Raw genomic sequence first — 72089 nt, 5'->3', positions numbered from 1 at the left:
GTGGGTTATATTGTTTCTGTGCAGGGTAAATACTGGCTGCTTTATTTTACACTGCAATTTAGATTGCAGATTGAACACACCCCACCCAATTTAACTCTCTCTACACATGTTACATCTGCCTCCCCTGCAGTGCACATGGTTTTGACCAATTGCTAACAAACTTAGTGCTGTGATCAACTCAGAATTACCCCCATTGTGTATAAAAATTATGACATCCTTAGGCAAGACAATATTTTGTCTAATATCTTACCATATGATCCCTGTTTCATTTTTCACAGAAATAAGTCTTTAAAAATGTGTTAGCCCCTATCCATCTGAGAACCAGAGGTAACATGTGCAGAGAGAGTTAGATTTGGGTGGCTTACACTGTATATATCTCAGGATGTATAGTTTGGAGGAGAGAAGGGAAAGGGGAGACATGATAGAAACTTTCAAATATATCAAGGGTCTTAACAAAGTTCAGGAGGGAAACATTCTTCAAAGGAAGGGAAGTATTAGAACTCAAGGACATACACTGAGACTGGAGGGGGGGAGGTTCAGGGGAAATTTAAGGAAAAATTACTTCACAGAAAGGGTAGTGGATAAGTGGAATAGTCTCCCATCAGAGGTGGTAGAGGCTAAGACTGTAGAGCAATTTAAACATGCTTGGGATAGGCATATGAATATCCTTACAAAGAATTAAGGTTCAAAAAGGGTTGAGATTACCTAAGGGATAAAAAAAAAGGGGGCAGACTAGATGGGCCAAGTGGTTCTTATCTGCCGTCAAATTCTATGTTTCTATGTTTCTATGTTTATGTATGTTTCTATATTGTTTCTGTGCAGGGTAAATACTGGCTGCTTTATTTCTACACTTCAATTTAGATTTGAGTTTGAACACACTCCACCCAAACCTAAATCTCTCTGCACATGTTACATCTGTCCATCCTGCAGTGCACATGGTTTTGACTAATTGCTAACTTTTCTGGTTCGCTAACAAACCTGAATAACCCCCATAATTCAGCATGGATTGCTTGAAGCAGCTTTGCAAATTCAATCCATAGCAATGTAAATGCATGAGGAGGTGCGCACCACCCGCTTCCTGCATTTGCGATGCAATCGCATTCCGTGATGAACATTGCGACTGTTGGTCGTGATTCTCATTTGCAGTGGCAGGCTGAGCTTACTCGGGCTTGCCTTCGCAGGGCGGCTTGCCAGGACAAGGAACCTGCGGCTCTCACAACGCAGTCCTTAACCTTTCCCCTCCCGGACGCCCTCGCCACTCCCTCCGATTGCCTCTGTCTGTCCATCAGGCAGAGGCCATTGCATACCAGCGTTGCGATCGCAGGACCAGTTCTAGACATGTCAGAATGGGTCTTCACATGCGCAGCCTCCCAATTATCGCGAATGTGACGCAAACTGAATCAGGCCCAGAGTGTCACTGAAAGACGGTGACATTTCGTGTATGGCGCATGTTGCTGTAGCAGTATCCTTTGAAGTTTCTGTTAATAAATTCTTTCCATTTTCTGTACTTTCCAATTATACTTGATTTTTTACCGATGAAAAACTTGTTACATTACTTTTCAAAAATCTCTACAAAATGTTGAAAAAAAAGGTGTACAGAATTTTTTTTAACCATATTTTTATCTTAAACCTTATTTGAGTCTTATATCCTCATGTCTATCCCATGCATGTTTAAATTTCTCTACTCTCTTAGCCTCTACCACCTCTGATGGGAGGCTATTCCACTTGTCCACTACCCTTTCCGTGAAGTAATTTTTCCTCAAATTTCCCCTGAATCTCCCCCCTACAGTCTCAGTGCATGTCCTCGTGTCTTATTGCTTCTCTTTATTTGGAGAAAGTTTCACTCCTGGACTTTGTTAAAACCCTCAGCTATCCTATTTTTAATTGAATAGGTGTGAAATAAAGTTTATTTTAAGATTGTAATTGACATATTTAATATTTACCACCTTCAAACTCTCTCTTGTGAATGATGGCTCTATGCTTTTAATTTTAAACTTAGGGACCCCCCCTGTCTTTATTGCCAAAGCACCCCCAAAACATTGATCCAGATCTGTGTTAACCCATTCAACCCTAGATATACATTGGTGTAAGTGGCCTGTAAACCAGCATAGCACATATAGGTACACCCGCTGTTCTGGGGCATAAGCAGTGTGAGTTAGTGTAAGATACAGTAAGCTCTGCCAGCTGGTGTAGAACTCATGCTGAATCAGTCACCTGAGTAATACAGATCACATATATCCTAATATCCTGTACCATATACCATACCCTACAATACACTAATTTCCATAATGAGCACTGTTATTGATATTTGAACCCTCCATTATAAGCATTATTAGTGCATTGAATAAGAACATCTTAACTCATTGATAAATGCCTATGACAAGCTCATTTACTGGCTCTACAGGACAGCTCTATACCGTATATCTACCATTCACACAGTGGCATAAGTTCAGCATTAACAGTTTGCTTGTGAAATGCATTCTTTACATGATTAGGAACATCCTATAAACAGTTTATAAACACACTGGCACACAGAGTACTTACATGAAACAAAAGAAATGATCGCCTGAAGACACAGGGGCATAACCAGTGCTGACAGTGAATATTCCACCAATAATGATGTCTCCGTCCTGGATATATTGTGGATTAAATAAAGGATATTCCTGCCTTATAAAACACCTAGGTCCCGATCTTAATATCTCACACTGTGTCAGATACAGGGCAAGGAGACATGATAATGCTATAGAGAGAGTGACTTTACTAAACATTACTAAGCGGCGGGGCTGTTCCATGGAGAGAAACACATGCAGTAGTGACCGTACAATCCTGCAGCACAGTCTCCTGGCAGAGTGTGTGGCTGCTGGGTCCTGCATGCAACTGCTTGTCTTATATAGCGCTGAGAGTCAGAGGGATTGTGTGGAAAAGATATAAAGACTCTTTCTGTTTGGAGAGATCCCTGTTGCATATATATATATTTGGCTTGTTGTTTTGCATTATATTATAAGTTAGTAAGTGAGACTGCAATGCCTCTTGTTACTTTTAGTTTTAATTTGTTTGTTTTACTATTTAGGTGTCCATCCCTATTTTTTTTTTTGCCATATTTGATGCACATACACAGCAAAACAAAAGAATAAATGTATTTACAGTAAGAAATTCAGTATTAGGAAAGGAAAATATTAAACAAGACTAAAACGGATCTGTCTGTGATCTTATCTTTTGAGCCCGTTGCTCATACCTGCAGACTTTGGGAAAGGCCTTTCCGGAATGTCAGAGAAGATGAGGTTGCTCATATTCCGAACTGGAATAGGACGTGCCTGCTGCTTGCGCCAAAAATAAAGGGCCATGACTTCGTGTGGAAGGGGCGTGGCCACAGAAAAGCACCAATTCATATTACACCATACATTAGTATCAGTAACTCACATTACATCGCACCGTAGTGTCCATTATTCCCATTACACCACACAGTAATGTCCTTTACTCACATTACACTGCACAGTAGTGATAGTTATTCACATTACACTGCAGAGTAGTGTCCATTATTCACATTAGACTGCAAAGTAGAGTCTATTATTCACATTACACCACACAATAGCATCTGCTACTCATATTACAGCCCACAGTAGTCTCCGTTACTCACAATATACCACACAGTAGTGTCCGTTATTCCCATTACACTGCACAATAGTGTCCCTTATACACAATGCTCCACAGTAGAGAGCCTTATAATAATTATGCCACAGTAAAGCCCCTCCTCATTCCTCCTTATCATCCTCATTCCTCCTCCACATTTGTCCTCCTCATCATCATCATCCTCATTACTCCTCATCATCATTCCTCCTCCACATTTGTCCTCCTCATCATCATCATCATCCTCATTACTCCTCATCATCATTCCTCCTCCACATGCATGCACACACATAACAAACTGTAGGTACATTTAATAAATTCTGTATACAGTAATAAATTATGCACCAATACAGATACCACCTATCAGTCTGTCCCATTACACAGTACACAATATTAATATAATATATTTAGTAGTGAATGAAACTCTTCTTGTGATTCAATGCTGCAGTTCCAGTGGGGATGGACTGGGAGAGACATCATGACATTTCTCCCAGTCCATAGAGATACTATGGGAGATGGGGAAGCCAGGAGGGGGTGGACACATGAGTAAGTCACTGCAGCACAGCCCACTGTCATATATATAAAGCAATGTGCTGGGCGAAGAAGGAACTGGGCAGACTGCTGCATACATTAAAGCAGTTAATGCTGCAGCTGGTGGCAGTCACACATAGGCAGTACTTCACGGGTGGATGTGGATGGTTCTCCACCCACAGGGCATATGTGCTGTGTGCTGAGCACCGTCTGCACCACTCTACTTACTGTCTTGCTATTAACTAATTCATTGATGCCTTATATCACTAGAGTTATATATAGTCATATTTATTGAGCACAGTACAATAAATAGTTACATCTTTTTGTTTTTATTCAGACCAGAGGACCTTCTGGTAACTGTTATACAACACTTTAGAGGGCAGTATATAAGGAAGACTCTTTAATGTTAAGTAGCTTACAAAGCAGAGCCCAATTTTATACCAAAAAAACAGGGCATGATTCATGTCACGCACCTTTTATCCTCACACTGTGTGTGATCCCAGCAGCTGCTCCCATCCTCTCCTGGCACGCATCCAATCACCATTGCTGTTTTATGTATTTTCACTTTCATAATGCTGAGTGTGTGAGGTGAGGTTCTATTCCCTTTATGCTATACCTGAAAAAGGCATCCAGTCAGGGAGTGTAGGAGACCCCCACCCACTGATGAGTGTGGAATTTGGGGGTGATGCAGCTATGCACAACTTTTTCCCAAAATTCTTGACTGGGGATGAAGTACAGTATGCTACCTGACAATACTAACTGATGCCTATAATATATTTAAGCAGGAGGCATGTCAGTGACACAATAGAATGCAAATCAGTTCGAGTGATACACAATAGTAATATGTGCAATCCACGGACAGCAATGTATGACAGCTGAAGACTTCTGGTAGTGACAGACACTGCACACAGATAACTGCGTACTGTAGCCTGAGCTGTACATAGAGGAAGAAGGTCATGTTAGGCACACAGAATGGCCCAGTATATGCAGACTGTGGACATTGCACATAAGTATAGGCAGACTAGTACTGTAGCTGACAGTGCACATTAATTGCAGATGTATTAAGCCATGGAGACGGATAAAGCGCCAGCCAGCCAATCAGCTCCTAACTGCCATTTAAAGATTGTGTATAGAAAATGACAGCTAGTAGCTGATTGGTTGGTACTTTATATCTCTCCACTTTATCACTCACCATGGCTCAATACATCTGCCCCTTCTAAAAATCCCACACTTTAGTAAATATGCCCCTTAGGTAGAGAAAGGAGAAGCAGCAAATACTATAGTCAGACACAACTCCCTAGAGGCTGGGCTCAGGATAACTTTATATAAAAACAGGGATCACTTTTATTAATTGAGTTGATGTAACAGAAAACATTCCATATTTTCAGATATTTTGCATATAGATGTTTGTGCCTGTGTGGGTAAGTAGTCAATATAAGAATCCTATTTCTTATGAAATTTTATAACTACTTTTTCTTTTTTTTTTTCTTTTTTTCACCAACATAATTTTGTTGACGCATCATATGAATTGTACAATCAGAAAGCATCATGATGAAGTAAATCTAGTACAAATTAGTAGCATAAAATGTCTGTCCATGTGAGCTACAGAGATCATAACATAAGTCGATATCATAGCCACACACATAGAAGTGTACAGCTGAGCAGTATAAGTAACAACCAAAGAAATGCTCATATTAGCTAGGTGCTTAAGAAGATTACAGATTAATTGTTGAAAAACATCATATAATAGCTCAATAAGATGGAAAAATCAAAAAAATAAACACGTTAAAAACCAAAATTAAAAATTACTGTAAATGCAAAGTCTCTCTCTCACCCCCTCTCGGGGTACGTCACAGGACCTACTCCTTAAGCAGCACTCGAGCCAAGAGCAATAGGCAGATCATTATCAATAATGCATAATCGATGCCAGGAGATATTATTAAGACAGTGATGAATTTGGCAACTCATTTCAATAGAGAATGTGGAAATACAACTCACAGATACTTAGAAATTCATTCCACTTTAGACTCTTTTTCTAGAGTTACTTCTACTCTACCCAGCTGATGTGGAACAAATAAAAAAGCCTGGACCTAAACAAGGACAAGGAGGGAGGAGATGGTGGAACCATTCTTGAAGAATTGCTTTACTTATCCTAGCAGTTGCCAGATGAGGCCAAGCACTGCCCATTCCACAGTGAAGGGGAGATACTGTAATTAATAAAATGGTCTTCAACATAACACTTGACCTGAAACCAGAACCATGTAACCAACAGGGACAGAACAGCGACAAAAACAGTTAACAGAGGAGTCACTAAGCCCGATGTGGTGGGCACAAAAGGGGCCACGTATTCATGGGATGGGGAGTGACTTCACGGGATGGGTCATGATCTCATGGGACAGGGCATGGTTAGCCTTCCCGATCCCTGTTTTGATCATGCTGGGGTGCAGGAGGAGCGGGCAGACCCTGGGGAATACTCCTGTTACAGTGCCAGCTTCTACATAATGACAGGAGCTGAGTTACTGCACTGTAATGTTACCCCTCGGCACTTGTGCTACCAGTGCTTTCCTTGTCAAGTTTCTGGTTCCTGTCTTCCTGTGTCCCTACCCAGTACCTGTCCACCTGTCAAGCTCTGATCCAGCTTGCTATCCCAGTGTCTAATGTCTGTCAGTGTACTGCCAGTCCCACCTCCAGTGTACACCAGCCACCATACCTGGCAACCCAGAAAAAGGGCCGCATCCTATGTGTTAGGTGAAGCAAAGCCAAAACTTCCTTGGGGGGGGGGGTCCATTGTGAACACCAACAGCATGCTAGACTCCACACATCTTTTCAGGGTCTATGCTAGCATCCAGTACCCATCAATGAATTGCAACAATGACAGTATGTTTTAGTATTATTCATGACCTGTGAGGAAAATATGCTCTGCAGTTTTATTTTGAATTGTTTTTTCTGGGGAAGGACATATTTGGTAGCTACAGATATGTCCTCATTCATCTTTGCTGTAGTCATGCCAAACAGTCCCTCTTGACTGAGTGAGAATCTTCCAGTGTTGGGCATCTTTTTGCTTCTTTTCTGCCAAATATGCATTTTAGTCGCAACTAAACACAACTAAATGTTAGGAACTCTAGCACTTTTGCGTGAGACCCCAACAGCCAGTGAGAGGGTCTTCTGCAAATAACAGGCTCCCTCTGTTCCCTTAGTGCATGACACGCACACCATTACTTAGGTCACCACCTGGACTTCTACCTCTAGCAGTAGGGGCTCACACAATAGACTAGAGACCACTGGATATTGAGCTGGAGAAATGACAGAGTGGGCATGGATGCCACAGATACACAGAGGGATGGGGTCAGGACTAGACCAGGATCTCAGTGAGAGCAGAGGCACTGTGAGATGGTGTACAAGCACTATGCAGGTGGTATTTCTTGCAAGCTAGGACCAGGAAACACTAAGGAGGCATTTGAGGGGCTAACAAAATGGAACAGGAAGTAGCTGAGGTCAAGGCAAGGACTTGACTGAAGATGGACAGGGAATCCAGAAGAGTATCCATAGGAGGAGTAATAGGTGCAGGCACCTGAAACATGGACCAGCAGTTTATACCTAAGCAGAAATTATAACCAGAAAGGTATGGCTGGTCTGACTGCCTTACAAAAGCAGGGTGCACCAATGAGGACATGCAGTCTATGAGTGTCAGAATGATTGCAGATTCAGAGCAACTGCTGCACTGCACATACACAAGAACACAGTTTTTCTAGGAAACGGTGAAGTCAGCATTCCCCGCAGCCATTCAGTGTCCTGGTTACCTAGCAACCAGTGGTAATCGTCAGCCGGAAGTACTAGGCTGTCCCGGTCACATACCAATGAGCGGGGACCCGGTGAGATGAGCTGTCGTAACAGTAGACCCCTCCCTTGAGGAGGGGTTAAGGAACCTCTAGATCTGGGTTTGTCCATAAATTCTCTGAAGACTTTTTAAGCTTGGGGGCATGAAGTAATCTCTCAGGGACACAGACACTCTCTTCAAGCCAATAACCTTTCCAATGAACCAGGAAATTACCTTGATCCAGGATAAACTTGGAATCCAAGAATCTTTCCACATCATATTCATGATGACCTTGAATCACCACTGGAGACAGTTTCTTGGGATGGCCACCACTAAATTTAGGTGAAAAGAAAGCCGGTTTTAAAAGAGAGCAGTGAAAGGTGTTCAGCGACCTGGGTAATTTGAGATAAATGGCCACAGAATTTATTAGTTTAATAATCCAAAAAGGCCCAATAAATCTAGGCCTTAATTTCTGAGAGGGCTGATGGAGTATAATATTCCAGGTAGATAGCCGCATCTTGTCCCCCACTTTAAAGAGGCAAGGTCTGCAATGATGGCCAGCCAACCTCTTTACACGAAATGAGGCCTTAATTAGTGAATGATACACCTTCCTCCAAATGACTTTGAGGTGAAATACAGAATTAGAAGAAATAACATCTCCCTGTGAGGGATCGAATGCATTAGCTCTGGGATAGTATTCCAACACACAGAAAAAAGGAGATACCAACATGCATTGATGTAGGCAAATTCCGCTAATGGCAAATTATTAACACAATTGTTGTGGCTCTTGTGCACATAGCATCAGAGATATTGTTCCAGAGACTGATTTACCAATTTTGTCTGTCCATTGGATTGTGGGTGATAACCAGAAGAAAGGCTGAGATTGGTACCCAATTTAGTTCAGAATCACTTCCAAAACCAGGCAACAAATTGGGTACCTCTATCGGAAACAATATCTTGTGGCAGATCATGTAACCTGAAGATGTGTTGCGGAAATAAAGTTTCCAAATCCATAGCAGAAAGGAGCTTGGATAATGAAATGAAATGGGCCATATTACTAAACCGATCCACCACTATACAGATAGCATTCCACTTGGATGAATATGGAAGATCAACAAAACAATCCATGGAAATATGTGGTCCAGGTCTTCAAAGGCACAGCAAGAGGCAGGAGATGTGTGAAAATGAATACCAAGATAGAGACCTTCTCCACCTCAAATTCACATTTTTCCAACCTGGCATACAAGGGGTGTTTTCTGAGTTTTTGGAGAACTAACTTTACATGGTTACGATGATCCTTCAGAGACTGAGAATAAACCAAGTTGTCATCTAAATAAATGACAACAAACTTTCCAAGATATTCTTGGAGTACCTAATTAATAAGATCTTGGACTACTGCAGGATCATTTGATAAACTAAAAGGCATAACCATGTATTCATAATGCGCTGAATGGGTATTAAAGGCAACCCCCCTTTTTGATTCCTATGAATTTGTAAACTCCTCATAAATTAGTCTTTAAAAAGATGACTGCCTCCCGAAGCTGGATGAGGATAGCAGATAAGAATTATTGATCGGAACATTTTTTTAAGCCTCTGTAATCTACGCAGGGGCATAAAGTACCGCCCTTGTTAGCCACAAAAAAAAACCCTGCTCTCACTTGTTAAAGTTTTCCTGGATATAATCTTCCATGATGTGGAGGAAGAATGTTCATCTAGTTTTTGAAGAAAACATTGGCAGAGGCATTATGCGGGGATGGCAACCTCTCTGGAGTAGGCTGCAAAACCCGAACTGGCACAGAAAGGCATCCAATGGGTCACTCAGTTCCCCAGCAAACTTACTCGCCTGTTCTCCAATTTAAAACTGGGTTGTGATTCCTTAGCCAGGGAAGTCCTAGGACAATTGGGGCCCTAGGACAATATACTAACAGAAACAACAAGTCCTGAGAATACAAAGCACTGGCCGTCAGATGGAGAGATGGTGTCTGAAGGTTCACTAGTCCATTATGAAGAGGACTTCCATCTAACCCACAGATAATTGGGGACCCCATACACTCAAGCAAAATATCTAAGCACTGAGTGAAGTTGATGTCCATGAAATTCTCTGCAGCTCCACAGTCCAAGAAGGCCAAGACTTATACTTCCTTGTTGTGTACATAAACCCATATGGGAAGTAATACAGAATTGTTTGGAAAAAATGGTTGAAAGGCCCAAATGTAATCACCCTGCTTGACTCAGGCCTTGTCGTTTCCTGCTTTCTGAGGGCAGGAGCTGGCTAGATGTCCTTTGCCACTGCAGTAAAGTTATAAAATAAGAGTACATCATCTGACCATCTCCTGAGCTGACAAGCAAAATACGCCAATCTGCATAGGCTCTCTAGGCTCTCAATGGGTTCAGGATAGGCCACCCAAGACAACAATTGTGGTAACTCCTTTTCCATTCTCCATACTCTGATACACCTCTCTATTCTGATGGCTAGTTGCATAAGGTCTCTGAAGTGAGATAATGAATGAGAAAATCCTTAATCTGCTCCGTATGGCCCAAACGGAACTGGCTCGGAAGCAAAGGATCATTCCAGCTACTATCTTTAGCACACCAATTCTGTACAATACACTTCAGCAGAATTTTGTCCCTGCTTGAGTGAGCGTAGATGTGCCTATGAGGATGCCGTTTTGTCAGGGTCATAATACAGCACACCAAGAGCCACAAAGAAGGCATCAATGGAAAGTATGGCTAGATGCTTCGCCTTGAGACCAAAAGTCCAGATCTGTGGAACCCCTTGCAAGAGGGAGAAGGCAATTCCCAAATGCTGGGTCTCAGATTCTGACAAATGTGGCCTGAGCTTAAAATACAATTTACAGCTCTCTGGAAAATAAAAGAAATGCCTGCAGTCTCCCGAGATCTGATCAGGGAGATTGAAGTTTGACTCTTTTGCAGCTCCCTGTGAGGAGGTAGCCGACCTCCTACTCTGTTCTTGGGAGGATACATGATCAGAGAATTCCTGAAATTGTTGAGTCAGATTCTGTATCTGCCCAGCCAGAACTTGAGCAGGATTATATTGGTTTAGATTCATACTGATGGAATACTCCCAATTCCAGCAATGTAAGACTGGTTTTAACATTAGGAACTATCATAACTATTGTGTGAGACCCTAGAGCCGGTGAGTGTGTCTTACACCAATAACTCCCCCTCCCTGTTCCCTTAGTGCATGACATAAACACCGGTATTTAGGTTGCTGCCTGAACTCATGCCTCTAGCAGTAGAGGCTTACACAATAGACTAGAGACCACTGGATATTAAGCTGGAGAATTGACTGAGAGTGGGCATGGATACCACAGAGGGATGGGGTCAGGACTGGACCAGGATTTCAGCAAGAGCAGAGCCACTGAGAGATGGTGCACAGCACTGTGCTGGTGGTATTTTTAGCAGGCTAGGACTAGGAAACATCAAGGATGCTGATGAGGAGTTAAAACACTGGAACAGGACATAGATGAGGGTAAGGAGAAGACTTGACCGAAGATGGACAGGGAATATGGAAGAGTATCCATAAGATGAGTACTAGGTGCAGACACCTGGAACACGGATTGGCAGTTTATACCTAAGCAGAAACTATAACTTGCATGGTATAGCTGGGCTGACTGCCTTATGAAAGCAGGGTACACTAATGAGGAGATTCAGACTGGGAGTGTCAGGATGATTTCATATTCACTGCAGAGCTGCATGCACAGAATAACACACTGTTTATCTAGGAAACAGTGAAGCCAGCATTCCCAGCAGCCACCAGGCACCCTGTTTGCCTAGCAACCAGCAGGAATTGCCAGCCAGAAGTGCTAGAATGTCCTGGATGTCTCTCAATGACCTGGACCTATGGAGACCAGCCTAGGGGGCTTATAACACTAGGAATCATGCAGAGACTGTCCTGATTAATTTGATAGATAACACTTTTATATTAATGTGCAATGGATTCTCTGAATCTGCACATGAAGTGCTACAATGTAGCAGCTTTTTTTCCAATACAAGTTCTAATCTGCTCCATATACCAACTCAGTCACGCACAATTTACAAGTGTCATATCACATTAATTAGCACAGTCTCCTCTTGCATTCTAGTTGCATTGATTGCGACTAAGATTCATTTTCATTGATAAAAATACACCCAATGTTACCAGAGTTGAACATGGCCTGGCCACTCACTCACAACGGGCATCTGACACTGCATGGTGTATTGAGGCTAAATGTATGAGGACACATCTGTAGGTCAATCAATGTAACATGGTTCTCTTCTGGGCCTATCATTATATTTGGACATTTCTTGAATAATATATCATATGGAGACAGATTCAGTGGAGGTCTAGGAGTCTATGGGGGTGATTCCGAGTTGTTCGCTCGCTAGCTGCTTTTAGCAGCATTGCACACGCTAAGCCGCCGCCCTCTGGGAGTGTATCTTAGCTTAGCAGAATTGCGAACGAAAGATTAGCAGAATTGCGAATAGAAATTTCTTAGCAGTTTCTGAGTAGCTCCAGACCTACTCACAAATAGCGATCAGTGCAGTCAGTTTCATCATTGGTTTGACGTCACACACACCCAGCGTTCACCCAGCCACTCCCCCGTTTCTCCAGACACTCCCGCGTTTGTCCCTGAAACGCCTGCGTTTTTCCGCACACTCCCAGAAAACGGCCAGTTTCCGCCCAGAAACACCCACTTCCTGTCAATCACACTCCGATCAGCAGAACGATGAAAAAACTTTGCTAGACCGTGAGTAAAATACCAAACTTTTGTGCTAATTTACTTGGCGCAGGCGCACTGCGTACATTGCGCATATGCAGTTTGCGACTAATCGCTCCGTAGCGAAAAAAAATAACGAGCGAACAACTCGGAATGACCCCCTATGTGTAATGAATCTGCACAATTAATCTTTTTGTCCATGGACTTTTGACAATTAAATTTTAATGATACCATTGATCCTCTCCACCTTTCCTGAAGCTTGATGCATTTAGGGACAGTGAAATTTGGATTTTATTCCCATTATTTTGAAAATCCTGTCCTGTAAAATGTGTCAGTTGAGCAGTTTCTATTTTACAGGGTGTTCTCAGTGGAACTATTCAATCAGAAGCATAGTGAGTCAGGGATACCTCAGTACAGTTTAACAATTATTTTTATTTATTTACAATAACATTAACAAAAATCAGCTTCATTTCTAAAGGCATGTTTTACAGGATAATCAATCTTAACATACTGTAATGTGTGGTTTCAGGGAGCCCTCTTTTCTTAAGTAGTGCCTGTATACTGATAAATTATGGGCACGTTATTGCAATCTCAAGTCCTGAGTGAGGCTAAAGTCAGCCTGCAGTGATCCTTTTTTTAACCTAGATTTCTGGTCAATGGTCACTAGATTATTTAACCTAGAATTCTGATCAGTGGTCACTAGATTATTTTCCCATATTAGGTAACAATAGCTTACATTTTATTGAGGCTCTGATCAATAACATCACATTGTGGAATCCATTGTTACAAATAATTATACATTAAGTCAAATAGCCTTTGCATCTTTGTATTTTAAATTGTAATGAGACCTTGTCAAATCCCTTAGCATATTCGGACTTCCACAAATATCTAGGTTACTTGATCAAAGAAAACATCTATTTGTTGACATACAAAAATAGTAAATAACATAAAACATCATGCATAATACTGTATGTTCCTTATTATTGCAGGGGTGGCTCTTTTCAGAAAATCCTCCTCTTGCCTCCCTTTGGGGTTACGCCATCTTCTTTCTCTGTGTCAGTATGGGGGAAAACATGATAAAAAAATAATTATGGTAGCATGGTCCAAAAAAATCTGATTGGCTCCAAATTTATTCTGCAGGACAATGATCCCAAACATACAGCAAATATCATTCAACTTAAAGAAGAACAAGGAGTCCTGGAAGTGATGATTTTGCCCCCAGAGAGCCCTGAGTTCAACACCATCGAGTCTGTCTGGGATTTCATGAAGAGACAGAAGGATTTGATCAAGTGTACATCCACAGAAGATCTGTGGTTAGTTCTTTAAGATGCTTGGAACAACCTCCCTGCCAAGTTCCATTAAAAACTGTTTGCAAGTGTACAGTACCTAGAAGCATTGAAACTGTTTTGAAGGCAAAGAGCCATCACAACAAATATTGATTTGATTTCCCTTCTGTTCTTTCAATTTGCATTTTGTTAATTGATAAAAATGTAATTATTAACACTTCTATTTTTGAAAGCATTCTTGCTTTCCAGCATTTTTTCCACACCAGCTTAAAGCCTTTGCACAGCACTGAACATATATACAGATGTAGTCATGGTCATCGTGGCTACATCTCGGTGAAAGTAACACCTTAATAGGCATCACTGCTTGCACGTCTAAGGTATGCACACGTATCATTTGCAATGAGTGGAGTGGCTAAATAAGCAGCTTGGCATAGCTTGGCGCAGGTGCACCTAGCCGTGCCTTGCTGTGAATGCCCGTCCACCACAGATGTAGCATGGCTACCATAGCTGCAGCATGGCTACATCTGTACATACAGTAGATACATATAGGCAGAGTCACACGTGCATGCAAAGTCACATAAACACATATGTAAAGGCAGGATCTCATACACACAAAGACATGCAAGGTGACATAGACATATACATACATACATATAGGCAGGGTCACACATACAAAGGCAGGATTGCATACACTTGTATACAGACAGACTGAGTTACTGTACCTCTCACTTTAATGTGCAGCACATCCCTCCTCTCCCATGGCCATGCTGCCAGACAGGATAGAAGATGATGATCATTGCATCTAGACCCTGCATCCTGCTTGGGTCAGAGCAGCATGTATTGGGCTCCACCAATCCGGACTCAGCACATGCTCCTCTGACCCCGCTGTCTCATGATAATTACAGTAGCAGCAGGTCTTAGGAGGATGTGCTGCTGCTGCTGCTCTGTATCCCCACCACCTCCCTTCTCTTACCGACTGTGGTTCTCCTAAAATCAGAAGAATAGGTTATGGCAGGGCAGTGAGCTTGACAGCGGCTGCTGTATATAGAACAGCTGAGCAGTCATGGAGAAATGGAGTGCAGGGTGCAAAATGCTGCTTTGCTATTCATTCATTCTGGTCACATTGTGGGGGGCCCATATGTGTGGGGGGCCCGGGGCCACTGCCCCTATTGCCCCTCCTATTATTTGGCCCTGGGGATAGGCACTAGGAGGAGGGTTAGGTGTTAAGAATTTACTCACTGCCAGAAGCACTGCAGGATCCACAAAATTCATCAGGACTTCATCACCTGACTTGGAGAACACCACTGAAGTTGGTGGACCCACTGTACTAGGTAAGTCACTGCTAGACCACCAGGGATGTTTGTAGACATTGTAATCATGATGACATTTTATGAATGTTGCATGTTTACTTTATGACCATGCTGACAGTATGAATGTCGGCATGATGTATGTTGACAAAATATACCACACACATCAAACAATACACTTTATTTATGTATATTTACTTATTTCTTTACAATTGTGCATCATATTAATTCACTATTCCTATTTCTACTGCAATTTGTCACAACTATTTACAGTTACATTGGGGTTCAATTGAATGGGGGATGAATAAATCTACAGATATTTGGCTAATAAAAATGGCTCACACCAACATCCCTACAATACATTATTCAGATGACTTGTACTGTGTTCATATGTTATCAAAGAAAATAATAATATTATTATTAATAATAATAATAATAATAATAATATTGATAAAAAACAAAATAATTACTATACCACTAATCTTTGTTATACAGTAGCTAAAAGGTTCATTATAGCATGTCTACAGTCAACAGGTCAACAGTGATTCTGTAGACAACAGAAAGTAGACAACATGAGTAAAGAGCTACTTACAGTACAGGAGTTTAACCATGTTGACATTATAACTTTGAAAATGCCACTGTAGGGGAATGTTTAAAGTTTAAATTCCAACATGATTAAAATGCTGTAAGTAGCATGTTAATACTGTTAGTTTTCCAAAGCTGGGTATCTCACATGCATATTATTTTCATTGTGATGTAGCCCTCCAGACTGCATCCCCTTCTAAGATCCACAATTCAGAAAAATTATGTTTTATATCTAGAATCTATTATACAGATTGAGCCTCCCTTATCTTTGCTGTTTCTCTACCTAAATGGAGGTTTGTTCGCACCTAGTCGATAGCTTAGGTTGCTGAGTTTATGCACAGACAGGCACGTTGAGGCACGACTACATACTCAGCATGCAATACACATCCCCACCACTTGGTGGCTAATGCTCCACTAATCCAAAGCTTTAGAGAGAATAGCGGCGTATTGATCTACAATCTCTGTCAAATGGTCAGTGATGACTGTAATGTTAATGTACTGTGTACTGTACACACAGACCAATGGTCAGACGGAGAAGTCAATAAAAAAATAAAAATAAAAGAGTTTATACAGACACAAACGAACATGTTGAAACACTTATCCATTGCCGTGTTACTGTATGTGAGCGTCCAAGTACCATAGACAAAGCAATATATTAAAAAAAAGTGTAATAAAGTGTATACAGATGCAACTAATGTGTTAAAGCAATAATGTAGTTTATTGATGGTAAAGTATGTATAGTATACTATATGTTTTGTATAATATGAGTGTCCAAATCCTGTAACGGTATAAACAAACACCAATGGGAAGGGATCACTGCTTACAGTACATATACACATGAACTTTTTTTATCTATCATGAGGCATCATGCCTGAGTGGTGGAGTGTGCAGCTTCCCATGCTAAGAGTCCCGGGTTTGATTCCAAAAGTGCGAGTGCATGTTTGTTTTTTCCTGACACTTTATTAATTTTTTTTATTTAAGCCCTCAGCTATGGAGTGAGCGACGACATCGGTTTTGCAAGAATCAGGGCAATGCTGAACGAGCTTCTCAATACCCTAGTTATATTACACAGGAACAATAGGGATAAGCGAGCTCTATGCACATTACGATACACCAGACTCAATCGCATAATAAGTTGACAAAGTGGCTGCCGCCCGTGACCCTGCACCTCTTGGAAACCCTCAGCTATTGAGCCGGCGATGGCATCAGTTTTGCAAGAGTCAGGGCAATACTGAAGGAGCATCTCAATACCCTAGCTAAAATACACAGCGGCAATGAGGTCCCGTAGAAAGAGCAATTAATAAATATAGTGTATAAAAATGCAAAACAACATTTTTCAGCTACAATTTGGTCCATTGAAGTTAGGGATATACTACAGTATTATATGTGAGCGGACAAGTCCCGTAGGCCAAGTCCCATCTGCAGAAATAATTAATTCATTCGCCCAAAAATAATTAACCAATAAATTAATCAATGATATAGTCAAATTGTCAGTGACGAGTACTGTATACTGTACAGACAGACTAATGGTCAGACGGAGAGTGTCAATAAAAAAAATAGTTTATACAGACGCAAACGAACGTGTGAAAACACTTGTCCATTGCCGTGTTACTGCATGCGAGCATCCAAGTCCTGTAGACAACAAAGGATTAAAAATGAAAATATTCTTAGGGTCCTGGGTTCGGATCCCAAAGTGCGATTGCATGTTTATTTTTTCTGACACTATTATTATTATTTTTTTTATCTATTGTAATATAGCTTCACATTTAATAGAAGTGTGCACACAGGTTTTACATTAATCATGGTAAATCTGCAGGAGCATCTCATTCCACTATTTAAAATACAGAGCGCAAATGAGGACCCGTAGACATATCAATACATTTAAATAGTGTTTCCTTACACAACTAACTGTTCGAGCAACACAGTACTGTACTGTAGCTCATCGACGTTAGAGAATCTGTGTTGTACTGTATGAGAAGGGATCACTGCTACCATTTACACAAGAGAACGTGTCTCTATCAAAGTGACTGCAGTTCTCTATCTGATATTCAATTACATACAGCACTGTGTTGTTCATTTATTGTAACCTGACCTCCCTCCCTGTCTATGAAATGAGCAAGCTCCCAGGGGTGGGTGGGGGGGGGGAGTGGGGTGTGAGGAGGTGATGGCTAAAAACCGTGTTCTTCAATATAAGCATCCAAGTCCCATAACGGCATACAGAAACACCAATTGGAAGGGATCACTACTTACAGCATACCCTCCAACATGACCCGCCCCACTAGGTACAAAGTGCTCCATTTCCGGACTTCCCTCTTAATTTATTATTCCCATCACCTGTGAACAAACAGCTTTCTTATCATTTAACTAGTTCAACACAGGTGATGGAAATCATAAATTAAGAGGGAAGTCCAGAAACAGAGCATTTTGTACCTAGTGGGGCGGGTCATGTTGGAGGGTCTGTTACAGTACATTTACACATGTGCTTATGTATCTTCCATGAAGTGTCATGGGCAAGTGGTGAAGTCTTCTGCATCCCATGCTTGGAGTCCCAGGTTCAATTCCCAAAGTGCAAGTGCATGTTTTTTCTTTCTGGCACTTTTTTTTTTTTTTTAATCTATTGTAATATAGCTTCACATTCAATAGAAGTGTGCACACAGGTTTTACATAAATCAGGGTAAATCTGCAGGAGCATCTCATTCCGCTATCTAAAATACACAGTGGCAATGAGGTCCCGTAGATATATCAATAAATATAAAGAGTGTACCCTGACACAACTAACTGTTTGAGCAACACAGCACTGTACTGTAGTTTATCGACATTAGAAAATCTGTATTGTACTGTATGAGAATGGATCACTGCTACCAGTTACACAAGAGATCGTGTCTCTATCAAAGTGACTGCTGTTATCTATATGATCTTCATTTACATGCAATCCTGAGTTGTACATTTATTGTAACCTGACCTCCCTCCCTGTTTATGAAATGAGCAGGCTCCCATGGGGTGAAGTGGGATGGGTATGGAGGAGGTGGTGCCTAAATACCATGTTCTGCAATATGAGTGTCCAAGTCCCATAATGGCATAAACAAACACCAATGGGAAGGGATCACTGCTTACATTAGATTTACACATGAGCTATGTATCTTCCATGAAGCTTTGTGGGCAAGCAGTGATGTCTTCCGCATCCCAGTGTATCATACGGTGCATAGAGCTTGCTTATCCCTATCACCCCTGTGTATTTTAGCTAGGGGATTCAGACGCTCCATCAGCATTGCCCTGCAACTTGCAAAACCGATGCCATCACTGGATCCATAGATGTGGGTTCCACGAGGCAAGGGGTCATGGGCGGCAGACATTTTCTCAAATTGCTATGTGATCGAGTCTGGTGTATCGTAATGTGCATAGAGCTCGCTCGCTTATCCCTATCACCCCTGTTTATTTTAGCTAGGGTATTGATACGCTCCTTCAGCATTGCCCTGGTTCTTGTAAAATATATGCCGTCGCTTGCTCCATATCTGAGGGCTTCCATGAGGCAAGGGGTCATGGGTGGCAGCCAATTTGTCAACTTGCTATGTGATTGAGTCTGGTGTATCATAATGTGCATAGAGCTCGCTTGCTTATCACTATCACTCCTGTGTATTTTAGTTAGGGTATTGAGATGCTCCTTCAGCATTACCCTGACTCTTGCAAAATATATGCCTTCGCTTGCTCCATAGCTGAGGGCTTCCACAAGGTAAGGGGTCATGGGCGGTAGCCATTTTGTCAACTTCCTATGCGATCAAGTCTGGTGTATCATAATGTGCATAGAGCTTGCTTGTCCCTATTGCTCCTGTGTAATATAACTAGTGTATTGAGACGTTCCTTCAAAACATTCTTCCTTTTTGCAAAACCGATGTCATCACTAATGCCATAGCTGAGGGCTTCCAAGAGGTGTGGGGTCATGGGTGGTAGTCATGTCAATCGAGTCTGGGTTGCTACAGTATTGTATGTGTACCATACGGTGCATAGAGTTCGATTATCCTCATAGCCACTGTATATTTTAGACATGCTCCTGCAGCTTTGCCCTGCTTTATGTAAAACTTGTGTGCACATTTCTATTGATTGTGAAGGTATATTATAATAGAAACAAAAATAAAAATTATTACAGTGTCAGGAAAAAATTAACAAGCATTTTAACTTTGGAAATCGAACCCAGGCCTCTAAGCATGGGAAGCGGCACTCTTCACCACTCGGACATGTCGCCGCATGACAGATACATAAGCCCATTGGTTTTTATTATGCCGTAATGGCTACAGGATTTGGATGCTCACATATCCCTAACATCAATAGACCATACCTGTAACACGTTCATTTGCGTCTGTATGCACTACTATTTTAATTTGTTGATTTGTCTGCGGGACTTGGACGCTCACATATCAATAACATCAATGAATTTTACTGTGGCTTTATCACATTCATTTGTGTCTCTAGATACTGTATTATTTGCATCTGTACTGTATATAGTGTACTAAATACAGTACTATTTACTGTATTTGACATAATGTAGCATACTGTAGCGTAATGAGACGCACCAGTAAAGTAGTTCTTATGCTGTAGTTCAGTATTTTATTTTAATGGAGACCACATGCATGCGCAATGGTGATTTTAAAAAGCGACTTCTGGTGGATGATCACAGGTATTACACTCAAAGGTAATGCCAAATGCTCTATGTGCCTCCCTACAGTTAGGCAAGCCTCCTTGAGCCCAGGAATGCTGCGTGTAAAAGCAAAGATAACGGAGGCTCCATCTGTACATAGTGATTATATCTAATATTGTACTTAACTGAATGTCTGCAATATTTGTTTTCTTAGTAAATTACTTTTTGAATTTAAATCCGGCCTCACCAATATGATGTAGCATTTGGGAGTAAATATACATCCCAATATTCCAATACTTGAAGATATTATAGCAAATATCTCTACAAGCACTGTGCTTTTCCCAGTGACACTCATATACGCCGGGATAAAAGTCACCCAGACACTGCAGAACACCAGCATGCTGAAAGTGATGTATTTGGCTTCATTGAAACTATCTGGTAAAATTCTGGCCAGAAAAGCTGCAATGAAAGTCACAGCTGCAAGAAGACCCATGTAACCCAGGAGTATGGAAAATGCCAATATTGAGCCTTCATTACATTGTATAATAATTTTATCAAGATATGTGTAACTGTTTCTTTCTGGAAATGGAGGTGATATACATAGCCAAATGATACTGATTAGAACTTGGATAAATGAACAAATAAAGACCACACAGTTGGTAATTTTCACTCTAATAAATTTCTTCCAGGAGCTTCCAGGTTTGGTGGCTGTGAAAGCCAAGTAGACCATTATAGTCTTGGCCAGGATGGAGGAGATGGCTACTGAGAAGATGATCCCAAAGGAGGTCTGCCGAAGCATGCATGTTATATGTACGGGACGTCCCAGAAACAGCAGTACACAGAGGAAACTCAGCATGATGGAGACCAAGAGTAGAAAACTGAACTTTTGATTATTAGCTTTGATGATTGCAGTGTCCCGGAATAAAATAAAGATGACCAAGATAATCAAAGTTTTAAGAAAACATAACGTAGAAATAATGCAGACAGTAAGAGCTGCGCGGTCATCCACGTAGGACAGAAATTCAACTGGTTTTGGCACACACTGGTACTTATAATTTGGCCAGTGGTCTTCTGGGCACTTCATGCATAATGTTTTGTCTAGAAAATGTTGAAATTAGTTTTTTATAGAATTATTCAGTTATTGGTTAATTCAAAATGAGACAAAGTATAGAAAGAAATATAGATTTGTATACTGTAAATGACTATAGAAAACAATGGACAAAGGGCCTTATTCAGGTTGGCCTGCTAATGCAATGCAATTGCATTGAGCCAGTGTTTGCTGCAGTGTGCACGCACAGGTCCCGGTCTACGTGTGCACAGGGTGGCCAGTGCGATTGCATCACATTGTTGCGTATGCCTCTGCCTGATTGACAGTCAGAGGCATTCACGTGGTGGTCGGGGGTGGTGACATGGCATTGTGGGGGCGATGATGTGGCTTTGGGCGGGCGTGGAGACAGAAATGGGGGTGGTTTCAGGGTTTGCAACCTGAATAATGGCAACCTAGCTACGGAGACACGGAGCATCCATAATTCAAAGATGTGATTGCAATTGAATTATGATCGCATCGCTGTCAGGTTTTTGCATGCTGGGCGGCCTTGCCTTGTGCTGGACAGCCCCTAGCATGCGACCGTAGGCAGCTGCAGTTTTTCTAAAATTACAAAACTACACTGAAGCTGAATCAGGTATAAAGTACTTAGCAATTAGCAGATAGTGAGTTGTATAGATACAGTACATTTTGGTGAAAATAAAAGTTACTTAAACTTGTTAATTATTTTTCTTTGAGGCTCATAGGATCCTCTGGGTTAACCTTGTGGGGATCATGCTGGTGGAGACCAGGACAAGCACAGAACTACTAAGTTTTTCAATCTCCCAGGGTGCACTGGATCCCTCTCCCCTCATACCCTGCCCACAGCTCAGGCTATTCAGTTTTAGTTAACAAGCCCAAAGCAGGCACTGGAGAGAGAAGGAAGTATATTACACACATAACACACACTCTCACAATCAGGAGACAGGAACTGGTGACCGAGAAGACAAACCTATTGAAGATAGGTGTGTCAGGGTGGGCGCCCTGTGGATCCTATGGACCTCGAAGAAAAAGAGTTAACAAGGTTAAATTTTGCCATAACTCTTATTTTCTTCTTCAGGGTCCATAGTCTCCACAGGGTTAACCTTGGTTATGTCACAAAGCAGTTGCAATATGAAGGCAATGCTATTAAGCTGAAAGGAGGACATTGCAGCCAACGGATGCATCCTGATAGACAAACGTATCAAAGGCATACAACCTAAGAGAAGTGTGAGCGGAAGACCACATAGTGGCGTTGCATAGTTGTTAAGCAGATGCCCCATGATGGGCTGCCCACAAAGGTCCCACAGAATGAGTAGAGTGATCAGAGACTGTAATCGGCATGGAAAGATCAGCTTGCAATGTAAGCCTGTGAGATGGTTAAGCAGATCCAGAGAGCCAAAGTTTGTTTATTAGCTGGCCAGACACATTTGTGGAATCAATATAGAACAAATAAGGAATACGTTTTTCTAATGAAACTAGTACGACCCATGTAGATCTTTAAAGCATGGACCACATCCAACAAAGCCTCCTCAGCAGAGAGGCCAGGTGTATGGAAGGCTGGTACATCAATTTTATTGTTGATATAGATCTTGGATACCACCTTGGGGAGGTATCCCTGTTTAGTCTAGAGGACTGCCCTGTTGTGATGAAAAATCAAAAAAGGAGAGAAGCATGAGAGCGCCCCAAGTCTGAGACTCTGCAATGGCCAGGAGAAAGAGAGTCTTCTCAGTCAACCATTTAAAGTTAACAGAATACAACTGTTCTAAGGGAGGCTGTTGCAAGTCCTGCAGAACCAAGGACAAATCCCAAGGAGCCACTGGATGGACAAAGGGAAGCTGAATTTGGAGCACCTCCTGATGGGAGGTTCGTACATCCGGCAAAGAAGCAAGTCTTCTCTGGAAACAAATGGACATGGCTGATACCTGAACCTTAAGAGAAGCAAGGCAAAGGCCCAGGTCAAGACCAGCCAGCAGAAATGTCAGGAGTCTAGAAATCTAAAATACCAGAGAATCATAGTGTCGATGGCCACACCAGTGAAAGTGAGAGTGCCATATGCATTAATACTTTAGATACGAGCTGATGCCAGTTTCCGAGCACTGATCATAGTTTGAATAACCAAACTGGAAAATCCTTTATCCCTTAGGATGGATAACTCAACATCCACTCCATCATAGAATAACGAGCCTGGTCCGGGTGTAGACATGGACCTTGTGACAAGTGGTCTGGTCAAAGAGGAAGTGGAAATGACACGTCTATGGAGAGACACTGGAGATCAGTGAACCAATGGAATCTGGGGTATGTAGGATGATCATGCCGCCTTTTGCTTTCAATTTGTAATAGCACTCTAGGAAGGAGAGATACAGGAGGAAAGAGATATGCCACATGAAAGGACCATGGGACTGTTAGGGCATAAATGAAGGTTGCATCTGGATCCCTCATTATGGACCTGTATACAGTCACTTTGTGGGTATGTCTGGAAGCCATGAGGTCCACTTTTAGAAGACCCCATTTGTACACCAGAAGTTAAAAGACTTCTAGGTGTAGAGACCACTCCTGGTGACTGAGGAAGTCTGCTTTCAAGTTGAGGACCCCGGGGATGAAGCCCGAAGAGATGGATGGAAGATGGCATTCTGCCCAGATGAGAAGAAGGATACAATGTACTTGAGCATCCAGCAGAGCTCCAAGATGGAGCATCCTCTGAGATGGGATGAGTGAGGACTTGGCCCAGTTGATCAGCCAACCGTGACTCTGATGAAATGTCATGGTCACCTGGAGATAATGGTTAAGGACGTCGGAGAATGTACAAGAAGGAGGAGGTCAACCACGTAAGGGAGAATCTGGATTTCCTGCAACCAAAGGTGAGCAGCCATCACTACCATGAGTTTGGTGAACACCCTCAAGACTGTGGAAAGCCCAAAGGGTATGGCCTGAAACTGGAATTGGTGACGTAGGGCAGCAAACTGGAAATACCATTGATGACAAAGTTCTATATGGACATATAGGTAAGCATCCTGTGTATCCAGGGAGACTATAAAATCCCCAGGCAGCACAGCCAGGACACTAGGTTAGGAGTCACAGTCTGTTTAGTAGCCTTGACTTTGTTAGACATACAGTAACTGCAAAGAGAATAAACACAAAACATAGCAATGTTCAGTGTGTAACTGAGTACAGTATGTGACAATGAGCATCCACAAATACAATAAAGTGTAATGTGGGCAACTGAAAACCCTGTACACACCAGTATCTAAGGGGTTACAGGAGAGAGAAAGCAGAATAGGAAAGTTAGATATATAAGAACAGCCAGCAGAAACAGACAGCAGATGTAACATAAGTCATGTACAATGCAGAAATCACAATTTAACTGCAGTGGGCACTAAATTCAACTACACAGCTAAGGGAGCTGATAGGAATTAGCAACTTTTATTACCTTACTCCAAGGAGAGGTATATAAGGAGACTGTACCCAGTGTTCCTGGAGACCTACAGAGCTCAAAAACTGCCCAGTGTCTCTGTGAGGGAAGCAGGTGTAGGAGGAGCAGCTCAGGGCGGTAAAACCTCAGTGGAATTGCACCCAGGGCTGGGGGAGGGGCCGTTGGGGAAGCGTTGACTTTTCCTGACTGACATTAACCACCAGTTCCTCTTTTAAACTATCCCCAGCACCAGTAACATTTGCCCTGGTGGTCTAGTGTAGTCCAAACACTGTGGTGGTACACATCGGCATCTCCTGTCCATCTCCCGGTTGCTGTCCAGGGTAGCTTTTGGTGATCCTGCTAGTGAAGGCTGTCAGGGACCTGCCGAACATTCCTCACCATAGCTGGCATTGCAGCGCTGGTGGGTGTGTTGGAGCAGCAGTGCTGGCATCCAGAGGAATGCCCTACGCTGCTTGCTCAAATAGAAAAATAGAAAAAGTCTTAAAAATTGTAAAAACCAAAAAAATTAAAAGCTTGTGCTGCAAAATGCAGCCCCACTGTTATCCAGTGACCAGCTCCTGCTGACACCAAATAAAAACTGAAGAGCCTGAGGTGTGGACGAGGGGTCCAGTGCATCCTGGGAGCATGTTGAAACTTAGCTGTTCCGTGGTCTCCACCAGCATACCTCTGCCAAGGTTAATCCTGTGGAGACTATGGACCCTGAAGAAGAAATTAGCTTTAATGAGTTTACTGAGAAACAGAGGAAAGATTCTCACCTGTGTCATTGGATATTTCTCCCTCGGCGCACCGTACACATTCAAAGCAGCACTGATGGTTCCCTTTCTTCAAAACTCTTCTGTATCCTGAAAGACAATCTGAAGAACATACAGACACCGGAACCTGGAAAGCAATATCAGCAGTAAGAAAATGGGTATTAAAAAAACTATCCTGGAAGACTGAAGACAACTAAGCCTTATTATAAATGTTTAGATTTTGCTGGATTATTCAAATTATTCTGGCTTGATAAATTCATAAACTTCATCAGCAAAATATGTCACTTCATGTTGCCACTACAGTCCACCTACCTCTTGTCACAGCCAGTGGCAGTTTACTACAGCTTTCCATACTATCCTTTGACGGGACACTCATCAATTACACAGGTTCTGTGGCTGAATAAAACCAGGTGAAATTCAGGTTTTCAGCCACAGAATCTGTGTAATTCATGAAGGTTATGGTTTAAAGGGATAGTATGGTAAACCTAAGTTTACTAAGCAAACAAATGGAAAATTAGAAGTTTTGTTATACATAGCTATCTTAAACTTTAGTGGCATTTGTATTATTTAGAGAATCAGCAATATTAATTTGACATTTATCATTTTTAAGCATATATTTCAATTGTCTTAGCATTCTCTATAATGTCCTGGTATGGCCAATATGATATTTTCCAACATCGTCAAAAATGCCATGTACACCATTAGCACACATATGTTATGAAGATGTATGTATTTGTTATTAATGCATTTCACAGATGGAGTAGTTCATTGTACTTCAGCCCTATCATTGGAAGAATATTTATTTTAAGAAAGTCTTTCCCATCTCCTCTCAGAGGAAGCTAGTGAATGTGCCACTCCTATAATGGCTCTAACTGTGAGGTAGACAGGACAGACATTAGCCAGAAAGGGTTAAATATGTTAGTGAGGGGTGCAGAACAGGGCACATGCGTGTGGGGTTATGTAGGACAGAGTAGTGGGCAGCATGATAGGACAAAGTGAGGGGACGAGCATCAGTATGAAGGGAGTTGCACACAGATTCAGCTCACATACAAAATCACTCTACTTGCCCCACTTGCATCCAGTTAACCCAATGTCTCACTTCATGTACACCAAGTGACCCAACAATACCCTGCTTCCTGCAACTCTGCTTCCACAATGCCCCTTCCACCACAACATCTTGTGTCCTTGCACCAGAACTCAGCCACTTAACCTAGATGTGTGCGTTGCCACAGCCACCTGAGTAGCAGAGGAATAATGCACACCAATGAAAAAGACAAGGAGCCCAATGTCCTCATTATCCATGGATGGAGAAAGGTAAGTAGAAATGGAAATTGATTGTGAGTGGCATTTCTGTGGCAATCAGAGGCAATTGGGTAACAGAAAATGTTTGTCCCCACTGGGGAAGAGAGAGAATGTAGGGTTAAGATAGAACTGTGGAGGGAGAGAACTGGGAAGTCAAAGACAATGAGGGTGAACAGAGAAAATGAGGAAAGAGAGACAACAGTAGAAAGAGAGAGAACTGGGGCAGGAGAAATAACTGGGGGAAGAGAGAACATGCGGTGGAGAGGATGGGGCATTAAGAAAAAACAATGAGTGGACGAAAGAGAGAAAGAACTAGGGAGAGAATAGGGAAAAGGAGAGAGAGATGATGGGGAAAAGAGAGAACAGAAAGATGAAAGAGAATGACCAAGGGTGGGGGAAGAGAGAGGGAGAGGATGCCATGGTGGTCATAATACTGTAGCTAGCAACCCGGGGGGGAAAAATCATTATAAAACTAGTGGTTAAGGGGCACAAGGGATGCTTGTATCTACTGTTTACCCCATATCAAGCAAGTTCAGTAGGATATACTGGTGCTCGCCAAATGTTCTATTCCCACTCTATGGGTGTCGTGGACACCCATGAGTGGGAATAGCCCCTGTTAGCAAGGATTCTGTCTGGCGGTATTGTCAGCGGTTGGGATTTTGGTGTCAGTATACAGACCGACGAGATCCCGACTGCCGGCAACCTAACTGCCTCCCCATCAAGCAGTACACTAACCTGACAATGTTTCCAAAATATGGAAAAGTTGTTGAAAACAAGCTGCTTTTCTTCTGTAGATGAAGCATTAAAAGATGCCACTTTCTTGAACCAATAGTTTCTATAAGGTAAAACTGCATAACTGTTAATGTAGTAGAAAGCGGTCATTTCTCCTTTCTTATTAAAATAGATATCTTCTCCCGTGGGATCTTGGAAGTGAACTCTTCTTAGAAAGTGCTGGAAGGAGGGACATGCATTAGTAGATTTAATAATTTTGATTGAAATTTGTGTAATAAATATAATAAGAATAAATAACTGTATTGTACACTTCCATTACATTCATCAATCTTCTCACCTCAAACATCCCCCCCCCCAAAAAAAACAACAACTTTCCCTGACTGTCAATTTGCGAATAAATACCATTACCACAAGACCATCATGGCATGTGCACAGTGCTGATGTCTCCTAATGTCCTTTAGTATAGTGGCTTAGATTCCATTTTCTTTATTGGACACTATACAGATCATCTGAAAGGTGTAGACTGCAGTTGTCACCTGCTTTCTTTCATGTCCTGAGATGACTATGTTTTGACCACCCACCAGATAGCTGTATAGGGTTACTTATCTGATGCTGGTAATGTATAAAATCCGCCCAGAAACAAAGACTTCACTTAATAATGTTCCTGTTGATCACCTAATGACCTTTCCTGTGGGACTGTTTCTGGCTTTAACCCACGCAATTTGCTTTTTACCCTGATCTCCTGAGTACAGTGCATTGTCTTTCCTTTTCTGTATTTATTATTGCTTTCCTCCTCACCTATGTGGAAAGATAAAAAAATGGACATGGGTCTAGCACTGATGGTTCTCCTCATCCTGACAGTAAACAAATTCTAAAAAAAACTCCAGCTCCAGATTGGATGCCGGTAATTCACTACCGTCTTCTCCTGATTTGCCTTCATCCAGAGATTGAATGTCTTCAGCAGAATGTCCAGAATCACCCAGACTTCTCCATCTGTTCACCAAGAAATTAGTGAGATTCTCTTGCACATTAAAACATTACCCATAAAACTTGATTTCCAGTCTCTTTCAGGCAGACTTCAGGCAACCATACAGTATGTCAGGAGGTGACAGCTATTCAAATGCATATGGAACAATTTTCAGAGTAAATTGTTACTCTTGAAGTCTCTAAAGAAACCTCTGATGATCTTTTCAACCAACTTCAGAATGTTGTTGTTTTCCAATCTTCTGAAATTTGTTTATCAAAGTCTCAAATGGAGGTTTTGGACAATCAGGGATGGCACAAAAATATTCTAATCTGAGGCTTTCCTCAGTATATGCAGTACCTTACTTCAGTTTAATTCATGTCTACATGAACATATTTTGTGAAATTTTGGGTTTGGATCCTAATTATGTTCAGCAGGTACTGCAATGTCATTTGTCATCTTTTTCTTGCAACCAAAAAGAGGCATCTTGTGTAAATCTTTATGACTCGGTCCTATTGACTTTCACAGGAATGAACTACAAATATTCCAAGACCTTTCCTGGCACACTCTACAACAAAGGTGAGTTCTCAAACCTCTTACAAATGCTGCCTGCTAACACAGTTTAAAATAACATTTAAACTACAAGTCAGTCATAATGGTAAGGTTTCCCTGCATATGCCATCAGATCTGGATACAATTCTTGTTCTTTGCACCCTTGGAGATCTATCCTTTGTCTCTCCCAGAATGGTTAGCTCTTCATTACCAAATTCCAAATCCCTCTCTTTGGCAGAAAGAACACAAAAGCATTGTTTACAGAATCCTGATACAAACTCAAAACCCGAATTCATCTGGTTATACCTAAATTTTAATTCATATGACCTTTCTGGGTGTGATTGTTCATGTTGCATTAGTTGTTTATTGAACTACCTGTAATTCTATTATAGTATTGTTTTATGCTTGATGCAGTGCTTGCGGTTATACAGACTAAATTTGTGAGTTCTTTGCCCTAACACTTCCTGTTAGTGTACTTGTTTCTTTTGTGCTTGTGGGCTACCACTTTTACTATTTACCAATGCCCCACCCTAGTGCAACCTCCATCATCCTATACCAGGAGTTGGTGGCCATGCTTATCAGGTGCATTATTTCCCATTGTTGCGTCTACTTGCTATACTACAGTATGTGAATAATTATTTATTTTTAATTTTTATTTTTTCTCTCCTACAGAGAAACCTGCATGTCCCTCCTTCTATGCTTCTCCAACCTTATTTTCCTTCGGATCTCTCAAACCCTTTGCTTTTGTAAGTCGTACCTATAGAACTGACTTCCCTGGTGTAATTTTTCTTGAAAAATCTGTTGCTCTTTATTCTGCTACTATAATCACCCTGAGAGATGCTTCATGGCTAGGTACTGTATTATATACATTATGGGGCTAATTACATCTATAAACTGCAACAAATTGCTGAGGTTAACACAGGCTGTTAAAGTAGATAATGGTTTGGAAACCCCACTTTATCCATGGAGATTTTTTTTCATCCTATGTCCCCTTTTCTTACTCACGTTTTACCCTTTTACTTCCATTCCCCACTTCCTACTACTTTACTCGGAGGGTGAACCTTGTCTCTGGCCCTTTGTGAGATTGAATGGGTTAGATTTGTTGCAAACATTCTGTGTGCCCTTTACCTACCTAATCATTGATGCAGTGCCGTAACAACACATTTTACCGCTGTGTGAAATAAACAGCATCAGCCCCCCCACCCCCTATACAAGACAGGGCCAGTGCGTCAAAATCACAGGGGCGTGGCTTAATGGGGAAGGGGCATGGACACAAAATAATACAAAAATTATATTACGCTTTACAGTAGTCTCAATTCAAATTATGCCATACAGTAGCGTCGCTTGCACACATTACACCTGGTTGAACCTCTATCACACATTACGGCAAGTAGAGTCACCGTTTTTACACATCAGGCTGGCAGAGACCCACTTTTTACGCATCAGGCTGGCAGACACCCCTTTTGATGCATCAGGCTGGCAGAAACCCCTTTTTTACGCATAACGCTGGCAGAGACTCCTTTTTACAAAAAGAGAGAGTGGGGGTAAGGAAGAGAGACAGAGGGTGGGAAGAACATGAAAGAGACAGGGGGAAGGATCAGAGAGAGACAGAGAAAAAACATCCGCACTCACCGGGAGGGCGGGGTCAGCACTCTCTCTGTAGAGCTGTGGCGGACCGAGTGCTGTGCCGCCTCCTGGGACCCCGGACTGTGTGGGTGGCAGCAGGCAGGACTCCTCAGTGGTGGAGGCTCAGACGGACTGCAGTCCTGGGCCTGGCTGGTGCTTGTGGGTGGGTAAGCGGGCGGCCACACGTAGAACACTACGTGCCGTCGTTCCCGCCAGCGAGTCCGCTCTTAGAATGCTGAATGCTATGACCTAGCGCCCGCATCGGCATTTAAGGAAGGTGGTGTGGGGGAAGACATCACTGTACCAGAGAGGTACATTTGGTCTGGGAGTGCCGAGTGGGAGGTGGGGCTGCACAGGCAGGCTAGGGGACAGCTCCTGAGCTGTCCCGACTCCTGCTTCTTCCTACATTTAGTGACCTGGCTCCCGGCTGACCCCGCAGCACAGCGGGGAACTGTCCTTCACCAGCAATGCGTTCCCTCCACGAGTGCGCTGTATACAAGGCATACTCAGCACACAGCTAGTTACGGCTCTGCAATGATGTTTTTCCACAAACATTTGAAGTAGAGATGGCCCTGTTTGACAAAACTCAAATGTATACCCAATGTTTTCATTTTTTAAACTAGACTCAACTCATTACGGGTACTCTATGTTAAATCCCTGTGTATGGATGATGTTGAAGGCTTTACTGGAAAGTTTCATGGGGGGGGGTGGGTGGAGATCTATGGGGGTAATTCCAAGTTGATCGCAGCAGGAATTTTGTTAGCAGTTGGGCAAATTATTTTTACACTGCAAATTAGATTGCAGATTGAACACACCCCACCCAAATCTAACTCTCTCTGCACACGTTAAATCTGCCTCCCCTGCAGTGCACATGGGGGGTAATTCCAAGTTGATCGCAGCAGGAATATTGTTAGCAGTTGGGCAAAACCATGTGCACTGCAGGGGAGGCAGATGTAACATGTGCATAGAGAGTTAGATTTGGGTGGGTTATTTTGTTTCTGTGCAGGGTAAATACTGACTGCTTTATTTTTTCACTGCAAATTAGATTGCAGATTGAACACATCCCACCCAAATCTAACTCTCTCTGCACATGTTAAATCTGCCTCCCCTGCAGTGCACATGGGGGGTCATTCCGAGTTGTTCGCTTGTTGACGATTTTCGCAACAGTGCGATTAATGCGGACATGCGCATGCGCATGGTACGCAGTGCGCATGCGCTAAGTATTTTAGCACAAAACTTAGTAGATTTACTCACGGCAGAACGAAGATTTTTTATCGTTGAAGTGATCGGAGTGTGATTGACAGGAAGTGGGTGTTTCTGGGCGGAAACTGACCATTTCCTGGGAGTGTGCGGAAAAATGCAGGCGTGCCAGGATAAAACGCGGGAGTGTCTGGATAAACGCAGGGCGTGTTTGTGACGTCAAACAAGGAACGAAACGGCCTGAGCTGATCGCAGTGTAGGAGTAAGTCTCGAGCTACTCAGAAACTGCTAAGAATTTTCTATTTGCAATTCTGCTAATCTTTCGTTCGCAATTCTGCTAAGCTAAAATACACTCCCAGAGGGCGGCGGCCTAGCGTGTGCAATGCTGCTAAAAGCAGCTAGCGAGCGAACAACTCGGAATCACCCCCATGGTTTTGCCCAACTGCTAACAAAATTCCTGCTGCGATCAACTTGGAATTACCCCCATGGTTTTGTCCGTGTGGTATTCATGTGACCGGCGGTCAGCTGACCGACAGTCACATGACCTCCTCCACCATCCCAACGGCTAACTATCCCGATGGTCGGCATGCCGAACAACAGGGACTATTTCCACTCGTGGGTGTCCACGACACCCATAGAGTGGGAATAGAACCCGTGGCGACCGCAGGCCGCCACCGAGCCCGCAAGGGGCTTGCTGCACTTGCCCCTCCCCACCGGGATCCTGGCGTCGGTATGCTGCCGGGATCCCGGCGTTGGTAAGCTGACTGGCGGTCTCCTGACCGCCGGTCAGCCGTACTACACCCGTTTTGCCCAACTGCTAACAAAATTCCTGCTGCGATCAACTTAGAATTACCCCCTATATTCCTGTATGCAATACCTCAAATAGAGCTCCTTGTGAGTCTAGTTTAGATTATAGGTGGGCAATACATTTCCTGGTTGACAATAACTTGGTTACAGGTTTGATTTTCTACCCCTCGATTCTAATACCTTCCTCACACCCAACGGTCTTTCCTTTCCCTCTTTTTATCATTCCCCACTTTCATAAGGTTTTCTGTGTTGTTCCCGCCTCTTTTCATTTATTACTTATGTTATGCAAATGGTGTTATATTTACAGTACGATATCTGGACAATATACACCTTTTTTATTTCAGTGTCTGATATTGTGTTTTGTATAACATTTTTTATTCAATAAAATCAGTTTGAAAAATAAAAATAGTAAAATAAAAAATAATTAAAAAATATAATAAAAAAAGAGAGGCTGCTTTTTGAGACATGGGGGGGGGGTCATTCCGAGTTGATCGCTAGCTGCCGTTGTTCGCAGTGCAGCGATCAGGCTAAAAATCTGCATTTCTACGCATGCGTATGCACCGCAATGCGCACGCGCGACATACGGGTACAAAGTCCTTTGTGGTTTTGCACAGGTTCTAGCGAAGCTTTCAGTCGCACTGGTGGCCGCAAGAAGATTGACAGGAAGGGGGCGTTTCTGGGTGTCAACTGACCATTTTCAGGGAGTGCTTAGAAAAATGCAGGCATGCCAGGGAAAACGCAGGCGTGGCTGGGCAAACAATGGGCAGGTGTTTGACGTCAAAAGCCAACCCTCCAACTTTAGAATCATCGCACATGAAGAGTAAGTTCAGGGCTGGTCTTGTTTTACACAAAATGTTTTTGCAGGCGCTCTGCTGCACAAGCGTTCGCACTTCTGCAAAGCGAAACTACACTCCCCGGTGGGCGGCGACTATGCGTTTGCATGGCTGATAAAAACTGCTAGCGAGCGAACAACTTGGAATGACCACCATGGTTCTGACAGATAAGAAAGCCAATACTACATGCTGCATTATATGACCTGTCAGGAAAATAAATATACATTAAGTTTAGTACTTACAGTATTAAGGAGGCAACATTGACTTCATTTATATTCATTTATTATTTTATAAAGGAGACATAATTGATTTACTATTTTAGTTCCAGAAGCAATAATATTTGATTTATAATGGGGAAAATAAGAATACATTTAGGACAGGGGTATTTTAGGATAGGCGCAAAATCTATAGTTGCTAAGGGGATAACATTTAAATCCAGAGACGAGGCTTGCACTGGGATTTAGAGCAAACCAGCAGTTCCTGATAAAAGCGGTCATTCCAACCCGATCGCTCGCTGCAGTTTATCGCAGCTCAGCGATCGGATCGGAACTGCGCATGCGCCGGCACCACAGTGTGCCAGCGCATGCCAGCCATCGTTGCCTAGTGATCGCCTCTGAGTTTATGGGGCATGGTCCGGCCAACGCAGGCATGGCTGGACCGTTGGGGGTGGGGGGGGGGCGTGGTGGCTGTGTGATGTCACATGCAGCTGCTGCGACCTGGGGCAGCGAAGAGGTTCTCCCGGCCAGCTGCAGGAGCTGCGCTGGCCGGGAGTAACTCCTGAGATGCAAAATCATCGCCACTGTGCAATGCTTTTGCACTTCTGCAAGGGGGGGGGCGGCACTGACATGCGGGGCGGACTAGCCCTATGCTGGGCGTCCCCCCGCATGTCTGAGTGCCTGATCGTAGCTGTGGTAAATTTAGCACAGCTACGATCAACTCGGAATGACCCCCGAAATACATGTGGATTTTTTACAGCCCTTTCCTACTTGCACCTATACTGGAGATCTACCTCACTTTTTTCCATGTAGCCAGTAAGACTAGAATTGTCTCTTATATGCACCATCACTGACTGGCCTATATCATACAGTATGCTTGATAATTCTAGCCACTCATACGGTTTCAATTACAGGATGACAGTCTCCACTGGCTGAATACATTTACATACTGTAGTGTGTCTCTTAAATCTGTGATTACCATTTGCAGTTACATAGACAAGAGAACTGTGCTTGATTTAATCCAGCGGTGTCACAAATCTCACTGGGATGGTGTAGATGCTGACTGAGCTATGCGAGTGTAATACCCTGGATTTCTTAAAAAATAGGGACCCCCTTGTTTTTTTTTAGATTTACATAGTGGAACTACAAAGCCCATGGTAGAACATGGGCTGAACTTTGATGTTCCCTGTCAGCCTAGGCATGGGGATTTGGCGTCACTGCCTTCTATAATTAACCCCCCCTGCTCAGCAACAGCAGATCCCGGGAAACTGGGCCCCTACTGATAGGCACCCCCAGGTTGCAGGCCAGAATAACCCTAGGGCGGGCTGTTGCTGGGGCTGAAGGAGCCAGTGGGGACCCAGGAGAGGGGAGGTCCAGAGAGAGAGACCCCTTGAAAGGAGGACCCCAGCGTGGGAGAGGAGAGCCCAGAGGAATGGGAGTCAGCCTACCTGGGAGTCCAGCTATGTAGTGCCCCGAAGGACAGCAGTGATGCCTATCTGCCACAGTGTGGAGCCAAGTACCATGGCCAGAAGATCAGGTTCACCCACTGGAGTCTGCCTGTGCCCAGTCCAGGAAGCCATACTCCCCAGCCGAAGGGGAGATCAAGCACCGGAGCTGACAGCGCTGAGAGGACCAGAGACCCCTGGGGAGAAGAAGTGGTGACCGCATCGCTGCTTGCCATGGACGGAATGCCAGGAAGAGCCACCACTGAGGAGGAGAATGCAGTGCCAAGCCAGAGTGTGACCTGCAGACCAGCGAGGCCATGGATGACCCCGGTTCCCAGGATCTCGAGGAGCGACAGCAGGCAGCCAGTGATGGAGAGCGCAGGCATCGTGGAGGACGACCTCGGATGTAAAGACCCTGGCGAGGACCCCTGGAGTGATGACGGTGCAGACGGATGGCGGGAGTGCAGCATGGAGAAGAGGAACCCGGTGACCAGTGGCGCAGACCGGAGGCTGCGGTCCGGAGAAGACCCCAGCGTGGAGAGGACGGCGCAGATCCCAACGTGGAAAGGACGCCAGGGACCAGAGCAGAAGAAGACATCGCCGGCAGGAGAAGGGAGACTCCGGACAGCAGTGCCGAAGACACCAGAGGCCAAATCGGAGGTGTCAGAAGCGCCGCAGCAGGGAGTGAGATCAATGCAACCCTTCCACTGGAACACTCTGCCCCTGTTTTGCCCTCCGCTGCCAAACTCTGCATTGGGGCAAGATATTGTTTAGAAAGGGGGTAGGCTCCCCTTGATCGGTGTCCTGCAGGATATATTTAAAAAGAGGGGTAGGCTCCACTTAGCTCTGGGTGCCCTGCTCTTATAATTAATGAAAAGGGTGTAGGCTCCCCTTAATTCCCCAGTGCCTGCATATTTAATAAGGGGGTAGGCTCCCCTTCATAGTGCCCGCAGGACCAGTTTAATGGAGGGGGTGAGCTCCCCTCATGACCTCCCCCCACAAGTTAAGTTAATTATGGGGGAGGGCACCCCTCAGTAGCTGTGCCCCTGCTTATGTACAAACAGGGGTAGGCACCCCTTACGGTGTTGTTTCCTAGCGAGGACAAGTCAATAGGGGTAGGCACCCTTAGAGCTAATGGTGCCCATATCTAGAGTTAATGTATATGCACCTGTTTGCTGTTTTGAAATGCTGGTATTCTTTGATTAATGACTGTGTTATGCAAGCTCCGCCCACCAGTGCTTCTTAAGTTAATACTGCTGTGTGCTGATTATTATTACAAAGGCGGGTGATTAATGACTGTGTTATGCAAGGTCCGCCCACCAGTGCTTATTCAAGTTAATACTGCGGTGTGCTGTTCATTATTACAAAGGCGGGTGATTAATGACTGTGTTTTTTATATATATATATATATATATATATATATATATATAGATAGAGATGCCAGCTTGCTCACCTGTTCCCACAATTTACCTGCTTGATTGTCAACGCTGGTTATACGAGACTGTGCTATATATAGAGACGCCAGCTTGCTCACCTGTTTCAACAATTTTCCTGCTTTATTGTCAATGCTGGTCATATAAGACTGTGCTATATAGAGACACCAGCTTGCTCATCAATTCCAGCAATTTACCTGCTGTATTGACAACGCTGGGCATACAAGACTGTACTATATAGAGACGCCAGATTGATCACTTGTTCCCGCAATGTACCTGCTTTATTTGTCAATGCTGGTTATGAGAGACTGAGCTATTTCAAAGACAGCACCAGCTTGCTTACCTGTTCCCGCAATTTACCTGCTATTATTGAGGTTGTTGGTTATTATTTACTGAACTATGCTGTCACTGTTGCCTTTATCATTTAGTAATAAAATGGAGTTGGATCCTTTGTATGAGTATTGTCATTGTGTCTGAGGGGTAAAGCAGAACTGCCGCTCTGAGCACCCGAACCTGAATTATTTTAGTACCCCACAATTAGTTAATTTCCGGCACCGGATTTGTGGTGTTACACAAGGTGTACAGGAGAATGGTAGACAGAAGTGGGTAAGAAAAAGGGGGGGGTGGCAATGTGGTATCAGGAGACGGACAGAATCAGGTCTGAAGAATATCCAAAGTTGGATCCAGGAAGTCACTAGGAGCGGTACCAAGGGAGCAGGCAAGGAGAATGGTCAAACGCATCAGATCAGTACTAGAGATGAGCAGTACAGATTCCAAGGAATCAGGACCGATCTGAACATTGGGGAACCGAGTCCACCTGAGCCGTGACCAGAGGCAGAACTACCGCCAGTGCTACCAGTGCGTTGCACTGGGGCCCGCCTCTGTCCAGGGGCCCAAAGCATGTAATGAGTCAAATTGACTCATTACATGCCGCTGTGTGCTGCGGGCAACAGCTGCCCGCAGCAACACAGCCGCCCAGAAAGAGAGAGGAGAGGAGCAGCGGTACGGGGGGAGAACGAGAAGGAGGAGGAGGGAGGTGGGGGAGGGAGCCGCAGCAGCGCTTTACTTCTGGTTGAGGAGCTGCTGCTGCTGGCCCTCTGCTTCACTATAGGCTGTCTTCCGAGAATAGCCTATAGAAACATAGAATTTGTCGGCAGATAAGAACCACTTGGCCCATAAAGTCTGCCCCTTTTTTTTTATCTCTAACCTTATTTGATCCTAATTTCTTTGTAAGGATATCCTTATGTCTATCCCATGCATGTTTAAATTGCTCTACTGTCTTAGCCTCTACCACCTCCGATGGGAGGCTATTCCACTTGTCCACTACCCTTTCTGTAAAGTAATTTTTCTGCAAATTTCCCCTGAACCTCCCCCCCTCCAGTCTCAGTGCATGTCCTCGTGTCCTATTGCTTCTCTTCATTTGGAGAATGTTTCCCTCCTGGACTTTGTTAAAACCCTTGATATATTTGAAAGTTTCTATCATGTCCCCCCTTTCCCTTCTCTGCTCCAAACTATACATATTGAGATTTCTTAGTCTTTCTGGGTATGTTTTGTGATGTAGGCCATGCACCATTTTAGTTGCCCTTCTTTGTACAGTTTCAAATGTATTAATATCCTTTTGAAGATATGGCCTCCAGAATTGAACACAGTATTCTAGATGAGGCCGTACCAATGACCTATACAGTGGCATTATTACTTCTTTCTTTCTGCTGCTGATCCCTCTCCCAATGCAGCCAAGCATCTGACTAGCCTTCCTCATTGCTTTGTTACATTGCTTACCTGCCTTTAAGTCATCTGAAATAGTGACTCCTAGATCACTTTCCTCCTCAGTAGTTTCCAGTATAGTGCCATTAATACTATATTTAGCCTTTGGATTTTTGAGACCCAAGTGCATGATTTTGCATTTTTTGGCATTAAACTGTAATTGCCACACTCTTGACCATTCCTCTAGTCTACCTAGATCCTCAATCATTTGTTTTACCCCACCTGGTGTGTCTACCCTGTTGCATACCTTTGTGTCATCTGCAAACAGGCATACTTTCCCTTTAATGCCATTTGCAATGTCACCAATAAAGATATTAAAAAGCACTGGTCCAAGTACAGATCCCTGGGGTACTCCACTGGTAACATTTCCCTCCTGTGAATGCACTCCATTTACCACAACTCTCTGTTTTCTATCCTTCAACCAAGATCTTATCCATTCAATAATCCTAATATCCAATCCCAAACTTTAAAGTTTATTTAGCAGTCTGCGATGTGGAACAGTGTCAAAAGCCTTACTAAAGTCTAGATAAGCTATATCCATGGCTCCACCTTTATCCATCACTTTAGTCACACAGTCAAAAAAGTAAATAAGATTTGTTTGACATGATCTCCCCCCAGTGAATCCATGCTGTTTGGGATCCTGTAAATTGCTGGATTTGAGATAATCTACAACTCTTTCTTTTAAGAGTGTTTCCATCAGTTTCCCTACTACTGATGCAAGACTCACTGGTCTGTAGTTGTTTGCCTCTTCCTTGCTTCCACTTTTGTGCAGTGGGACTACGTTTGCTCTTTTCCAGTCCTCTGGATCTACTCCTGTAGCTAATGACTGGTTGAATAATTCTGTCAATGGTGCTACCAGCACCTCTTTAAGTTCTTTTAGTATCCTTGGATGTATCCCATCTGGCCCCATAGATTTGTCCACTTTCAGCTTTGAGAGTACTGTTATGACCTTCTCCTCTGTAAATGTACTTGTGTCATTTTCCTGAATATCCCTGAAACTTAACTGTGGCTCCTTCCCCTCTCTTTCAGTAGTAAATACTGAGCAAAAATAATTATTAAGATGATCTGCTATTAAATGGTCTCCATCAACAAGATTACCAGTGTCTGTCTTTAGTTTTATTATTCCGCCTTTTGTTTTTCTTCTTTCGCTTATATACCTAAAAAAAGTTTTGCCTCCTTTACCCACTGACTGGGCCATTTTCTCCTCAGCTTGTGCCTTTGCACATCTGATTACCCTCTTAGTATCCTTCTGTCTAACAAGATATATCTCTTTGTCTTCATTATTTTGTGTCTGCTTATATTTCCTAAAAGCCATCTTTTTTGCTTTCACAATATTTGCTACTTCTTTTGCAAACCACACTGGCTTCCTTTTCCTTGTGTTTTTCCTAACACTTTTGATACAAAGGTCTGTTGCCTTTAATATTGCACATTTTAATGTTTCCCACCTCTCCTGCACGGCTTCCAAGTTCCTCCACTCTACCAAAGAATCGCTTACACATTTTCCCATCCCTACAAAATCAGCCTTCCTAAAATCCAACACCTTTGTTTTTGTATGGGATGACTCAGTCTCTGTCTTTATGCTGAAACATACTGCTTGATGATCACTGGATCCCAGGTTTTCACCCACTTTTACGTCCGATATTCTGTCTCCATTTGTAAGTATTAAGACTAATATAGCGTCTTTCCGAGTGGGCTCCCTCACCAATTGGTGGAGGGATGCTCCCTGAAGGGAATTTAAAATGTCCCTACTTCTAGTGGAACTAGCAACAGACACTTCCCAGTTTACATCAGGAAGATCAACGTTTCACATGATTATTACCTCTCCTTTTAATGCCATTTTAGTTATGTCCTGCAATAGGTACTTGTCGAGTTCCTCTTCCTGACCTGGTGGCCTGTATATCACGCCAATACGAATACTCGACTTTTTCCCTGTTTCTATGGTCACCCAAAGGGCCTCAGTTTTTTCTTCAATACTTTGTATTAATGTAGTATTTATGCATTTTTTTACATACATTGCTACACCTCCTCCGATTTTTCCAATTCTGTCCTTCCTAAATAAAGTATATCCCGGTATAGCTATGTCCCAGTCATGATTTTCATTGTACCATGACTCTGTAATTGCCACAATGTCTAGATCACCCCTTGTCATTATTGCAATTAGTTCTGGGATTTTATTTCCTAAGCTCCTAGCATTTGCACACATAGCTTTTAGAGTTTTATTTGTGCTTTTCCTGTTCCTAGCTATGTTCCTCTCTCTGCCTATTTTTATTTGGTTTTGATCTGAGTTATCTTCTATTGCTGTGGATATGCTACCTATTCCCTTTGCCTGCAGAAACAATACCTCTGTGTTGGGGGAGCAGATTTCTTTATTCTTGTATAGTGAAGCAGAGGGCCAGCAGCTGCAGCGCCTCAACCAGTAGTAAAGCGCTGCTGCGGCTCCCTCCTCCACCCAGGCCCAGCGACAGGGGGGACAAAGGGGACACCTGGGACAGGCCCCGAAGCTCAGGGAGACCCCAAGGATCATGACCACCAAAAAACGATCTGCAGTACCTAATTATGTTTTTAAAATCATGCACTCCTGCAAATTAAGAACAAAAAACTATGTATAATTACAAGCTCGCAAATCACCCCCCCCCCCCATTACCCAGTCACTTGGTCCAGTGCCTTGCGTTGCCGTCGTGATGCTGGACTCTGGACTGGAGCCACCGCCACGGACGTCATTCCCCTGGTCCCCGGACTTTGTAGCTTCACAGGTACGCCACTGCCCTCGGTATAGAGAAGCCGCTGCCGGCGGTGCGGGGAAGCCGCTGCCCGCGGTCTGGGGAAGTCTGGCGTCACGTTATGCCCTGTCCTTCCCTAATAATATCCCTTATAAAAGCCTCATTCCCCCCTCTCCCCCCCGGTGCCTGTCACACAGGATTGTTTATAGGTATAATACAGTATATAGTGTGTATGTATGTATCTATCTATCACGTGTGTGTATCTGCAGAGTGTGTGTATATATATATATATATATATATATATATATACACACACATACATAATGTATGTATGTGTGTGTGTATATATGTATATATATATATATATATATATACACACTCTGCAGATACACACACACGCACACACACCCATATATACACACACACTCTGCAGATGAAAGGCGGCACTTGGAGACGTTCAAATCAGTGACATAAAGTGACATGTTTATTCAAAGTTTCGGGGTCAAGCTCCCGTCAGTCATCAGGATAACAGAATACAGTGTACAGTAGTGCCGCCTTTTATCTGCAGAGTGTATACCTGGGGCACATGCCCTAATGAAGAGGCAAGTAACATCTGTTGGAGGATATGTTTGAGTGCCAGTTCATTTGGATTTTACATATATATATATATATATATATATATATATCCGGAAGAACGAGGCGGCACTCAGAGGATTGGAAACACTCTTTTGACGTTTCCAAGCCTCTGTGTGCCGCCTCGTTCTTCCGGATTTCTACAGGAGCACATACTCCAGAGGAGGGCACCAGAGCAATACAGCCGCATGAGGCAGCAGGAGTGCCGGGGTATAGGTGATTGTTATGCACACCAGTGCCAGCAGGAAAGTACTGGTGTCAGAACTGTTATGCACTCCAGTGTCTGCAGGAATGTACTGGTGTTTGAACTGTTATGCAAAACAGATGGACTCACAGACAAACTGGGGGATATGACATAACGTACACAGAAGGTGATAGGGTAACAAAATACACACAAAGTGAACAGAGAAGCCCAGAGGCTAAGGAACTGGGTATCTCCCTTGTATTAGAACTGCTAAGATGGAAAAAGCAAGATGTTGTGTTTTAATACGTAGAGAACCCGAAATGCTGTTGCTAAGGGCAACAGCAAAACCCTAAAGGGTTACCAACGGGTGTGGCAGTAAACTCCTTGGTCAGAGATGGAATGATAGACACAAGGAGAATCTCCACAATCCTAATTCTCACTTGCAGTGCACAGGTTTTAGCTTACTGCCACTAAACTGACCCCTGACACCTAGCACAGTGAGACAGGATTAGACAGGCAAGTCTTAGAATACAGCCGCAAACTTGCTAAGTTCACAGAGTAGTAACAGAACCCCAGCAAGCTAAACGACTGACTCCAGTCTTACTGCTAGGTCTGGATTGGCAGAGTGTAATACCAAATTCCCAGGCCTATTTGCAGTAAGCAACAAACAAATACAAAGCTACACAGTACTGGCTAACTTTCATGAACTGACTAACCAACAAAGATTCAGCAGCATCTGCTTACCCTGAAAAGAGGCCTTATAAAGCAGGTGCTGTCCACGCCCCACTCAGACCTCACAGACTGTGAGCACAAAAACCAGCACCGGATCCCCTGCCGTGCACAGAGCCTATAACCACTGCACAGCAAAAGACCCGAACCGGAGTATCAGCTGCGCTCAGGTTACTCCACTAGCACTTGTCTCCCGGTTGCCATGACGACGTGGCAGCACAGGGCAGGAGACCCTAACAGTACCCCCCCTCTGACGAGGGGTCAAAGAACCCCTACCACCGGGTTTATCGGGGAACTGCGAGAAGAAAGAGCGTATCAGTCTGGGGGCATGAAGATCACAACTGCGCACCCACGACCGCTCCTCCGGGCCATACCCCTTCCAGTGCACCAAAAATGACAGCCGACCCCGAACCACCTTGGAGTCAAGAATCCTTTCAACAACAAACTCCCTCTGGCCACGTATCAGAAGAGGGGAAGGTCTTCCACTGGAAGAAGGATTACTAATCGCCCGTTTTAAAAGGGAACAATGAAATGTTTTATTGATACCCAAAGAACGGGGCAGATCTAACTGAAATGCCACCGGATTGATAACCCTGGTGATCTTATAAGGGCCGATGAACCGGGGCCCTAACTTATGAGATGGCTGTCTCAACTTCAAATTCTTGGTAGACAACCAGACGAAGTCTCCTAATTTGAAGCTGCAGGGTCTTTTCCGCTTATCAAAAACCCTTTTGGTCACTAATGACACAGACACAAGGGCTTTCTTCACTTTCCGCCAAATACCTCTAAGGACCGAAACCACAGAGGAACCACCAGGCGTGGAGTCCAGGGGGTCAAAAGAATTGGCCTTAGGATGATGCCCATACACACAAAGGAAGGGAGAGATCCCTGTAGCAGAGTGAGCCGCGTTGTTATAGGCAAACTCCGCCATGGACAGATGAGCAACCCAGTCAGTCTGACACTTGGAGACATAACACCTGAGGAACTGCTCCAAGGACTGGTTCACCCTTTCAGTCTGCCCATTAGACTGCGGATGGTAGCCTGACGACAAGCTGACAGAAATCTGGAGATCGGAACAAAATGCCCTCCAGAATTTGGCCACAAACTGGGATCCGCGGTCAGAGACCACATCAAGTGGCAACCCGTGGAGACGCACAACATGCAGCATAAATAATTCAGACAGGCGTCTGGCTGATGGCAGCCCAACCAGTGGAACGAAGTGCGCCATCTTCGAAAACCTGTCAACGACAACCCAGATGGCTGTCATCCCCGAGGATTTGGGCAAGTCCACCACAAAATCCATTGAAATGTGGGTCCATGGCTTAGATGGGATAGAGAGTGGATGTAATGGGCCAACAGGAACCCCTCTAGGAGTCTTATTTCGGGCACAGATGTCACATGCCCGAACCCACTGATCCACATCCTTAGCCACCGAGGGCCACCACACCGCCCTAGATAGCAACTCCCGAGTTCTGGCAATACCCGGGTGACCTGCCGACTTCTTGGCATGGAATTCCAGGAACACTCGCTGTCTTAACCTAGGAGGCACAAACAAAAGACCTACCGGAAGGTCTGGAGGAGCCTGCTCCTGTGCTCTAAGGACTAATGATAAGAGGTCCTGGGTAATGCCCACTTTAATACATGATGGGGAAACAATGGGCAACGGCTCCTCGGTGGTCTCCTGGATTGGAGCAAAACTCCGCGAGAGCGCATCAGCCTTGATGTTTTTTGACCCAGGGCGATATGTTATCAAAAAATTAAAGCGAGCAAAAAACAAAGCCCATCGTGCCTGCCTGGCATTGAGACGCTTCGCTGACTCTAAATATGCCAGATTCTTATGGTCAGTGAGAATTGAGACCACAAACTTAGCCCCCTCAAGCCAGTGTCTCCACTCCTCGAGTGCATCCTTAATAGCCAACAATTCCCGGTTACCCACGTCATAATTCATCTCGGCAGGCGAAAATTTACGGGAAAAGTAAGCACAGGGATGAAGGCGATTATCAGACACTCCCATCTGAGAAAGCACTGCCCCAATACCCATCTCAGAGGCATCCACCTCCACCACAAAAGGACGCTCTGGATCTGGGTGTCGCAGCACCTTGGCCGAAACAAATGCCCTTTTGAGACGGGCAAAAGCCGCTTTAGCCTCACAAGACCAGTGAGCAACATCCGCCCCTTTCTTAGTGAGTGCCACCAAGGGCGCCACTATAGACGAAAATCCAGCGATAAATCGTCTATAAAAATTTGCAAAGCCCAGGAAACGCTGAAGCGCCTTCAAACTAGTGGGCTGCACCCAATCCAGGACTGCCTGTACCTTGGAACCCTCCATTTGGAAACCTTCTGGGGAGATAATATATCCTAGAAATGCGATTTGCTGAACTTCAAATTCGCACTTCCCCAGCTTCGCCCCAAGCCGGTGGTCTCTGAGTTTCTGGAGGACTAAGCGTACATGCTTCCGATGTTCCTCCAGGGAATGGGAGAAGATTAGGATGTCATCTAAGTATACAACTAAGAATCTATCCAAATATTCCCTGAGCACATCATTCATGAAATCCTGGAAGACTGCCGGGGCATTACAGAGCCCAAAAGGCATCACCAAATATTCATAATGCCCTGAGTGGGTATTAAAGGCAGTCTTCCATTCATCCCCCTCTCTTATTCGGATTAGATTGTACGCACCGCGTAGGTCAATCTTAGAAAAAATGGTGGCAGTACGAAGCTGGTCAAACAAGACCGAAATGAGAGGCAGTGGGTATGAGTTTTTAATCGTGATACGGTTCAATTCCCTGAAGTCGATGCAGGGTCGCAACGAACCGTCCTTTTTACCCACGAAGAAGAACCCCGACCCAACTGGAGACTGTGAAGGTCTGATAAATCCCTTAGCCAAGTTCTCCTGAATGTACTCTGCCATAGCCTGAGTCTCAGGACGTGACAGGGAGTACAACCTGCTCTTGGGAAGCTTAGCATTTGGCAACAAATCAATGGCACAGTCATAGGGGCGATGGGGAGGTAGTACCTCTGCAACTTTTTTGGAGAACACATCCGCAAAATCTGCATAACGCCCTGGCAATCCTGGCAAACTTAGCTGCGAGAGCCTGACTGGAAGGCTCAAGCAACTCCTGAAACAATCAGTACCCCAACTAAGAATCTCCCCAGAGACCCAGTCAAATTGAGGATTGTGGGCCCTTAACCAGGGTAACCCCAACACCAATGGGGCAAAAGTACAGACAGTCACATAAAAGGACAATTTTTCAGAGTGTGTGGCTCCAATAAACAAAGAAATCTGGCTAGTGCAAGAGGTAATTTTACCTTGGGATAATGGTTCCCCGTTTAACCCACAAATCTCAATTTCCGATGCCAAGGGTACTAAGGGAACAGAGTGTTTCAGGGCGAATTGGCGGTCCATAAAAACCCCGTCGGCCCCACTGTCCACAAAGGCCTCAGTCTTGACAGTTTGACCGAGGATCTTCAAGGTCACCGGAATGATAAAAGTCTTCTTGGGAAATTCTGACTTCTGGCCTGACAGGATATTTCCCATCACCCTCAGGCCCTGAAGTTTTCCGGCTTTTCTGGGCATGATACTACCACATGACCTTTATTCCCACAGTACAAACACAACCCCTGCTGTCTCCTCCGCGTCTTCTCACGCGAGGAGAGGCGGGTAGCCCCAATCTGCATAGGCTCCTCAGAAAATTCCTCAGAGTCTGAGGTTCCCTTGGGAAGGAAGGAAATCTCAGTCTCCCTTTCAAGCCTACGCTCTCTCAGCCGTCTATCCACCCGGATGGATAACTGCATGAGCTGATCCAAGCTATCAGGCAAGGGATATTGTACCAGTTGGTCCTTTATCTGGTTAGAAAGACCTCTTCGGTACTGGTGTCTCAGGGCTGGGTCATTCCACTGGGTATCATGGGCCAACCTCCGAAACTCCGTACAGTAAACCTCAACTGGCCTTCGCCCTTGCATAAGGATCGAAATCTGAGCCTCGGCTGAGGCCGTCTTGTCAGGGTCATCATACAACATGCCCAGTGCCGTAAAAAAAGCATCAACACTTTTAAGCGACGGACAGTCAGGCTGCAACCCATATGCCCAGACCTGTGGGTCTCCTTGTAGCAAGGAAATCACTATGCCCACCCGCTGAATCTCCGACCCAGAAGACTGAGGCCTAAGCCGGAAGTATAGCTTGCAGCTCTCCTTGAAACAAAAGAACTGCGAGCGATCTCCAGAAAAACGATCCGGGAGATTTACTTTCGGCTCCTTAACCCCTGCAGGTGCTGCTGCTGCGGGAGCTCCGCCAGCAGCCTGGGAGGTGTGCATTTTAATGGACAAATCATTAAATTGTCGAGTCAGGACCTGCACCTGATCCACCACCTGTTGCAACGTATTTTGAGGGGTATGCTCCATATTCCCACAAAATTTCAACAGGAGTATTTGGCTGCTGAATATGTTATGCACACCAGTGCCAGCAGGAAAGTACTGGTGTCAGAACTGTTATGCACTCCAGTGTCTGCAGGAATGTACTGGTGTTTGAACTGTTATGCAAAACAGATGGACTCACAGACAAACTGGGGGATATGACATAACGTACACAGAAGGTGATAGGGTAACAAAATACACACAAAGTGAACAGAGAAGCCCAGAGGCTAAGGAACTGGGTATCTCCCTTGTATTAGAACTGCTAAGATGGAAAAAGCAAGATGTTGTGTTTTAATACGTAGAGAACCCGAAATGCTGTTGCTAAGGGCAACAGCAAAACCCTAAAGGGTTACCAACGGGTGTGGCAGTAAACTCCTTGGTCAGAGATGGAATGATAGACACAAGGAGAATCTCCACAATCCTAATTCTCACTTGCAGTGCACAGGTTTTAGCTTACTGCCACTAAACTGACCCCTGACACCTAGCACAGTGAGACAGGATTAGACAGGCAAGTCTTAGAATACAGCCGCAAACTTGCTAAGTTCACAGAGTAGTAACAGAACCCCAGCAAGCTAAACGACTGACTCCAGTCTTACTGCTAGGTCTGGATTGGCAGAGTGTAATACCAAATTCCCAGGCCTATTTGCAGTAAGCAACAAACAAATACAAAGCTACACAGTACTGGCTAACTTTCATGAACTGACTAACCAACAAAGATTCAGCAGCATCTGCTTACCCTGAAAAGAGGCCTTATAAAGCAGGTGCTGTCCACGCCCCACTCAGACCTCACAGACTGTGAGCACAAAAACCAGCACCGGATCCCCTGCCGTGCACAGAGCCTATAACCACTGCACAGCAAAAGACCCGAACCGGAGTATCAGCTGCGCTCAGGTTACTCCACTAGCACTTGTCTCCCGGTTGCCATGACGACGTGGCAGCACAGGGCAGGAGACCCTAACAGTGATATATATATTTATATATTAACCACCCTCGGCTTTAAAAGTAGGGGGTAGAGGGGGCCCCAGAGATATCAGTGTACCGGGCCCCAAAATTTCTGTTGCCGGCCCTGCCTCCACCTCCCTCCTCCTCCTTCTCTCCTGCCCGGGAATCGTGACCAGAAGCTGCACCGAGGAGCCTGAGCCAGCGGAGAGGGTAAGTATAATTCTTTCTTTCTTTCTTTCTGTCTTTCTGTCTTTCTTTCTTTCTTTCTTTCCATGTACAAAAAGGGGGACTGTCTGCCGCAATGTGTAAAAAGGGGGAATCTGCCTGCCGCAATGTGTAAAAAGGGGGAATCTGCCTGCCGTAATGTGTAAAAAGGGGGAATCTGCCTGCCGCAATGTGTAAAAAGGGGGAATCTGCCTGACGTAATGTGTAAAAAGGGGGAATCTGCCTGCCGCAATGTGTAAAAAGGGGGAATCTGCCTGCCGTAATGTGTAAAAAGGAGTAATCTTTGCCGCAATGTGTAAAAAGGGGGAATCTGCCTGACGTAATGTGTAAAAAGGGGGAATCTGCCTGACGTAATGTGTAAAAAGGGGGAATCTGCTTGCCGCAATGTGTAAAAAGGGGGAATCTGCCTGACGTAATGTGTAAAAAGGGGGAATCTGCCTGACGTAATGTGTAACAAGGGCACGCTGTCTGCCGTAAAGTGTAACAAGGGCACGCTGTCTGCCGTAATGTGTAACAAGGGCACGCTATCTGCAGTTATGTGTAAAAAGTGTACTCTGTCTGCTGCTATGTTTAACAAGGGCACGCTGTCTTCCGTTATGTGTAAAAAGTGTACACTGTCTGCCGCTATGTGTAACAAGGGCACGCTGTCTGCCGTTATGTGTAAAAAGGGTACGCTGTCTGCCACTATGTTTAACAAGGGCGCGCTGTCTGCCGTTATTTGTAAAAAGTGCACGCTGTCTGCCGCTATGTGTAACAAGGGCACGCTATCTGCCGTTATGTGTAAAAAGTGTACACATTCTGCCGCTATGTGTAACAAGGGCACGCTGTCTGCCGTTATGTGTAAAAAGGGTACGCTGTCTGCCGCTATGTGTAACAAGGGCACGCTGTCTGCCGTTATGTGTAAAAAGGGGACGCTGTCTGCCGTTATGTGTAAAAAGGGGACGCTGTCTGCCGTAATGTGTAAAAAGAGGAATCTGTCCGCTGTAAGGTGTAAAAGGGTCTCTACCTGGTATAGTGGTTCTACTGTGCGGCGTAATTTGAATAATGGAGACTACTGTGCACCGTTTTATGAATTGGTATTATTTTGTGGCCACACCCCTTCCCCACAAAGCCACGCCACTATGTATTTTTTCGCACACCTGCGGCGCGCATTGCCCCTGTTTTGCATGCAGGGGTGGGGCTCCGATGCCGTTTCTTCCACACAGTGCTAAAATGTCTAGTCACGGCACTGTTGCTAGGTATCCATTTCTCTGGCCCTGAGCAGGTCCCCCTCACCAGATCCTCTCCAGGGGTGAGGTGGTGGACTTGGATGGGATGGGGGGCCCAAAGCATTTTGTCGCACCGGGGCCCACTGCTCGCTAGTTCCGCCACTGGCCGTGACTCTGGTGTTCCCGCCAAACTCAGATCCCACGTTGAGGCCAAACGTCATCCTTCTGTCATCGGATTCTCGCGGGACTTGAATTCTATATAAGGCACAGCAGCTGGCACTCAGCGCCATTTCACACTTACGCACACTGCTGAAAGCTGCACTATTCTCTGCTGTAGTGACTGTACTGAGACTCCAGACTCACAAGTGGCTGTGCTGTATAAAGTGATTGCGTATAGGGGTCACACTGCATGCTGCTATATGCTGCATTGTACTCTGCTCTAAATTGTAGTAGTTGGTGCACATTATCCTAGTGCGCTTTGTTTAAGTATATTTATTGTTTATACTGGTTGGTGCACTTTATTCTAGTGTGCTCTCTTCACATGTGTGTATAAGCCTGTGATCCATGCAGATTGAACTGAACTGCAAGTTTAATAATAGAAGGGAAAAAAAAAATATATATATATATATAGATAGAGAGAGAGAGATATAGATAGATAGATAGATAGATAGATAGATAGATAGATAGATAGATAGATAGATAGATAGAGAGAGTGAGTGAGAGAGAGAACTCTGCACTCCCCATAGGAGTTTCATTCACCTTCATGCTTCAATATACAACTAGATAAACAATGGGGCTTTGCTTTATGAATTGTACAATGCATGTAAGCTTGTAGCCCACTCCACAGGACCTCATTTCAACTTTCACATAGATTTTTTACAGACCTTGTAACTGCTGCTTCATAGGGACAAATGTGCTTACCTGCCACACTTATGGCTTTTAAAAGGTAAGACAGTCACCAACACAACTTCACAAGTGTGCTTACCTGGTTTAAAGGTCACCTGCCAACTGACTTCTGGCTTTCAAAGCGAGACAGTCACCAACACACCTAAACAGCAGCTGACCAAGGTAAAAGGTAAATGAGCTTAGGGGTGCATGAGAGAGAGATATGGTCACAAATGGGCTAATTAAAAATTAACCCTATTATACATATGGGAATCCACTGCACTTGCCATTCCCAGGAGAGGTGTGCACTCACGTACTCCCCACACCTAGGTTGGGGTTTGGTGGGCTGTGACCACCGAACTCAAATATACATATACCATACCTCCCAACTGTCCCGATTTTCGCGGGACAGTCCCGTTTTTTAGGGACAGTCCCGCTGTCCCTCCCGCGGGCCACAGTGTCCCGCGGTGGGGGGGGGGGGGGGCAGTTGGGAGGCTCTGTCTCTCGCTGCCCTGCTTAGCAGAGCAGCGGTGAATAGACGCTGTGCGCATGCGCACAGCGTCTATTCAGTGCAGACAGAGGGAGAGAGGGCATGCCAGCAGCTCACAGAGCGCTGGGCATGCCCCCTCAGTGATGGCAATGGGGGTGTGGCTCACGATCGCGGGTCCTCCCGTGAAGCCACACCCATTTTCCTTAGGCCACGCCCCCTTTTATGGAGCACGCGGCTTTGCCGTACGGGTGTCCCTCTGTGTAAGTATGCAAAGTTGGGAGGTATGATATACAGAGAACTCTGCATTCTCCTCAGCAGTTTCATTCACTTTAGTGCTTTAATATACAACTAGATAAACGATGGTGTTTTGTTTTATGAATTGTACAATGCATGTAAGCTTGCAGCCCACTCCACGGGACCCCATTTCACCGCAAGACCTACTTTATCACAAAAGCTTTCTCATTGATTTTTTAGAGATCTGGCAACTGCTGCTACATAGGGTAAAAAATCTATCTCCTGAGGAAACCGCTTACTACTATAGTGGAGAAACGTGTAGAGGACGCTCCGTTGTGCACTGTGTATGCTGTAGCCAGTCCGGGTATACTCCAGCCGCTTCCTTTTTGTGCAAGTACCCACCGTGCCCACCAGCTGTGAGGACCGATTGCCGCGACCGCCAGATCCGGCGAATCCTCCTCTGACATCTCTGACCGTCAGGTCCATTACGGTACCGCTAAGTATCTATGCAGTGCTAGCTTGAAAAACAACAGTACTTTGGTGGTTAAAGCTCCGTGACAGCCTGGTCTGGTAATTCCATCTCTAATGTGCATTGTCTGCATGGTCACACTTCACTGATATCTGAACCGGCACCGAGTTCTATCACAATTGTCTTGAAGCTGCCAGTACGGTAATTAATGCTTGCGCACCTGGAGGACACAATATAGCTTCAGGGCATTTAAGAGGAAACCTGGATCCATAAATAAGCTTTGGCTGGCAAAACTTTTTGATACCTGTTTCTGTGTCCTACAATTGGAACTCGTTACTATTGAATGGACACATCGGTTCTGAACTTTTAATTAGAGATATGTGCACAACTATGAGCTTATTGAAGTATCAGCTTATACAGATATCCATTTGAGTTTTTGTTACATGTATATGTGTTTTTAAATTGATATTAAATTTATTAATGGCATAGGCGTGCGCAGAGACTGACTGGCGGGTGCCGCTCCGGACTTCCCCCCATCCACAGCATTATAGAGTTCTCTCACCTCCCCTGTCCTGGATATAGACTGCTCACCTGGGCGGCCCATAGACTGTTCACCTGGGCGGCCCAGGTAAGCAGTCTATATCCAGGACAGGGGAGGTGAGAGAACACTACAATGCCGTGGTGGGGGGGGGGGGGGGGAGTCCGGAGCGGCACCCACCAGTCAGTCTCTGCGCACGCCTATGATTAATGGTATTGTAAATCAGCGCTCCTTATCTTTGTCTTTAGTTTACCAAAGATCTATATATTTAAAAAATCTATGTGAAAGTTTATGTGAAAGTTTATGTAACCTAGGGGTGTGGAGTATGTGAGTGCACCCCTCTCCTGGGAATGGCAAGTGCAGTGGATTCCCATATGTATATATACTGTATATGTATATATATACACTGCTCAAAAAAATAAAGGGAACACTGAAATAACACATCCTAGATCTGAATGAATTAAATATTCTTATTAAATACTTTGTTCTTTACATAGTTGAATGTGCTGACAACAAAATCACACAAAAATTATCAATGGAAATCAAATTTATTAACCCATGGAGGTCTGGATTTGGAGTCACCCTCAATATTAAAGTGGAAAAACACACTACAGGCTGATCCAACTTTGATGTAATGTCCTTAAAACAAGTCAAAATGAGGCTCAGTAGTGTGTGTGGCCTCCACGTGCCTGTATGACCTCCCTACAACGCCTGGGCATGCTCCTGATGAGGTGGCGGATGGTCTCCTGAGAGATCTCCTCCCAGAACTGGACTAAAGCATCCACCAACTCCTGGACAGTCTGTGGTGCAATGTGGCTTTGGTGGATGGAGCGAGACATGATGTCCCAGATGTGCTCAATTGGATTCAGGTCTGGGGAACGGGCGGGCCAGTCCATAGCATCAATGCCTTCGTCTTGCAGGAACTGCTGACAAACTCCAGCCACATGAGGTCTAGCATTGTCTTGCATTAGGAGGAACCCAGGGCCAACCGCACCAGCATGTGGTCTCACAAGGGGTCTGAGGATCTCATCTCGGTACCTAATGGCAGTCAGGCTACCTCTGGCGAGCACATGGAGGGCTGTGCGGCCCCCTAAAGAAATGCCACCCCACACCATTACTGACCCACTGCCAAACCGGTCATGCTGGAGGATGTTGCAGGCAGCAGAACGTTCTCCTTGGTGTCTCCAGACTGTCACGTCTGTCACATGTGCTCAGTGAGAACCTGCTTTCATCTGTGAAGAGCACAGGGCGCCAGTGGCGAATTTGCCAATCATGGTGTTCTCTGGCAAATGCCAAACGTCCTGCACGGTGTTGGGCTGTAAGCACAACCCCCACCTGTGGACGTCGGGCCCTCATACCACCCTCATGGAGTCTGTTTCTGATCGTTTGAGTAGACACATGCACATTTGTGGCTTGCTGGAGGTCATTTTGCAGGGCTCTGGCAGTGTTCCTCCTGTTCCTCCTTGCACAAAGGCGGAGGTAGCGGTCCTGCTGCTGGGTTGTTGCCCTCCTACGGCTTCCTCCATGTCTCCTGATGTACTGGCCTGTCTCCTGGTAGCGCCTCCATGCTCTGGATACTTCGCTGACAGACACAGCAAACCTTCTTGCCACAGCTCGCATTGATGTGCCATCCTGGATGAGCTGCACTACCTGAGCCACTTGTGTGGGTTGTAGGGAGGTCATACAGGCACGTGGAGGCCACACACACTACTGAGCCTCATTTTGACTTGTTTTAAGGACATTACATCAAAGTTGGATCAGCCTGTAGTGTGTTTTTCCACTTTTATATTGAGGGTGACTCCAAATCCAGACCTCCATGGGTTAATAAATTTGATTTCCATTGATAATTTTTGTGTGATTTTGTTGTCAGCACATTCAACTATGTAAAGAACAAAGTATTTAATAAGAATACTTCATTCATTCAGATCTAGGATGTGTTATTTTAGTGTTCCCTTTATTTCTTTGAGCAGTGTATATATTTGTACTGGTTGGTGTGCATTACTCTAGTGTACTTTGGGGGTCATTCTGAGTTGTTCGCTCGCTAACTGCTTTTAGCAGCCATGCAAACGCTAATCAGCCGCCCTCTGGGAGTGTATCTTAGCTTAGCAGAAGTGCGAACGAAAGAATCGCACAGCGGCTACAAAATATTTTCGAGCAGTTTCTAAGTAGCTCCAGACCTACTCCTAGCTTGCGATCACTTCAGACTATTTAGTTCCTGTTTTGATGTCACAAACACGCCCTGCGTTCGGCCAGCCACCCCCGCGTTTCCCCAGGCACGCCTGCGTTTGTATCTGACACGCCTGCGTTTTTTCACACACTCCCAGAAAACGGTCAGTTACCTCCCAGAAACGCCCCATTCCTGTCAATAACTTAGAGGTCAGCAGTGCGACAGAAAAGCATCGCTAGACCTTGTGTGAAACTGCATTGGCTTTTGTGAAAGTACGTCGCGCGTGCGCATTGCGCCGCATGCGCAGAACTGCCACTTTTTGACCTAATCGCCGCGCTGCAACCGAAATCAGATAGCGAACCACTCGGAATGACCCCCCTTGTTCACGTGCACTTATAAGCCCTGTGATCCATGCAGTTTGTACCAAGCTGCAATTTTAAAATAGTAAAATAAAAAATACAGTGTATATATCTGTTGTCTGTACTGGTTGGTGCGCTTTATTTGTGTGCATCAATAAGCCCAGTGATCCACGCAGTTTTCCCATTTCCTGCACAGTTTTTTAAACAAAAGGGTGCACTGCAACTCTTGAGTCACCCTATATATATATATATATATATATATATATATATATATATATATACAGTGGTCGAAGTGGGGCGGTATACGGCGGTATGGTATATATAATATACCGCCATTTATTCCACTGACCCGGAAATGCGGAACTGAAAGTGCAGCAGGAGGCGAGGGAAGTGGCCATCCTGCTGCACATTGTGCTCCCCATCCCTGCGCGGCGGCCAACGGCTGTGTAGAGTGCTGTATTAGCTCACAGCCGCCCGCCGCCGCTCACCGCCACCCACCGCTCACCGCCACCCACCAGCCGCCCACCGCCGCCAGCTGCTTACCGCACGCCGCTCTCCACCAGCCACCAGCCGCCCGCCGCCGACAGCAGCCCACCGCTCACCGCTGCCAGCCACCAACAACAAATGAGGTAATGTTTCCCTGCTGTCACCTCTCTCCCTGTCGTCACTCTCTCTCCCTGTCGTCACTCTCTCTCTCTCCCTGTCGTCACTCTCTCTCTCTCCCTGTCGTCACTCTCTCTCTCCCTGTCGTCACTCTCTCTCTCCCTGTCATCACTGGCGTCACTCTCTCTTCCTGTCGTCACTCTCTCTCCCTGTTATCACGCTCCCTGTCATCACTCTCCCTCCCTGTCATCACTCTCTCTCCCTGTCATCACTCTCTCTCCCTGTCGTCACTCTCTCTCTCCCTGTCGTCACTCTCTCTCTCCCTGTCGTCACTGTCGTCACGCTCTCTCCCTGTCGTCACTGTCATCACTCTCTCTCCCTGTTGTCACTGTCATCACTCTCTCTCCCTGTCGTCACTCTCTCACTGTCGTCACTCTCTCACTGTCGTCACTCTCACTCCCTGTCGTCACTCTCTCTCTCCCTGTCGTCACTCTCTCTCTCCCTGTCGTCACTCTCTCTCTCCCTGTCATCATTCTCTCTCTCCCTGTCATCATTCTCTCTCCCTGTCGTCACTCTCTCTCTCCCTGTCGTCACTCTGGCTGTCCCTGCTGTCACAATTTCAGCTCATTCAGTGTCCTATAATGTGAATTTCGGCTCATTCAGGGGTATATTTACTAAAAATCATATTTTCCCGAATGAGGTTAAAGTTCAATCACGAATGACATCGAAAGTGTAAAACTGCAACTTTTTGAATTTATTATGACTAATTTACTAAGCTGTCGTATTCTGCATTTTCGTATTTACCGATGTCGATGTCATTCGTATTTTTTGGCAGTGTTTTACGGGAGTGAATTGTAAAACACTGCCGACTTTAACACAATGAATCTGGGCCGGATCTGTGAGATCCGTGCTGGGCTTCATTGTGCACCTTTCGTAAAAAATTAAACATTGTTAAAAATCTTTAAAAAAATGCGTGGTGTCCCCCCTCCTAAGCAAAACCAGCCTCGGGCTCTTTGAGCCGGTCCTGGTTGAAAAAATATGGGGAAAAAAGAGACAGGGGTTCCCCCATATTTAATCAACCAGCACCGGGCTCTGCGCCTGGTCCTGGTTCCAAAAATATGGGGGACAAAAAGCGTAGGGGTCCCCCGTATTTCTGAAACCAGCACCGGGCTCCACTAGCCAGATACATAATGCCACAGCCGGGGGACACTTTTATATTGGTCCCTGCGGCCCTGGCATTACATACCCAACTAGTCACCCCTGGCCGGGGTACCCTGGAGGAGTGGGGACCCCTTCAATCAAGGGGTCCCCCCTCCAGCCACCCAAGGGCCAGGGGTGAAGCCCGAGGCTGTCCCCCCCATCCAAGGGCTGCGGATGGGGGGCTGATAGCCTTTTTGTCAAAATGTGAATACTGTTATTAGTAGCAGTACTACAAGTCCCAGCAAGCCTCCCCCGCAAGCTGGTACTTGGAGAACCACAAGTACCAGCATGCAGTGGAAAACCGGACCCGCTGGTACCTGTAGTACTACTACTTAAAAAATACCCCAATAAACACAGAAGACACACACCTTGAAAGTAAAACTCTAATTCATACATCCACACCTCCAAACATACATACTTACCTATGTTCACACGAGGGTCGGTCCTCTTCTCCATGTAGAATCCATGGGGTACCTGTTGGACAAATTATACTCACATAATCCAGTGTAGATGGGTCCTCCTCTGTTCGATTTGTAATCCACGTACTTTGCAAAATAAAAAAACAGATACACGACCACGCGCTGAAAGGGGCCCCATGTTTTCACATGGGACCCCTTTCCCCGACTGCCAGGAACCCCCCCCTGACTTCTGTCTAAGAGGGTTCCTTCAGCCAATCAGGGAGCACCACGTTGTGGCACCCTCCTGATTGGCTGTGTGCTCCTGTAGTGTATGACAGGCAGCACACGGCAGTGATGCAATGTAGCGCCTATGCGCTCCATTGTAACCAATGGTGGGAACTTTGTGGTCAGCGGTGAGGTTACTTTCGGTCAACCGCTGACCACAAAGTTCCCACCATTGGTTACAATGGAGTGCATAGGCGCTACATTGTATCACTGCCGTGTGCTGCCTGTCATACACTACAGGAGCACACAGCCAATCAGGAGGGTGCCACAACGTGGCGCTCCCTGATTGGCTGAAGGAACCCTCTTAGGCAGAAGTCAGGGGGAGGGTTCCTGGCAGTCGGGGAAAGGGGTCCCATGTGAAAACATGGGGCCCCTTTCAGTGCGTGGTTGTGTATCCGTTTTTTTATTTTGCAAAGTACGTGGATTACAAATCGAACAGAGGAGGACCCATCTACACTGGATTATGTGAGTATAATTTGTCCAACAGGTACCCCATGGATTCTACATGGAGAAGAGGACCGACCCTCGTGTGAACATAGGTAAGTATGTATGTTTGGAGGTGTGGATGTATGAATTAAAGTTTTACTTTCAAGGTGTGTGTCTTCTGTTTTTATTGGGGTATTTTTTTAGTAGTAGTACTACAGGTACCGGAGGGCCCGGTTTTCCACCGCATGCTGGTACTTGTGGTTCTCCAAGTACCAGCTTGCGGGGGAGGCTTGCTGGGACTTGTAGTACTGCTACTAAAAACAATATTCACATTTTGACAAAAAGGCTATCAGCCCCCCATCCGCAGCCCTTGGATGGGGGGGGACAGCCTCGGGCTTCACCCCTGGCCCTTGGGTGGCTGGAGGGGGGGGACCCCTTGATAGAAGGGGTCCCTACTCCTCCAGGGTACCCCGGCCAGGGGTGACTAGTTGGGTATGTAATGCCAGGGCTGCAGGGACCAATATAAAAGTGTCCCCCGGCTGTTGCATTATGTATCTGGCTAGTGGAGCCCGGTGCTGGTTTCAGAAATACGGGGGACCCCTACGCTTTGTGTCCCCCGTATTTTTGGAACCAGGACCAGGCGCAGAGCCCGGTGCTGGTTGTTTAAATATGGGGGAACCCCTGTCACTTTTTTCCCCATATTTTTACAACCAGGACCGGCTCAAAGAGCCCGAGGCTGGTTTGGCTTAGGAGGGGGGACCCCACGCATTTTTATTTAAAAAAATTAACACTTTCCCATCCCTTCCCATTGAAAAACATGCACGGATCTCATGGATCCATGCATGCCTATCCGAACACGGTAAAAAAAAGCAGGTCTGTTTTATTGTAGCACTTTTTCACGATTTGTATTTTTTCACGGCAGTGTTTGGCTATTGTCGGCAGTTTTTGTGAATTGCACTTTTTAGTAAATGACCGATTTCTACCAAATTCAAGGCGTATTTGACCGATGGTGTATTCATTCGTATTTTATTCCTAGGACTTCCAAAAAAATACGAATGCCCTCATCACTGCCGTGATTTGAGTTTAGTAAATTCCCGAGATGACACTTTGAAAAGAAAAAACACCATCTCGGTCAAAATCGGGAGCTTACTAAATATACCCCTCAGTGTGCTACAATGTGAGTTTTGGCTCATTCAGTGTGCTACAATGTGAGTTTTGGCTCATTCAGTGTGCTACAATGTGAGTTTCGGCTCATTCAGTGTGCTACAATGTGAATTTCGGCTCATTCAGTGTGCTACAATGTGAATTTCGGCTCACTCAGTGTGCTACAATGTGAATTTTGGCTCATTCAGTGTGCTACAATGTGAATTTTGGCTCATTCATTGTGCTACAATGTGAGTTTTGGCACATTTAGTGTGTTACAATGTGAATTTCGGCTCCTTCAGTGTGCTACAAAGTGAGTTTCGGCTCATTAAGTGTGCTACAATGTGAATTTCGGCTCATTCAGTGTGCTACAATGTGAGTTTCGGCTCATTCAGTGTGCTACAATGTGAGTTTCGGCTCATTCAGTGTGCTACAATGTGAGTTTCTGCTCATACCGTGTGCTATAATGCGAATTTCAGCTCATACCGTGTGCTATAATGTGAATTTCAGCTCGTACCGTGTGCTATAAGGTGAAAGGGGCACCAGTACTAGATGGTATAAGGGGTTCTACTACACTAGACATGTCCCCTTTGGGTGGTCACGCCCCTTTTTGGTCACCACGCCCCCTTTTCTGGATGATTACGTCATTGGACTTTTGCATACCCCCACTTCAAAATTTCCACTTCGACCACTGTTATATATATATATATATATATATATATATATATATATATATACACACCAGCAACTCTAATCCATACAGCGGCACTTGAAAAAGAGCTTTTAATAGATCATAATATCAATTTGCATTCCTTTATGATATTATGATCTATTTAAAGCACTTTTTACAAATTTGCTCAAGACTCCGAGTGCCGCTGTATGGATTAGAGTTGCTGGTAATAATGGAGTTCCAGAGGGCACCGGAGCATGATATCACCAGTTAGGTGAGTGCCGATCCGTTTGTAACAAATATATATATATATATATATATATATATATTTATATTGTACTGGTTGGTGCACATTGTTCATATGCATCTATAAGCCACATGTAATCAGCGCAGTTTGAATCTAGCTGCAAGTTTAAAAATAAAAAATACATTATAAATATCTATTGTTTGTACTTGTTGGTGCGCATTACTCTAGAGCGCTTTGTTCACGTGCATCTAAAAGCCCTGTGATCCATGGAATTTAAACTGAGCTACAAGTTAAAATATATATATATATATATATATATATATATACTGTATATCTATATATTTATATTGTTAGCACTGGCTGGTGTACATTACTCTAGTGCACTTTCTTTACTTGCATCTATAGACCCTGTGATCCACACAGATTGAACCGAGCTGGAAGTTTAAAAATAGAAAATCAAACATGTATATATTGTTTGTACTGGTTGGTGCGCTTTGTTCACGTACATATATAAGCCTTGAGATCCACGCAGTGAGCTATGACTTGACAAATGGATAATGATAAGTTTAGAGAAGAGCAACCAAATACTAGTGCAGCAGCTGCTGCCACCAGTCATGATGACACTAGCCCAGCAATGTCATCTACTAAACCGATGTTTAAGGTCATAGTGGGTCTAAGTCAGGATATCTAGAATCGAAACCCAATATACAGTGTTAAAGAAAAAATATCTTATAATGGAAAAGTGCAGAAAAACACAAAATTGCCAACATTCCAGTCACCACACACAGAGTGGTGGTTCTGCAACTGTCAGTGATGCATCTTATTCTGCCTCTTATGACAATGCCAGACCTTTTAAGTCAGAGACTAGAAGAGGTGTAAATATACTGAAAAACACTAAGGCAGTAGAACAAAACTGTGTGTTCAGAAACAGAAATGCCACAAATCCCTGGGGAGAGTCTAAATGTGTCCTCAAGTGCTATGTGTGAGCCTGACCTTTCTGATACAGTACTCACAGAGAAGCTGCCTTCATCCATTTCTACTCCCTCTGCAAATGTGGGGATGAGCAGCAGAAGTATAGGTGATGACATAGAAATTGAGCATGCCACCATGGCATTGCAAGAGGATGAGGGGGATATTTGTGCCGCTAATGCTGGTACTAATGAGAATGGTGCGGATGAGGATGTTGTTTGTGTAAGTCAGGCACCAGTGGAAGCAGCTGTTGGCCAAACTAAGAAGATGGCCATTGTCATGCCCGGGCATAGGACCAACAAATACAGCTCTTATGTGTGCAATTATTTTTACCCAAATCCTGACAATATTTGTCAAGCCTTTGTGGAACCAAAATAAGTGAGGTAGGGATGTTAAGCATCTGGAAACCTCCACCCTGTTACAGTATGTTATTTGCAGCGAGCTCATGATAATTTTAAACAACATATGAAACTGGTGCTAAAAAATAACAACAAGCAGTCCAGCATCAGCTAGCTCCCTTCTCTCAACTAGATCCGAATACCTGCAATCTCCTCCGCAAACAACTTCATCCTCAATATCCCCATTAATGATTAGAGGTAGTCCTGCATCCAATTTGTTAAGGCTAGGTGACTCCTCCCCATTCCAGGATTCTTCAGAAGAATCCTTGAGCGTTAGGTCTGCTGCTAATGCTGCTGTGGGTGGATCTTCATCCCAAAAGGGGACTAAGCAGACTACTAGTAGTATTGTAAAATAAGAATTGACTGTGAAACAATACTTTGGAAGTGGTAGCAAGTATGACAGCTCCCACCCAATTGCATAGCAGCCATCGCCGCTATGCTAGTATTAGATATATCTGTATCAATATCCACCATTGATGCAGTGGGTTTTACACAGTTAATTGAGGTCCTGTGTCCCAGATACCCAATTCCATCTCGGTTCCATTTTCACCGATAAGCCATGGATGTAAAAAAAAAACTATTTATTGGCCTACAAGATGCCATTGTACCCACTGTCCACTAACCACAGATAATAGGACGAGCGGTAGTGGGCAAACTAAAGATTACATGACTGTGACAGCCCACTGGGTGAGTGAATCACCTTCAGCGATTTATCAGAAGCAGTATCTAACAAACAATGCCAGCTCATTCAGAGGCAGGTTACTTTGTGTACCACCGGCTTCCATAAGAGGCATACTGCTGACAATCTCTTAGAAACACTAAGGGATGTCATAGCAACATGTCTTACCCCACTTGAACTATCCACAGGATTTGTGATTTATTATAATGTCACAAATATTGTGAAAGCATTACAGCTGGGTGAATGCTCACATGATCTACTTGATGGTACTGGGTTTATTACAGTGGAATGCAGAAGATGCTGTCTGTGGCCTGAAAAAATTCAAGACATTTTTGGCTTCCAGTAACAGCATGCAGGAGATTGCAGAACCTGCTAGAACAGTTTAATTTGCCCTTCCATCAACTGAAGCAAGAGGTGGTAATAATGCGGAACTCCACCCTTTATATGCTTCAGCATATGGTGGAACAGCATAAACAGGGCCATTTTAACAGAGGAAAGGGATCATGTGTACCTCTGGGTGTGCCCCCTCCTCTGTACATGGCATTAGTCTCTGGCATTGTTCTGGAGTTTACTGAGCATGTGCAGGTCTCTGGAAACATGGTGCCTGTCATGTTCCAGAGACCAATTTGGCTACTGTGCATGCACGGTGGCCATTTTGGTGGCAATTTTTGCCGCAACTGCAGCGCCTGAGCCTGAACTCTGGAAAGGTATCAAAAATGGATGCAGTGTGTGTGGTGTGGGCCCCTTAGACCCAGGGGCCCATCTATAAGCACACATTGCATGCATAATAGAAACACCTATGAGCATAAAGCCATCCATAGCCATACAACTAGCCATGACATTGGCAAAGGAGGAGTGTACCGAAGAGTAAAGAGTACTTTCTGTCTTGTGCAAGGTGCTCAAACCCTTCAAAATAACCCCCTGTGTAGTGAGTTCTGACACTGCTAGCTTGAGTCATGTGATTTCCCTAATTAGGCTTTTGGAAAATCAGCTGGAGAAATTGAAGGAGGATATGAAACAAAGTGAATCCACAAAGTATGTAAGACTTGTAGATCTTGTCCTTTCTAATAGGCCCTACACACACTGGGCGATATGGGTGAAAGATATGAACAATCTCGTTCATTACTGAACAAGGTACTGTTCATATCTTTCAGTGTGGAGGGACCAGCAATGAACGATGCGTGGCCCGGCACTCGTTCATTGCTGGTGCCCCGTCACTTGTGCATGCAGGCCAATATGGACGATCTCATCCAAATTTGCCTGCACTGCTATGGAGCCGGGTGACGGGGGGAGTAAAGTAACTTCACTCCGCCTGTCACTGCTTCCCACTGCCGGGTCACCCGTCAGTCATATCCGCTGTCTGGCCGCTCGTCGACGGATCCCACAGTGTGTAGGGCCCATTAACTTCATCAGGATCCAAGGATTGCCAATTTCTTGAAATCATATTGCTACATTTTTGCAACCATGCTTGATCCCAGGTTTGAGTTGTATGCTCTATCATTCTTTCCAACTGACCCAAATCTTTTGAGATGCAGAGAGTTCCTGGTACTAAAGTTGGCAGTTCAAGTGACATATGGCATTATCATGTCTCCTCCTTCAGTTTCTTCAGAAGCAGCCAGGAAAAAAAATCAGCTGTCCCAAAAGACCCAGTGGTGATTCAGATAAGTCAACTCAACATTTTGACATTTAGTCAGGTCTAAAAGAATTGCCAAACATTAGCAACACCTCTACTGAAACTCCATCTGATATGGTCACTAGCCAAAGAATGGTGGAGGATTATTTTCATGACACCATACAAATAGACATGTCACAGTGTCCCTTTGAGTACTGGAAGAAAAAAAAAGGCAATTTAGAGGCCTTCGTACAAACTGGCTTTGCATTACTTAAGCTGCCTACCCTCCATTGTTTACTCAGAGAAAGTTTTCAGAACAGCCTGGAACCTTGTGAGCGAACAGCGTAGAAGGCTACTTCCACAAAATATGTAAAAGAAGAGGTTCATCAAAATGAACTGGAAATTCCATGAGGAAGACGTTTCCCGGCAATTACATAGAAGTACAGAGACTATTGTAATGGTGTATTCCAGTGGGAATGAATTCTTATTGTGTGAGGACACACTGATGAGGGTGAGGATGGCAGTGAAGATTACATCTTGCTACTGTAGAGCTTTTAACCTAAGCAGAATGGTAGTTTGTTTTGTGGGGGCCAAAACAAACCAAGCACTTCAACAAAAAATTGGCATTCCCTGTTGCTGAAATTCTTGGTTTATTAAAGTGTACATGTCATTTTAAATATCCAACATAAGGGTGTGTAGGAGGGCCCAAGGACAATTCCATCTTGCACCACCTTTAATTTCTGCCACTGCTGTGTGGCAATGTTTCATAGATGTGCTATAAACTGCCGTGTGTTTGTGTCACTGCCTTGTCACTTAGTAACCAGCCAGCTCACTGCAGACTTTGGTCAATATTGGTGAAAACAATATTGTTAAAAGAGAGGTGATCAAAATTGAGTAAAAATGACTGGAAATGAATGTTATTGCATTCATAATACTTTAGGAACACAGAAAGGACCACATTAAGTGGTTTAAAGTTTTGTTGTCAATTTAAACAAAAAAAGCCAAATGCAAATCCAAAACCAGATAATGAATCAGAGCCAAATCTGGTAAAAAATGGTCCGTCACACATCTCCAATCAATCAGAACACATTGGGACTTCTAACCGAATAGACACTGCAGTAGAAAACACATACATCCATGAAGACGAGATCAGTAGAAGATGAGGGAGAAACGGAGTCGTGTCAGTGGACAGTGGGTTATGGGTGCAGGTGGGAGAAAAAGGATTGAAAACAAATTGAATGCAGACAATCAGACAGAAACACATACAGAGAGACTGGGGCCACATGCAGTGGGAAAAAGACAGAATACAAAGATTGTGAAAGAGATACAGAGAGGAAGAAAGAGACACAGACCAAGGATGGGATAGGTAATTACTGTGTATAAGTACAGTATCTACACAGAAGACAAACAGAATGGAGAAAAAGGTCAGTAGGGGACAAGGGGACAAGGATGCAAGATATACACTAAGTAGTTCATCAAGTAACAAATGACTCAAAATCAACGGGTAAAGCAAAGCCAATCATACAAAGTTGTCAATGCAAATAATTAAATTCAGGACTGGACCACCAGCAGGTGGCACCCCTGCATGTATCCTACATTTCCCTGTCATGCCGTGGAACACAGTTTAGGAACCACAGGTTTAATGTATGCTAAAAAAAAAAGTGAGATATATATTTTATCTGTTTTTAATTTTTCTTAGTAATTATATGATAAAAGAGGGTTAAAGGTTATTTATGTAATAAATGTAGATTGGTATTTAAGGGCCAGTTGGTCTTTCCCTTACCCTAAATTTTCAATTTTTCTTCTTTAAATGATCAATGTATAGTATACACAATTAACTGCTTTTCTGGTTCTGGATGGACAACTTGTTTATCACGTGGTGGTGTTGTTGTTGTTGTTGTTGTTGTTGTTGTTGTTGTTGTACTTGTTGTTTTTTTCTGTTTTTTTTACATTATATTTTTATGTCTGCCATTATTTCCTTTTGTTACAAGCATTATCTGTGAGGAAATGATGACAGAGAAGAATAGAAAATGAGACAGTCTTAATAGAAGTGGAGAAAATTACAAGCTTGTATAATGTGGATGTTGTTTGGTCTTTAGAATGAAAGACAAATCAGTTAAGATTGGATAATTAGGTTTGTCAGTTGTAGAAAATGGGACATTTTCCTGTGATATACAAATTGGAAGGTAGAATTCCGATAAACCACAGCAGATCAAACAGTGGGGAAGCATACATCTCTAGAGGAGAATTAGGGAAATTATAGCTAATAGACCAGAAAGGAGAGAGCTCAATGGGTGTGGGTGGCCTTTACGATGATGGGGTGACTTCTGAGGAGAATGAATTGCTTTGAGAAGATCTATAATTGAGTATGAGCTGGAGATGAATGAGGTGTGGATTGGGTGGATAATGGGAGGCTGATGACTAGTCAGAAAGATATGTAATTGGAGGACTAAGCAAATAAGCCGCTGTAGAAAATAAAAAAAGATACTATATAAGAACAGGTACTAGAAATGGCCAGTCTGTAAGCGCTTTTCAGCAAGAAGTTAAGGACAGGACATATTATTAATCATGTGGTATAGAATATATAGACAGGATGTGCATAGGAAAATATAATATGGGGTTGAAGCTGAACTGAACATAAGTCTGTTGGTCGAGCGTTGCATGTTGCATGTTTTCGTGTGCTGCATTGCTCTGAACTTGAGTCCATGCAAGTATGGGCGATGTAGAGTTCAATTCCATATCCATTGCTCCTACACTAATGACGACAGAATGGAAAACTGCCCCCTCCAGCGATCTTTACCAGATCGTGCCATGCATCAGCCTAATTCTTTTCTGATGCACTGTGTCTCTGCAACGGCCGGTTCCAGGGCACATGTGCGTGATCTTGCTAATCTCACAAGATCTCCTATGCAGTCCAGAGCTGGCACCTGCCGCAGCCAGAGACAGAGTTGTCCCTGCTGAGGAGACAGGGCAACGACACCTGCTGCTGTCAAAGACGATAGCAGCAGCTGTCCTGCAGAACGCACCACTGTAATACATTGTGGGGGACCGCTGTAATACATGGGGGAGAAGCGGTGTCAGTGCACATAAAGTGAGCTGATACTACTTCTCAATCATAACAATGCTTCTTGCATCTACCCCAAAGTAACAGCCAATCAACTCCTAACTGTCTTTTTTTAAACATAGCCTGTAACATGGCAGTAAGGAGCTGATTGGCTGGTACTTTGTCTCTCTCCACTTTATCTCTCCCCAAGGCTTAGTAAATAGACCCAGAGGAGTTTTAACCGAGGAGGGGGCCATTGTGCAGACTGAAGGTGGGTCCCCTCCTCTTCAGGGCGCAGGTCTCTGGAAACATGGCGCCCGCCTTGTTCCGGAGACTAAACCCCTATTGCGCATGCATGACGGCCATTTTGCCAGTGTTTTTTTTTATACCCAGACTGCAGTTCTGATGCGGGACATGGGTGCATTGTGTATGGTGTGGGCCCCCGTGGACCCATGTGCCCGTGTGCACTGCACTCATTGCACCAGTTATAGAAACAACAATGAATAGACCCCCTAGCCACCACAGGGCAGCACAGAGAACTGTTCTGGCTCCGTCCTCTACCCATTGCATGGAGAGCAGTGTCAGAGTTGCTGTATGGAAGAATTAGACAAAAGACAGGGAAGAGAACTCATTTTCCAGGTAGCATCATTTAATAATTAAGTTTAGGGGAAGGGGACAGAGGAGGGACTACTGCACTAGAACTAAATAATGAGTTAATTATCAAAAGAATACCCCATTTAATATTGTGCCGCCATATATCTGGTCACCAATTGTGGGGGTGCTGCCACACCATATATTGTTGCCAACATATGAGAAAGTTTTGAAGGGAAGGGAAAGAATTGGACTGGGGGTGGCGCACTAGAACAAATTAATTACACGAATAAAATGTAACTTTTATTATCATATAAATTAAAAAAGCCAATAACTGTGAAATATTAAAACAAAAACATACAAGTGCAAGACATAGTGCAACATATATTTAAAAAGACACACTCCTTTGATCCAATGTGTTGTGCAATGTCATATATAATCTATATAATTATCTTATGTTCTATGACCTTATACATAAATTGAGTTGGTGTAGTCAGGAATAGATCCTAATAATCCTGATTATATAAGTGCGGGTCTCAAGTAAGTATCCTACAAATGGTAGATAATTCTAAATAATAAAATAAATTGGGATTTTATATGAATCACAAAATTTAGTAAGTATGTTGTGACATATCTCCCTGTACCTAAGGAAATAGCGTTTCCAAGTTCTGTGGTCAAATAATTATATCTGATAGGTTGTTCCGGAGGTAAGCCTATTATAGCCAATATTCAAAATATATTGTTCGTTAGGGCATAAATATATTGTTGTACATATGTTGACAATTAGCGTTCTCAGTCTATGCTGTCAACGTCTAAAACTTTTTGTCCCTTTGGCTGTCAGCCTCCTATGTGTCTGCTGTCAACGTCTGGAGTTTTCAACCTTTGGCTGTCAACCTCATATGTATAAACTAGCAATGAGCGTTCTCAGTCTATGCTGTCAACGCCTGAGGTTTTAACCTCGTATGTATGAGCTGGCAATAAGCGTTCTCAGTCTATGCTGTCAACGCCTGAAATTTGACCATTTAGCTGCCAGCCCCATATATGCTGAACCTGTCTTCCAGACGTTATTAGTCTCCTGCTATCAACATCTCTGGCTGCCAACCTCCTATGTATAAATTGGCAATAAGCGTTCTCAGTCTATGCTGTCGACGCATAAGATTTAACCTTAGGCTACCAATCTCGTGTATATGGACTGGCAATAAGCGTTCTCAGTCTATGCTGTCAACGCCTGAAATTTTAGCATTAAGCTGCCAGCCCCATATATGCTGAACCTATCTTCCAGACGTTCTCAGTCTCCTGCTGTCAACGTCTTATTAGTATAGTTCTAGGAAACGCTATGCCTTTAGTACAGCTAATCCCATTACAAGGGAGCAGATTGAATTGCTGTAAATGTGAGAACTTTCTTATAAAGATCACAGATGTGTGTAAGTATTGTAGTGGACTTATATCAATCAGAAGATAATCTCTGTTGTATATCATTCACCATTATACCGCCTCTATGTCATTTGTGAATAGATGTTTCACTTATGAGTCACTATCAGAAGATCACCTGTATAAATATATGCTCGATATCTATATTAGTATTTTGCACCTTATAAATCATAGCAAACCTAAATTGCTGTATATGGTGTATAGACAGGTGCACCCTTCAAATATTAGGCTGCATACAGGAATCTCATCACTTTCTATATTATTTGAAATCAGCTAGTCACCCGCTGTCAGAAAGCATTATATATTATAAGTATTCCTTTTATTCAAATTGCGCTACAATATAAACAGTCGCTGTATTCACATAACATATAGCCAGCAGAAAGATGTTCTATGTTTTAAATCACCAGAACCACTACTCACTTACTACTGGGCCAGGTCTTATTTAAAGTAGAGTGCTAAATACTTGCCCCTTATTTAAATGGCCTATATGATATTACTAATTTCAAAGAGTGGCTCTCATGTAATGAAAAACAATAATTTATATAGGTCATTGACACTATGACACTAGATCCCGAATTGAGGGAGCCGCACCATGATAGGATACTGAGGTCATGTGACCAAAATACAGTGCCGCGATTGGTGCGGCCAAACAAAGATAGTCAGATCGATGGAAGCATTCTGGTTAGCCCTGACGAAACCAACTGTGAAACGCGCGTTGGCGTCTTTCACATTCCGCTCCATGTGTTTAATTCAATGTGCATGTTAAAATGTGGTGTTAGTCAGTATTAGGAGGAAAGAAAAGTGCGGACCTTAATTTACAAGGGACAGTATTTGCAGGCTAATGTGTTAACTGTAGTAAGACAGGCTATGACATAAGAGCTCATTTAGGTTAATACAAAACATGTGCTATTTCTCTTAAAAATATCGAGGAGTTGTACCAGTTGCTCAAATCAATATCAGCTCAGCTATAGCCAGATTACAGAGATAGAAAAAGGCAGTGCAGCCTGAGAGAAAGCAACATTGTATTAGAAGTGTAGTGATCAGTGTATGTATCAATTTAGAGACTACACACAGGATATCTATGTTCAATTAAGCTTATGCAGCTACAGCCAGATCACAGAGATAGAAAAAGGCAGTGCAGCTTGAGAGAAAGCAACATTGTAACAGAAGTGTAGTGATCAGTGTATGTATCAGTTTATAGGCTACACACAGGATATCTATGTTCAATTAAGCTTATGCAGCTACAGCCAGATCACAGAGATAGAAAAAGGCAGTGCAGCTTGAGAGAAAGCAACATTGTAACAGAAGTGTAGTGATCAGCGTGTGTGTTAGTTTGCAGGCTACACACAGGATATCTATGTTCAATCAAACCTATGAAAGTGAGGAGACACTAGCTGTTATTACATGTATATTTACAACTCAATCACCTATAAAAATTATTGTTTTTCATTACATGAGAGCCACTCTTTGAAATTAGTAATATCATATAGGCCATTTAAATAAGGGGCAAGTATTTAGCACTCTACTTTAAATAAGACCTGGCCCAGTAGTAAGTGAGTAGTGGTTCTGGTGATTTAAAACATAGAACATCTTTCTGCTGGCTATATGTTATGTGAATACAGCGACTGTTTATATTGTAGCGCAATTTGAATAAAAGGAATACTTATAATATATAATGCTTTCTGACAGCGGGTGACTAGCTGATTTCAAATAATATAGAAAGTGATGAGATTCCTGTATGCAGCCTAATATTTGAAGGGTGCACCTGTCTATACACCATATACAGCAATTTAGGTTTGCTATGATTTATAAGGTGCAAAATACTAATATAGATATCGAGCATATATTTATACAGGTGATCTTCTGATAGTGACTCATAAGTGAAACATCTATTCACAAATGACATAGAGGTGGTATAATGGTGAATGATATACAACAGAGATTATCTTCTGATTGATATAAGTCCACTACAATACTTACACACATCTGTGATCTTTATAAGAAAGTTCTCACATTTACAGCAATTCAATCTGCTCCCTTGTAATGGGATTAGCTGTACTAAAGGCATAGCGTTTCCTAGAACTATACTAATAAGACGTTGACAGCAGGAGACTGAGAACGTCTGGAAGATAGGTTCAGCATATATGGGGCTGGCAGCTTAATGCTAAAATTTCAGGCGTTGACAGCATAGACTGAGAACGCTTATTGCCAGTCCATATACACGAGATTGGTAGCCTAAGGTTAAATCTTATGCGTCGACAGCATAGACTGAGAACGCTTATTGCCAATTTATACATAGGAGGTTGGCAGCCAGAGATGTTGATAGCAGGAGACTAATAACGTCTGGAAGACAGGTTCAGCATATATGGGGCTGGCAGCTAAATGGTCAAATTTCATGCGTTGACAGCATAGACTGAGAACGCTTATTGCCAGCTCATACATACGAGGTTAAAACCTCAGGCGTTGACAGCATAGACTGAGAACGCTCATTGCTAGTTTATACATATGAGGTTGACAGCCAAAGGTTGAAAACTCCAGACGTTGACAGCAGACACATAGGAGGCTGACAGCCAAAGGGACAAAAAGTTTTAGACGTTGACAGCATAGACTGAGAACGCTAATTGTCACCATATGTACAACAATATATTTATGCCCTAACGAACAATATATTTTGAATATTGGCTATAATAGGCTTACCTCCGGAACAACCTATCAGATATAATTATTTGACCACAGAACTTGGAAACGCTATTTCCTTAGGTACAGGGAGATATGTCACAACATACTTACTAAATTTTGTGATTCATATAAAATCCCAATTTATTTTATTATTTAGAATTATCTACCATTTGTAGGATACTTACTTGAGACCCGCACTTTATATAATCAGGATTATTAGGATCTATTCCTGACTACACCAACTCAATTTATGTATAAGGTCATAGAACATAAGATAATTATATAGATTATATATGACATTGCACAACACATTGGATCAAAGGAGTGTGTCTTTTTAAATATATGTTGCACTATGTCTTGCACTTGTATGTTTTTGTTTTAATATTTCACAGTTATTGGCTTTTTTAATTTATATGATAATAAAAGTTACATTTTATTCGTGTAATTAATTTGTTCTAGTGCGCCACCCCCAGTCCAATTCTTTCCCTTCCCTTCAAAACTTTCTCATTTAATAATTAGTTTATCCAAATAACATATTCAACAGAATAATTACATTACCTGGTGCATTTTTTTCTGATTTTTTATGTAACTTGTGTTTCTGGATGTATAAAGCTGAATTTCGTGCAGAGAATGTGCTATGGCATAGACAGCTTTGTAAATATGATAAGTGATGCCAAAGCTACGAGTGTAGTATTTAAGGCTGCTAAGGTTACGTAGTTGCACAGTATCATTGCAGTTGAGAAGTGTAATATCATACAGAGATTCTATTATTTTATTAAATGAAGAATTTGAAGTTAAGCAGTTCATCTGCACTGCTAGTATGTGCTCTAGTAGAAGGTCATTTTGGCGATTTGTGTGGCTAGCCTCTTCTAAGAATCTCTTCAGTCGCGG

At 43.8% G+C, this 72089-nt stretch overlaps 1 protein-coding gene across 1 annotated transcript; it reads right to left on the bottom strand.

Moving 5' to 3' along the window:
- Window positions 1-20688: 20688 nt before the first annotated feature.
- LOC135051613 (vomeronasal type-2 receptor 26-like) lies at window positions 20689-37007 on the bottom strand. The gene is made up of 6 exons (XM_063957401.1): window positions 36902-37007; window positions 28706-28810; window positions 28523-28587; window positions 27793-28008; window positions 25759-25882; window positions 20689-21605 (listed from the first exon to the last, which is right to left on the bottom strand). The coding sequence occupies exons 1-6, from the start codon at window positions 37005-37007 to the stop codon at window positions 20689-20691; spliced, it is 1533 nt and encodes a 510-aa protein (XP_063813471.1).
- Window positions 37008-72089: the final 35082 nt, after the last annotated feature.

The sequence above is a fragment of the Pseudophryne corroboree genome, chromosome 1 (genome assembly GCF_028390025.1).
Source record: "Pseudophryne corroboree isolate aPseCor3 chromosome 1, aPseCor3.hap2, whole genome shotgun sequence".
In the NCBI taxonomy this organism is placed as follows: Eukaryota; Metazoa; Chordata; class Amphibia; order Anura; family Myobatrachidae; genus Pseudophryne; species Pseudophryne corroboree.
Note: the sequence above shows the minus strand (reverse complement) of the source record. Positions and strands in the feature narration are given on the sequence as shown.

Bases quoted from the DNA above. Each gene is read 5' to 3' on its own strand.
- LOC135051613 (XM_063957401.1), bottom strand. From the start codon at position 37,007: ATGACCAGCATTGACAATAAAGCAGGAAAATTGTTGAAACAGGTGAGC. The intron at 28,811-36,901 runs GTAAATTGTGGG...TTAATGTGCAAG, and splicing joins CAGCGTTGACAATCAAGCAG to AGAATCTCACTAATTTCTTG. The intron at 28,588-28,705 runs GTAGTGAATTAC...CTTTCCACATAG, and splicing joins AGGCAAATCAGGAGAAGACG to GTGAGGAGGAAAGCAATAAT.